This window comes from Amblyomma mixtum, chromosome 1 (assembly GCF_055824585.1).
Source record: "Amblyomma mixtum isolate Tamu chromosome 1, ASM5582458v1, whole genome shotgun sequence".
Lineage (NCBI taxonomy): Eukaryota > Metazoa > Arthropoda > Arachnida > Ixodida > Ixodidae > Amblyomma > Amblyomma mixtum.
Window position 1 is genome coordinate 22,627,857 of NC_143012.1, and position 71,885 is coordinate 22,699,741.

The window sequence follows — 71,885 nt, forward strand, 5'->3', positions numbered from 1 at the left end:
TAAAGCACATCTGCAGGATGCCGTAAGCTGTGAATCTTGCATCAGTCTGGTCCAGTTTCCTTTGATCGTATTTGCTCTTGCGCAAGCTGTGCTGTGTAATCATTTCTATGTGATGTTTCTTACAAATCGTTGGGCATATTACAAGAGTGTGAAGTTTGGATCGACTAAGTTAACCGCGATTATACTAAGCAGACGAGGAAAGGGGAATGAGGGGCTCGTTATAAATACGAGAGAAGCCAACAGCCACAGAAACCAAGGGGCACAGGCCATTATTAATTTTTATTTATTTATTTTGTGGTGTTGATCAATTTATATTACTGAATATATTATCCCTTAAAGCTAGTTGATTAGAAAAGCAGAAGGAAAAACAACCACATGCCGCCGGTGGGATCCGAACCCACGACCTCCGAATTACGCGTCCGGTGCTCTACCGCTGAGCTACGGCGACGGCAGTCAAACCTTCTGCTTTCGGGGTATATATGTTTACAAATAACCTGAACTTGGGAGTGTTCACCAGCGCCACCCACGTTCTTAAGCGGCGGACGTAGCACGTCCTGCGCTACCGCTGATGTGACGTAGAACGTCATCGAACGGCGAGGGTGGAAGCGGTGTGAGAACCCTCTTGTGCTTCCTAAGGCGGTAGAGCACCGCAAGGGCTGTACGAGCAAGGGCTGCAGCGTTCGCCGGTGGAGTCCCGGACTAAGAACCATCACCATCCTCTTCCCCACCTTGCTCTAACTGTACTACAATAAATATTTTAATCACCACCATAAACCACTGAGGAACGTTAGTTCAACTTGGTTAAAGGCAGGCGTTGTGCGTCTTGTGGTGAATAAAAATAACGCAAAAATTAAAAACAAAGAACAAAATGAAACAAAATAAAAATTACCGGGGGCACTTAAGGAATTTACGTGCCAGTAATGTGAAAGCATTCCAATTCCATTGTGGTTCAATCTGAATTCTATTCTTTTGTAGCTGGCGCAGTTCTAAGAACCAGTGACTACTATCAGTAGTTCACTTTTTTATTTTCCCGCATTATATGACATCTACGGATTGTCTACAAATATGCTTGTGCCAACGCTAGTGTCCTCGTTCTTTGCATACGCCTGACCAACCTCACCTTGAACACGCGACACAACTGGAAAGTAAGCGAAATTGAAAACAAACGCTTGCGCCAAGACGCCCATGAAAGGCGACGATTCGAAGCAGACGTGTCGTACTATCAGCGTCAAATGAAATGCGAAGGGCGGGGCGTGTGGCCAAGCGCCCATTTTACGCCGTCTCCCTGTCGTCATCAGAGACAGGCGCGGACATCCTTTTTACGACAGTTTTGATTTTGTTTTCTTTGACGTTCGTTTTCCCGCTTTGCCAATGGAGCGCCACACTCGTACTTTCCATCGATTTCAACTTGCGCAGCGCGGTATCGCTAATCAAACCACTCCCCAAAAACATGCACCCCTAACACCATGAGGGTAGAAGACAAGCACGAGCCAAAGCCTTACGTAACAAATACAGACAGTGCGCTGGAACACTTTATGTAGATGCGGCAGAATACAAACATACCAATGCTTTTGCAATTGTGGCTGTGAACGAGAATGGTGACCACATCGTCTCGGCAACAATCAAAACGAAACCCTCTGAAACGGCAGAAGAGGCGGCTATAGCCCTCGCCCTAGCGCATACCCAAGAGAGCATCATCCTCAGTGATTCCAAAATGAGTATCAATAATTTCGCTAAAGGGCGAATTACAAACACCTCTCTTAGAATCCTTAACGCAACCAAATTCTCACCAAAATATTCCGAATTGATATGGGTCCCATCCCATTCGGGGAATCCGGGGAACGAGGTAGCCCACAATAAAGCCCGAGGTTTCGTCGACCGGGCCGTGAATGAGTCTGGCTCCCTGAATTTCACGAAGGACTCCATGATCACATATCATGATCTCACCAATCATTTTAAACTAGAGAGGAGAATTTTCCCCCCTCCAGACAAAAGACTTACTAAAGAACAAGAGGTTACGTGGCGTCGTCTACAGACGAGATCGATACGCACCCCATCACTCCTCGCGCACATTTATCCAGATCTTTACAATCCAAACTACAAACACTGTGGCCGACGTGCTACCTACGATCACATCCTGTGGGACTGCAAAATAGAGCCACCTCTGGGTGATCTAGTTACTGCTCCTTCTCTCGAGCGGTGGGAGACCGTGCTGGCTAGCTCTAACCCCAGAACGCAAGTTTTGGCGGTGGAGTGGGCTGACAAAGTCGTCGAGGGCTACGTACTCTCCACCACTTAACGCGACCTCTTGTCAAGCTCTTCCGGCGAATAAAATATTTTACAATCCAACTGATTTTGCTTCCATCCTTGGTGTGTTATCAGCGTTTGGTTGCGCTGTGAACAAATGTAGGTCCAATGGCTGCGTACAAAATGTCATGGTCCGTACTTTTCTGCCGCACTACATACGGTAAGCAGTCAGTGACATATAGTCTACCACACTACCTCAATATTCTGCACAAGAACAACATCATACTTGAAAAGACTTCACTGTATAAATTAATAACACTTATTCCTTTGTTTGAATGTGCATCATTTTGACATCATGATTAGAACATATATATATAGCTTTGTGTATCTTCGTTCTACTTTATTTGTATCTCGGTCGATTATAAATGCGTTTCCTGTACATAAAAATTCTGAGCAGTTTCTTTTGTCCAATAATGTCGAGTGATAATAGAGGCATAACATCATGCAAATGTTAATGTATATATTTTGTGGCTGTATTTTCTTTTGTTCTTGTAAGTGCGCTCTTCCACTGCTGTTGTGATTAGCTGCCAGGCGATACCGCCGGCAGAGGGCGCAGGGTGGCCCTCAAGCTGCACCAACGCAGCTTTTTACCTTGCATCCTCTCTCCTCTGTTACTAATGTAACCTTGTGAGAGTTAATAAAGATGTATGTATGTATGTATGCATGCATGCATGTATGTATGTACGTATGTATGTATGTATGTATGTATGTATGTATGTATGTATGTGTGTGTGTGTGTGTGTGTGTGTGTGTGTGTGTGTGTGTGTGTGTGTGTGTGTGCGTGTGTGTGTGTGTGTGTGTGTGTGTGTGTGTGTGCATGTATGTATGTATGTAATTAAGGAAAGAACTAAGGGTTCTATTTACGTCGCAATACTCAATATGATGGTCATTGGATTAAAGAATCTTACCTCATATATGGCAGAGTCACGTGGCAGGAAAGGCACACCTGGTGTTGTTGGCTCTCCAAACTCGCTGATGCTGGTCCCAATGAGTTGAAAACGTTGACTCCTTAGCGAACATCGCACGCAGTGCCAGTCCTCCATGATGCATGGTGTTGTGCAAACACAAGCCTTGCTTTTCTATTTGATTCCGAGACCGCTGGCTTCTGTGACGGTACAGTCTTCTCAAAACAGGCTCGTGTAGACGACGTCTACTGGTTAAAGTGCTGGCATGAAATTAAAAAATGTTCTTAACCTCACAAGCCGTAAAGTTAGGTGGTTTTTCTGCAGCGGCCATAACAATTACAGGTCTCCATCCTTGCTGGTAAGCCGCTGTCTGAGCCCACGGGGCAAGTTTCGGGGCCGTCCTTCACCGCTGAATGCCTGGAAAATTCTAATTATAGACAGTGGTGGACGACCTGTCTACTTCGCAATGACGCGTTGCTGCACTCCGAGCTTTTCTGATGGCGATAAAGTTGTGCTCACTACCGGAATCAAGCGATCCAGGAATTGCTGCGTTGGGCACCGAGCGAAGCCCGATCGGTTTTCTTCACTGCTCACATCCCAATCAGGGGCAGATAACGCGACGATGATGGAAGCGAAATCAAAGCGCTGCTGGCCAGGGAGATAAGAGCGCTCGTTTCACCCACCCGGACCACAGCCGGCGCCGCCAGCGAAACGCCCTGAACGAGTTGAGATCGGTCGAAAGTGCGAATGTGGCGGCTCCAGTGGCAGAGCGAAAAAATAAACGTCAAAGAAAAAGGAAACAAAACTGTCGCAAACCGGTGAGCACGTGTTTCACTGATGGCGGCAGGCAGAGTAAACTACGTTGCCAAGCGCTCCGCTGTTCGCATTTCATTTGACGCTGATGGCATGTATACTATAAAAACGAATGCGCCTACATGGAAGTAAAATAGTGAGCTGTCCTCTTGAGCACTCCCTTTTGCAAAAGGGTGTCCGCTAGAGGACACCATGTTTCTTTTTTGCTCCTTTCTGTTTAGAGTGTATATACGAGCTGTGCGCAACTACTCGTATTTTCACTGTACGAGACAGAGCGCCATTTATTTGACATGCATTGTTTGTTCCTCGTTGACGCGATATCCGACGGTAATCAACAAGGCTGGCTGCGTAGTTTAAACCGGCATCTGCACCAAGATTTAAGTGTTGGTGTGTCGTTTGTTGCTTTTACGTGCGCTGCCGCCTATTGCAACACGTGTCTGCTTCTTGTTAATTCGGAAGCATTATATGACCCATCAGCACAAAAGCCGTCTGACGTCCGTCAGCGTCTATAGCACGAAATTTCGATGATGCAGCACGCCTGAGTACGATGCCACAACCCTGTAAGCGAAGATGTATAGTCATAAATGAGAAACGTAACGCATTATGCCCTATGAAAGGCATAACTCTTTGTCGCGGTCATTCTGCAGTTTATCGTGACTCAGCACTTTACACGTAACGTAATGTCACGTTTAAGAAATTTGCACAAAGTGTGCGTGTTCATAGTCATAGTGATCATTCGTGACTCAGTCATGCAAGATATCTTGACTCAGCCCTTCAATTCTGCAACGTAGCATGATTTAGCACTTCACGAGTGGCATAGTCATGACGCACTTCTGCACCTTTCCTTTGTTCGTTAAAGTCTCTCCCTCTCTCTCAGCACTTCTGCAATGTGACATGACTCACCCCTTCAATGCTTTCGCCTCTCACATGTATGCCGTCAAGTTTTCTTTTTTCGCTTGCTGTGCAGGAAACTTTATGCATAACGTATTAGTGGCTTTAACTGTCTCCCTACCCGTTGGACATGAAGAAACGCACGAAGGTTGTGCCGACAAAAAGAAAGAAAGAAGGAAGGAAAGAAAGAGAGAAAGAAAGAAATAAAGAAAGAAGGAAAGAAAGAAAGAAAGGGAGGAGAGAAAGAAAGAGAGAAAGAAAGAAGGAAAGAAAGGAACAAAGAAAGAAAGAAGGAAAGAAAGAAAGAAAGAAAGAAAGAAAGAAAGAAAGAAAGAAAGAAAGAGGGAAAGAAGGAAAGAAGGAAAGAAAGAAGGAAAGAAAGAAGAAAGGAAGAAAGTGCGTGGTCGAGAGCTCTGGAATAATTTTGACCACCTGGAGATCTTTAACGTACTCTGGCACGGTACCGCACACGGGCGCCATTTGCGTTTAGCGCCGTTGAAAGGCGTCCTCCACGCGGTCGGATTCGAGCCCGGGTACTCCATCCTGTTCAGCAGCCGAGCTCGCTAGCCAGTGAGCTACATCGGCGGATCAATTTTATGCATCAGGACGTATATTTATTGATTTCACAAGATTATGTAGTAATGTCCAGGAGGTAGCCGGGTCGGTCAGCTGTAGAATGCGGATTTTTCGGGCGAAACGCGTGTTTTCTATCATCAGCAGTTGGCGTTCGTCATCCATCTGTTAAGCTTGCTATTGATCGCATCAAACACATTTCTTGCAGGGGAATGTAACCAACAGTGCTGCCAATTTAGAATACTGTGTCTGTAAGAGCGAGGGCGTACGGCGAGGCGAAGGGCTGACTGTTATATCTGTCCGGTGTTGGTACTTGCCTGAGCAACAGCAAAATATACACGACTTCAATTTATTTCCCAAACGACACTGCGACGCTGTCAGATGAGCTGAGGGGCGCTGAATAGGATAGGCTGGTCTGTTGGCTGCAGAAGTCAAGAAAGATGATTTCCTCTGGTGCTCCAAATATATTTTGGGCGCTTAATATATCGCTCTTTAATGACATGCTTATCTCTCTCTCTAAAAAATAAACTGTGTTGTTTTATTGAAGTTTGCATAAGTAGAGTATATGAAACAGTTTAATGCGCTTTAAAGTGGCTGGAGACGAAAACCAAGCGAATACGGTGTTATAAGCCACGCATGGCAGTCGCGACAAGGGGAAGAAAGGCAGCTGTCCAAAGTTGATTTTTCGCTACGTACGGAAGGCTGGCTTTTGGCATTTAGAAAAGAGTTTATGCTGCCCTCAGGATTCATTTTGGCAGGGATCAATCGATAGAGCGCCGAGCCGTCTCCACACAGCTGAAAACTGACTGCGCGCGCTCATTCTCCCCCTCCCTCCCCCTGACCGCCCCCCCCCCCTCCTTGTAGTGCTCCAAAAGGTTATTCAGGAAGCCAAGCTATTAAAATATATATAGGTCTACCAGACGTGTATGTCCTTAAAATGATATAGGGAATAAATAAAAACGCAAAATTGTTTCCGACGATAAACGAGTAGAACCCAGCAATCGCGTGTGTCTTCTCCAACTGGTCGTCTCAGTTGGCCGTGAAATATGCTTTTCAGCCAATTTATGAACGTACGGTTGCACCCCATAATAGAGGAATGGGCCCATCTATTTTGGGGAGCGATAGATGCCCAAGAAGGAAACGTACAGCTTCTTCGTGACGACGCGCCCAACGCTACCGGAGCGGTCGGAGCTAGAATCACTGGGCAAGTTATCCAGTGCCAGTTAATTAATTACAGTCAAAAATGTCAAAATTTCGTCGAAATAGAGCGGACGTCGATATACCCACGGGAACGGTGTGACGTCCCAGAATTGTCCCAGAATGGTCGGGAAAATATCTGATTTGTGTCAACTTAGATGGAGAAATGTGTACTGGAGAAATGTGAGCGTAATTAACACTTAAGGGTATCGTAAAGCCACGGGAACGGTGTGACGTCACATCCACCGCAAGTCGTCACGGCGTAGTGTCCTCGGCTTTCGCCTTTCAACACTTCAGTTGTCAAAGTGTCCTCGCAATTTTTTCTCTCTGCCTCCACAGCTCCACAGGGCTTATTTTCAACCTGCTGCTTAAAAGTGCTCAACTCGTTCTTCTACATCAGCTTGCATAATTCATAAGATAAAGTTACTTCTTTTGAAAAGAGCTTAAAACACAAAGATTAGTTGCTCGTGTCATCACCTGAACTAAAAAATTAACCATTATACCATGTATACAGTGATGCATCACGAGTTCAACTGTTCGAATTTCAGTATATTAGTCGAACACTGACTGAACCGTATACACCATCACACACTGGCAATGCCATCATACTGCTTGCTGCACTGGTGTCCAGTTTTTTGTTGACCTGTGAACTGCCAAGCACACCGACTCCTTCTGCTCACGCACTTTCTGATTGCCAAAGTGCTTCTCTTTCTGTTGCCTGGTTGGTTTCTGTGGCTTCTCTTTCTGTTGTTCTGGTTCATTGCACACAATGAACCAAGCTACCCAAAAGTAAAAAAAAAGTACCCGCTTGCTTACATTATCACATTTATGAACTCCTGCCTATGTCTTCCCATCACCCACAGCGCTAAGTTAACATTTTTTTTTTAACATAGCACAATGTAAGTAGAAAAGAAAAGCGTAATCCTCAGTTTTGAGGCGTACATGGTGGGCAGGAAGAGAACTTGGCGCCGGTGCAAATCGGGGAATCAACGAATGCAGGCGGAAACAACCATTTCTGTCAATTAAATCAATGAGGGAATGAGTCCCCGTTTAATGTGGTATCAGCCTCGACAGGTCGACGCTGCCATTGACATTGCAGGGCTCTCAGAAACGGCTCAATATCGGCATCGCAGACCCAACCACAATGCGAAAGGTCTTAGCACATTCCACAGAATTGTAAGAAGCCTTGTTAAAATTGTTTTCGAACATGTGCAGGAATGGCGCTGTCGTGAGTGGCGTCACAACGAGAGTGAATGGAAAAGCGCACCAGGAAATCTAGCTGATCACTGAGGAAGCTGTGCATGTGAATCGATGCGTGAGGAAATAAATGTAGGATCGTGGAAGATGCAAGCAGGACTAAGGAAATCTGGGAAGCATTCTACTTTCTTGACCCAGAAGCTCTTGTTCCCACCATTGCTGTTACTCTAGGAAATAATCATGCCCATAGCAGAAAGTCACAGGCAAATTCACGCTCTGCCCCTCCTCATTGACCTCATAAACCAGGTCTCCCTGTCGGCAGCATTCCGAGTTCATAGGCTGACAATTTGAGAGACTGGAGCACAGCTACGTTGCCGATCCGTACGTCATGTCGCACCGTTTTCAGTCGGGCTTTACTCCTGGTCCGATAATTTCATTCGAGGTGCCGAATGGACGGTGGTTGTTGCTTTTTGCAGGTTTATGTTGGTGACAACGAATGGCATGAAGGAAGCGGTCGGCGCGCGCATTCGCTCGAGGGTGATGACAAGACGTCGCCCAGAAGGCTGCCAGAACACGAATCCATCACCTGGCTGCGATGGACAAGCCTCAGCCAACGAAGCCGCAGAGCGTTGTTTTCTCGTGTTCCGACGGTTCCCAAGACAGGGAATTTGTTTCTGCCGTATCTATACATGCGCGTGGCATTAAAGTGCTTCAAACTGGGGTCATTCAGACAACTTGAGGCTTCCTGTGTGGGTAGGAGTAACCAGTGCTGTTTCTAGGCGTCAAGTCCTTTCATATTCATCTCAATAAAGAATTTTAAACAGCAACCAACAAACGACTTGTCTTTTCTTTACTGACAGTTGAATTTTCTATTTTTAGATGACCATGAAGGTTTGTGACAGTTTTCAGCCTTTAAATCCAGTGTACCATCGCGGGCAAAAGTAACAGACCCCCCCCCCCCCCCTCTCAAAGTTTCGACCCGTGCCACTGTGCGCATGGGCGCGCCAACTGACAAAGCACATTCGGCGTCGAAACGGGCCCACTGCTCCGGCCTCGACACCAGAAGTGTTTTGTTAGATGGCGCCCCCCCCCCCCCCCCCCCCCCCCCCGCAGAGTGGCATGGCCCGGAACTTGGAAGGGGAATTACGCGACGGTACATATAGTACGTGTCAGCATTTCATATATAGCATATCTCTTTTTACTCTCCCTAACAGAACTCCCCGTACAACAGCCAAAAATACTAATTCAGCCAAAAATGGCGTTTATTTCTTAAAAACTGCGTCATGCGCGTCTATTTCTTGAAAGCAGAAACCGCAGCGACGCTTTCCAGGCTTTCCAGGGCTGACATGTTTTTTCTCTTCCCCTAGAAGGGGAATAATCAGCTTTGACAACGCGATAAAACTAATAAAACTAACTTAAGTCCGCAGTGAAGCTCCACCCACATTCAGGACCACCTCACAGCATTCATCCACGACAAAAATGTAGACCGTTTTGAAACTTTATTGTCAGCGGAACAAGAAGTCAATCGAAAGAAAAAATGTTATACCTTTAGAATTTTGATACATGGTCTGTTTCATAAATTAAGCATTAAAAAGATGATTTCGTTCGCTTTTGTAACTGGCTAGCGAATACAGTACGCCTCGGATCGCGGACCATTGTTAACTGCTGTTTTTTTTTTTTTAATTTCATACTACTATAAACGGGGAGTTGTGCACACGTCACCAAACCCGGGCGCCTTCGGGCGTTCGGCCCCAATACAACAGCTCCACCGGTTGGCGGCCATTTCTTCGCGCACCTGGCAACTTTCGTGGTCGGTGGGGTTGGGGGAAACGCCTTCTGTTTCATATGAGACCACGAAGCGCTTCGAGAAAACTGGGCCCGGAAGAACCTCGCCTAGGCCTATTTAGGCCTGTTGTGCTTTGTGTCTTGTCATCCCAGCGGTGGTGAGTGCGGGCATTAGCCATGCCGCAGCATGCACAGTGACTACGTCCGCACACGTTTCTCGGTTGCGTGCCGCAAGGCTTGTGCAATGTTGATATTTGCAAAGAGTTGGTGAAACATATTTCCAACTCTTAGTTGGGCGGTGGGCAAGGCTTCGGAGGTGGCCGCTTTGAAGTCACCTTCAAGTCGAAGCCTGCCGTCCAGCGATTTCTTGTAAAACCTGTGATCAAGGTGCGAGACACCTCGGTGCGCTTGGCGTACCGCGGGACGCTGAGCACCGTGGTTCGAGTTTTTGGCTTTCCAACTGACACTGAATGGGCGGAGCTGAAAGAAGGCCTGGAGTACGTGTCTGGATTCGACGGTGTGCCGAGCGGGACCAGGCGCGTGCGGATGGAGATGAAGTCGGCGATGCCCAACTTCCTGGAGGTGGCCGAGGTCACCGTGCAGTGCGAGTACGAGGGTGTCGCACGCGTCTGCCGGCGCTGTGATTCTCCCGACCTTGTGCGGGCGGCGTACGACGTGCCTTTGAGCGCGCGCTGCGAGGTGTTCGGCCACGCCGCGTGCGAGGAGCCGTGCTGCCAGTGCAGCGGCGACCACGCCGTTGCGAAGTGCGCGACGTGCATGTCCGCGTCAGCTGCGAAGCGCGCCACGGTGGCTGCCGCAGCTGCTACTGCGTCGCAGGCTCCTGCCGCGCCAGAGAAGAACCAGGACCCTGCCACCGACAACCAGGCCGAGGCCTCCAGTGGCCCCGCAGCTCCGGAGAGCAACCAGCACGAAGACGAGGCGCCTGCGGAATTACCTGCAGCGGAGCCAGTCGCAGCCGAGGAGCGCGCGTCCCGAGCCCGAACCCGCAGGGAGAGGCAGAGTTCCCTGTAGTACAGCGGCGGAAGCGCCGACGAAAGGAAAGCCCTGCAAGCACCAGCAGCTAAAGCCTCAGCTAATGTGCCTCGATGCACGCACGCTCCGCGTATCGAGGCGCCCTAGGCTCAGCCAGGGCCGGTCTCGATGTGCGCGCTCTCTCGAGCGCGTCGAGACTGGCCGTGGCTCAGCTAAAGCCACTGAAAAAACTAAAGTAGCGACAAGACGCCCTCCCTCTTCTATCCTCCTCCCCCGCGCGCCGGGCGAACGACTTTTGTTTTCTTTGTGATTTCATGTGACTGCGGTGGCGACCTCTAGCCCGCTCCGAAGGAACTAACGCCCCTTTTCAATTGGTTGCGCTGGATTCCCGTACTTGCCGAGTTCTTCTCTATGTCTCCGCATTAACCACGCGTTCCGCTGCATAAATACATCGGTGACTTAGGAGAAACATTTGCATGCTTCGCTGAATCGTCTAAAGGCAATAATGAGCACGCATAGATGGACTGTTTTGGCAGAGCCGCACGCGCACCGTGTCCGGGTGCGCCGGGCTTTATGCGGTGTGCCAAGTTTGACATCGAGAGTGGGGCGCGCATTGAACGTGTCCGTGAATCACGAGGCCGTAGAATGAATTTGCGGTGATCTGTTTTGGTGAAGAGTATGCAAACAGAACGACCGTCCCCGCCGGAACGCTGGACGTGCTACAACGGATGCACAGGCTTGACATTCTAAAAGGCACCTGCAAGTGAAGGCATTCTTAATTCGCGTGGTACATCCGCTCTTCTAGTGGCTTTTAGTTTTGGTCTGCTCTGCTGAAGTGTATCGCGGACCAGGTAAGACGCTTGAGGGAGTGCTCGAAATACGGTATGAAGGCCACGCTACGTGTGTACTTATCTGTGCCTCCCTAATGTTCTTTTGCTTGCATGAACTGTAACGATATAGACTCCCACATTAAAATTTTGCTTTGGAATAGTTACTTAGTAAGGAGAAAACCTACCTCGCAAATATCCTTCGCCTGCCAGCAATGGGATAATAAAGTGCTACATAAATGTTTCACCGGTATCAGTCATTTAGTGAAAAGCAAAACCTACCTCGCTTTTAACACATCTGTCCGATAATCTTCCATATTCGTATAGTCGCTATTAGAGCACTGCACGGGCCTTAATTATTCACGTGTCCCCAGTCCGTCAGCCTTTTTCGTTACCCGCCCCAGCCCGGCTCGATTTTTTCGATATAGGCCCGAACCCGGCCCGCGAGGTATAGACATGCCCGGCTCAGGCTCGGAAACAGCCCGAGTACTAAATGCACATCGGTAAAGCGAAAGCCTTTTGTTATACGGATCTCATTAAAAAAAAAAAGCGACTACAATACTTTTAAACAATGAGATAGTGGAGGCCTCGCTGTGGGCAACGTTAACAAAAAAAAACGTTTTAGCATTAATAAAAGAGGTTATCACAGATTTGCTCGCATTCGTAGCCTCCTTCTAACTAGTTAGGCGTCAAGGGGAAGCGAGAACGCGGAAGTGATGTTACAAAGTATGTGACAGGAAACGCGCGACCCACTTACGATGGGCACTATCACGCATACCCACAGCTACTGGTCATACTTCGAGAGTGAACGCAAGCCAGCGCGCGACAGCTGGTGTTTCCACCAGCGGTGCCTACGGTGCCTTGACGATGCATATCGGCCCGATAATTTTCTTTTTGTCTTTTTCTTTAATATATATATAGAGGGTGTCCCAGCTAAAGGTAACCAAGCTTGTAAAAAAAAGGATGTTTCCTAGCCCAGTGAGACCAACTGAGGGTTGTTGATAGTCGCGTGTCCTAGTCTGCAGTATTTTTTTTTTATTATTCAAACGTGATTAATTAGCAGAGACTAATTAGCTATTAGCTAACTTTTTAATTATTGCCTTCAGGAAGAAAGTGTCAATGCAGGAGTTGTAGATCCCATAAAAAAATAACCGTTTGCCGTGTTTGCAGCCAAGCACATCTGATACAGCTTCTTTTATTTGAATTAAAAGAAAGCCCGCGAAATACAAAAAGAACCACGTGATAGGGAAGCAGTTTCAGCGCTCCCAAACGACCGATCAAGCAACGACATCCGCTTATGTTTGCAACGCTGCCCCGAACAGGGTTCGGCGTTTTGAGGTGGTGGCGAGATATGCGCCAGGAACTGCTTATGCGTCATGGAAAATGAGTGAGCACTGCTTTTCAAGGAAGTGAAGCGCGGCTCGCATGGAGCGCTTTTTTACGCGAAACCTCGCCTCGAGTGATAGCCATGTGGCCGTGCCGCGAACTTGCACCGTCACGCGCTGAAGAAACAGTCGCCCTAGCGCCCATGCGAGAGTTGCTGGCGTATATCTCGCAACCATCGCAAAATGCCGAACGCTGTCCCGAACGGGGTTTGATTGATTGTAAAACATTTTATTCGCCGGGAAGAGCTTGGCAAGAGGTCGCGTTAAGTGGTCGAGAGTACATAGCCCTCGACGACTTTGTCAGCCCACTCCACCGCCAAAACTTGCGTTCTGGGGTCAGAGCTAGCCAGCACGGTCTCCCACCGCTCGAGAGAAGGAGCTGTAACTAGATCACCCGGAGGTGGCTCTATTTTGCAGTCCCACAGGATGTGATCGTAGGTAGCACGTTGGCCACAGTGTTTGCAGTTTGGGTTGTAAAGATCTGGATAAATGTGCGCGAGGAGTGATGGGGTGCGTATCGATCTCGTCTGTAGACGACGCCACGTAACCTCTTGTTCTTTAGTAAGTCTTTTGTCTGGAGGGGGGAAAATTCTCCTCTCTAATTTAAAATGATTGGTGAGATCATGATATGTGATCATTGAGTCCTTCGTGAAATTTAGGGAGCCAGACTCATCCACTGCCCGGTCGACGAAACCTCGGGCTTTATTGTGGGCTGCCTCGTTCCCCGGATTCCCCGAATGGGCTGGGACCCATATCAATTCGGAATAATTTGGTGAGAATTTGGTTGCGTTAAGGATTCTAAGGGAGGTGTTTGTAATTCGCCCTTTAGCGAAATTATTGATACCCATTTTGGAATCGCTGAGGATGATGCTCCCTTGGGTATGTGCTAGGGCGAGGGCTATAGCCGCCTCTTCTGCCGTTTCAGAGGATTTCGTTTTGATTGTCGCCGAGACGATGTGGTCACCATTCTCGTTCACAACCACAATTGCAAAGGCATTGGTATTTTTGTATTCTGCCGCATCTACATAAAGTGTTGCAGCGCACTGTCTGTATTTCTTATGCAAGGCTTTGGCTCGTGCTTGTCTTCTACCCTCATGGTGTAAGGGGTGCATGTTTTTGGGGAGTGGTTTGATTAGTAGGGCCGTCCTATAGTCGCGGGGTAAGTCTACTTTAGGGTCGTTATTCGTAGGTTGAAAGTTAATTCCGAGCCTGGTAAGAATACTCCTGCCAGTTCTGGAATTGGCTAATCGCGCTGTTTGAGCCATTAAATGGGCTTCTTTCAGTTCATTGTAGGTGTTATGTATTCCCAACCCCATAAGCCTTTCAGTTGAGGCATTTAGTGGGAGTCCTAACGCAGCCTTATAGGCCTGCCGTATCATGCTATCCAATTTGTCCTTTTCTGCTTTCGAAAATTTGAGATAAGGGGTGGCATAGAGTATCCTGCTTCGGGACAGCGGGGTTCGGGTTTTGTATTTCGCGGGCTTTCTTTTAAGTCAAATAAAAGAAGCTGTATCAGTGGTACTTGGATGCAAACACGGCAAACGGTTACTTTTTTATGGGATCTACAACTCCTGCATTGAGACTTTCTTCCTGAAGGCAATAATTAAAAAGTTAGCTAATTAGTCTCTGCTAATTAGTCACGTTTGCATAATAAAAAATACTACAGACTAGGACACGCGACTAGTAACAACCCTCAGTTGGTCTCACTGGGCTAGGGCACTTCGTCTTTTTTAAAAGGTTGGTTACATTTAGCTGGGACACCCTGTATATACTATACACGCAAGCACGCGCGCACGCGCGCGACTGCAGAATGTAACGCGTGCGCTTCACCATGTCAGAGCGCAGTTTGATCTGCGCTTATAGTACGCATGTATGTCTAACTGCGGCATGCGCTCAAATTTAAGGAACGTCACTCTAGAGTTAGACGTGTGCCTCGCGTCACTTACACGTTTGCGTGCGTGCAATCACGATGCATGCGCTCAACGCAAGCGCCCTTATGTCGAGCTTACTGCGGCCATACGCTCTATCGCGAACAAACCACTGCACAGCGTACCTTGAAAAAAAAAGGGGGGGAAAACTCAGCAGCTATTGAAAGCACGTCCCTTACGTCGCAAAGTCTGGTCGATGGCGTTGCGGTAAAATTCGCCCGGCCAATTCTGTGTAATCAAACCTTCCTCCGGCCCGCGTCGGTTTTCGATGATGGGATCGAGAAGAACCGCTTTCCGTCGTCGTGACGGCTCTTGCACCCGAAGGCGCAGCAGCCAGTCATGCCGCACAGATAGACGGCTTGAAGTTAGGTGACTGACACACGTTCCGAACAAAACAAAAGCCGCTGTTCTTCACAGCAAGCAAAAGCGCAGTGTCCGCAACGACGCCTGCCGAACCTACGGTGCGCGTTTGGAGCGGACTATATGGCGACTGCGGCGGCGAAAAGCGCGGGTTTAAAGGACTTTTGCGCGCGAAACCATCGACCAATGGGAAGAGGCGACGGGCGCAGGAGAGGGTGAGGCGGCGTTCTGCAAAGGTTGTCGCTACTTTAAAAATTTCCAGGGGCTTTAGGCTCAGCGAGGCCGTTGCGCCATCTATGGATAGCTGCGCGCAATCTCGTGCGCCCTCAGCTAAGCGAGGCCGTCGCGCCATCTCTGGACAGCTGCCCACATTCTCATGCGGCCCTCAGCTAGAGTCACTGGAAAAAATTTCAGAGTACCGCAAAGGTCGGAATTTGACTGGCAACACTGAGCGGCCACTTCCATTTACCTTCCAAGCCAACTGCGTCGCAGGAAGGTCGCCGTGTTGGAAGAGCTTGATATTCGGTGACATATCGGGTTGAGTGTTCACTGAAGCGCAAATACTTCGTGCTCGGAGAGAATGGTTACTCAGAAGAGAAAAAAATATTGTTATTTTGTGCGAAGTAAGGCAGCCGGCGGTTGTTTTGCTCCGCGGTTGCGTTTACTGCAGGAAGTGTGCTAGGATTGTGAGAAGCATCTTAGCGCTGCTATCGGGAGCTTGTGCACGCCTTCTTTCCCCTTCCGCGGAGCAAGCTAGGAAGGAAACATTTCGCCACTCCACGCATTTCGCCACGCTTTTGGGCAGTGAGCATCGTGGACCGCCATGGGACCGCCGTCTCGTTCAAGCAGGACGAAACTACTTGACATTAGCTTCTTCTTCCCATCCACTCTAGGCTTCTCGAAGTCTTCAGCACAAAAGTGGTCCTGCAAATGTTTGTTGTACAGTTAGAAGAGTGATGCTAGCCACCCGAATGCTGGGCTGCCCAAGGAGGCTCCCAGGGGTTTTCCGAGTGAAGCCCTGTTTCAAATATGTGGAAGAAGAAAAACATGGAAGATAGCTGTAATAATAAGCTGAAACACCCAAATAAAGAGGCAAAGAAAAAGAATACGTTACAAAAGTTTCTAAGTTTACGCAGTGACACTTAAAATAGCTCATTTGGGATGTAAACACGCATGTCGCCGCAAACACACAGCTTCAAGGATTGCTAATATTTGACCCATTTCTATTTTTTTACCAGTCCCAACACAACTGAACAGAAAGCGGTCGTTATGTGAACGTAAGACATGCCTGACCATGCTTTTATTGACTGCGATCGTCATGATCCGCGAAAAACAAGTGCCATATGGGTCGAATGACTCGAGGCACGGAAAGTGCTTGGGGCACGTTAGGACGCGGAATCCTCGGGCTACAAATGTGCCTTCGCGTGCCACAAGCACGGAATAGCCGCGTGTGTTGAGCAATAAGCGCGTGCACGTGTACCCGCGTCAAGGGGGCAAGCCGCGAACGATCCCTGCGCGACATGCGCGACGGTCTTGCTGTGAACTCCTAATTTCTTAGCATCCTATCGCTAACACCGCGTGCACTGCGCTTACATACCTTCTAAAACAGCACCAAAAAGCACAAGCAAGATGCACTTACCTCGCACAAGCGGTTGTTTTTTGAAGGCTTGAAGTTCACCCGGCCGATTCTGTGCAACCACGCAGAACGACGCTCTCGGTCATTTTTCTCGGTCGGAATCGAGAAAAATGTCTTTCCGGACTCGGTTCGGTTGCTGCAACCGGAGGCGCAGCAGCCAGGCATGATTTCTTCAGTATCAAACACGGGAGCGACATTTGCAACACGAGAAACGCGGGGAACCTGCGCTCTTCTTAGTCGGCCCGACCGGCGCTTGGAAGGTATATGGCATCCCAAGACCACGTGGTGCGGTTGGGCCAATGACCGCGTCGGCGGCGCGGGGAAAAGAAATGCGGTACTCTGAAATTTTTCCAGTGACTCTAGCCCTCAGCGAGGCCGTCGCGCCATCTCTGGACAGCTCCGCGCATTCTCGTGCGCACGCGAAGCTCAAACGACGCGATGCGCAGTGCGTGTCGTCTCCTGCAGTGCGGTGACCAACTGCGACTGCAGCATCCTAAGCGAAGCGATGTACAGCAGCTCGAACCACGACGAGGAGGAAAGTGGGGCAGCCGCCCCGCGACCGTAACCGCCTTCCTGGCGCGTAGCGCCCCTGTCCGAGTAGAACCTTAACCCCGAATAAAAAACTGCCCCCCCCCCCCCCCATTTATGGAGGCGGAGGGGGCCTTGCCGGGGGTGTTGGCTGGGTATATCGATGGCAAAATCACAGAATTTTAAGGCTTTCTTTCATTGTAGGCCATGACAGAGAAACGAAGCAGCCTTTCTCCTCCTGGTACGCCACCCGCGGGTCGCCGTCATGGCTTGCTCGAAAGCGCGGCCGATCCAATCCCTTCCAAGACGGCGTCCATGTGATGGAAAGACAGGAGGATTCATTAATATGCTTCGTATACAGTGCACTGTACAGCGCAAATTTTATTCGTTTTAGAGATAGACCAACAAACCACAAAATGTGCCGCGCCAATAATGGCAGCCTTTATTTGTCCGCAAGTACTTCCGCAGTCAGTGGAACCCATCAATACATTTGCTCCTTTTTTTTTGCTATTCAAAGGGCACGCAAACTGCAGCATTTGGTGTTGCTTCGATGGCTGCCCATGGGAGGTAACAATTGGTTCAGGAATAAAAAGCATGGCTTACAACTTTTTCATAAACTTACGAGCAGTTGTGCAGACCTGTTTCTTTCCTGAAAGACGGCAACTCAGATTTACAAAGAATTGCAAGTCGCGCAGAGAGCAAAATGCATTTCTAGAACGGCCGAACTGCGTGCTCCGGGCCGCTCGGAGCTACGTGCATGAAGTCTAGCAATATAACGCCTGGTTCGAGACGACGGAGTGTGGGCATGCGTGGCCAAACTGATAGCATGCCTGTATTTTCGGGGCTCGCCGGTGGCCGCGAACTTTATCCCCTGCTTTTGTCGTTTGTAGCGATGATTTGCGGTACAGTCTGCGAAAGAACACACGCGGAAGAGTGCACACCACTGGATTTCTTTTTTACTTTCTTTTTATGCACTTGCAAAGCTCTGGCGAGGAACAATTCACCGCATCACATACGTGCCGGTGTCGTCATCGCGGCTACGAGCCTTAGATAAGGGAGCGAGGTGTGACAAATGCCAAAATAGGCATGCGATTATTGAAAGCATACTGGGGCCTCTGGTGAGGTGGCTCTCGTCGCACAAAAAGAAAGTAAAAAAAAGAAGCCAGTGGTGTGCGCTCTGCCACGTATGTCCTTTCTCAGACGGTAGCGCAAATCAGCGCTACTAACGACGAAAGCAAGAAATAAAGCCGCAGCCGCCTGCGAGCCCGAAAAGACAGGCAGCGCCATGAGTTTGGCCACGCATGCCCACACTTCGTCGTCTCGAACCAGGCGTTATATCGCTAGATGTCGCGCATGTAGCTCCGAGCGGCCCGGAGCACGCAGTTCGGCCGTTCTAGACACGCATTTTGCCCTCTGTACGTGAGTGCTTAGGTGAAGACATCTTTCCGCACGAAAGCGAAGTGATCAAGTGTATCTGGAATTCTAATGCCAGCCCGAAAAGTAAGGAGAACCTGTATCGAAATTGGCTGCGTTTAAATTGCTGCGTTGGGCACCGACAGCAGCCCGATCGGTCTTCTTCACTGCGCGCATCCGAACCGGGCGCTGATAACGCGACGATGATGGAAGCAAAATCAAAGCGCTGCCGGCCAGGAAGATAAGAGCGCCCGCTTCACCCAAGCGGGCCACAGCCGGCGCCGCCAGCGAAACCGCTCTGAACAAGTTGAGATCGGTCGAAAGGGTGAACGGTGCGGCTCCAGTGGCAAAGCGAAGAAATAAACGTCAAAGAAAACGCAAGCAAAACTGTCACAAACCAGTGAGCACGTGTTTCACTGATGGCGGCAGGCAGAGTAAACTACTTTGCCAAGCGCTCCGCTGTTCGCATTTCATTTGACGCTGATAGCATGTATACTATAAAAACGAATGCGCCTATATGGGAGTAAAATAGTGAGCTGTCCTCTTGCGCACTCCCTTTTGCAAAAGGGTGTCCGCTAGAGGACACCTTGTTTCTTTTTTGCTCCTTTCTGTTACGAGTGTATATAGGAGGTATTCACATGACGTCATCCGCAAGGGGCGCTAGCGGCCGGCGCGGCATTCGCCATGTTGGTGGTCGCGCGCGCGGCCGCCGCAGCCAGCCGCAGCGTTAAATAGCCGGTGATGTGTGAAATGTGAGTGTAGTTCGCGTCTCGCCATAGATAATTATTGTCCGCCCCGTAACACCGCGTTACTGAGAGGGTGTTCCGGGAACTGCGCGAAGCAGAAAAGAGCAGCCACGCTCAAAAGGTTCCACTTTGTGAAAAGGTCGGCCCGTAAGAAAGCGGAGGCGCCGGCGCAGCGTGAGACGTACAGGACTGCTGCCGCGCGTTGAATTCACCGGTATCCAGGCCCACCTTGTGCACGGATTAAGTTTGCTGGCAGGCCAAGGAATTAAAGGATATAAACCTATGAGAGGGTGCAATTACTTGACAAGCGGGTGAGTCCAAGAGCCGTGCTGAGGGTGCCGACGTCCGCGGCGCCGGCGACCGAAGTGCCGTTTTTGAAGAGGTGAGTAATTCGAAGGGTCTGTTCACTTAGCTGTAGCTTAACTTGTCATCTCTATCTCCTGAAAGTGACGTGTTACTACTGAATCTAGCGGAATGGCTGCACACTGCGTTGCTGCGAAAGCGCTAGACGTCTTGTGCATACGAAGCAGCGCTACGTAGCTACAATCAAAACTGCAAAACATTCTCGCTGTGTCTGCCGTTCGTGCTACGAGCGCATGGCAGTATTTGTTTGACCGCTCTGTCGTGTAAATAAGGCAGCTATGACGCTTTGCCTTTCTGCTGAAAGACCGTCTGAGAAGCGTCAGCAGTTCGCGGACTACAGACGCTTGAATTACCAATTTCTACGGCGGCAGTTTTGGAATTTCGGCAATTAATCGCGCTGTTTATCCACGATGTGCCCTGCATGACTAGCTGACAGTTATCAACTGATATTAAAAGCTGCAAGTCGTATACATTCTTGCGAGCAGCGCAGCCAGCCAGTTTTGCTGCCGAGTTGAGGCAGCTCGGTTATATCACGGCGCAGAAGAATTCTGCTGCAAACTTCATGCACAATACGCGCTCCACAAAGATAAGTGGTCGCTGACGCATTCGACAACGTACAAATATGTTACGGATCACCAACAGTTCAGGCCGGGTACCTCACGGCGCACCGTGACACTGCGCGAGCTGGCCTGAAACGACCGCAAACATGGCGCGCTTGCCTCGACGACACTCGCGCCGTCTGGTAGCGCGGCCTCAGTGAATACCTCCTATACGAGCTGTGCGTAACTTCTCGTATTTTCCCTCTACGAGACAGAGCGCCAGTTATTTCACATGCATTGTTTCTTCCTGGTTGACGCGATATCCGACGGTAATCACGAAGGCAGGCTATGAAGTGGAAACCGGCAACTGCACCAAGATTTATATGCTGATGTGTCCTTTGTTGCTTCTACGAGTGCTGCAGTCTATAACAATACGTGTCTGCTTTTTATTCATGCGAAAGCTTTATATGACCCATTAGCAGAACAGCCGGCCGTCGTCCGTCACCGTGTGTGTGTGTGTATATATATATATATATATATATATATAATGTCAAAAATTAGTTCTTGGCAGCTGATTGATTAATATAAGATAAAGTCTCCAGAAATTCAAAAACATAAGACTTAATTCACGACGTTTCGGCTGGAGGACCAGCCTTTTTCGAGTGTATTACAGTTTTCGAAACAAGCAGCTTTTATAACAACCGCGATTTACAGGAAAAAGTGTAAAACACAAATGCTAACAATAGTGCGAGGAGATGTTTACCCGGTCGCAGCTGTGCGCTGTGGAGCTTCGCGCTTGTCATCGACTTTTCTGTGGTTACCTCCTTCCGAACACCTGCCGCCTTTTCAAGTTGTGACCAACATTTTTTTTTAAACCTCTCCCCTCACAATTGTTAGCATTTGAATTTTACACTTTTTCCTGTACCTCGCAGATGTTATAAAAGCTGCTTGTTTCGAATACTGTAATACACTCGAAAAAGGCTGGTCCTCCAGCCGAAATGTCGTGCCCGATGGCCCAATGGCATTTCAAATGCGTTTCTCTTCCGCTACGCAGAATGGCGCGTGAAATATCTTGTCATTATTTACAATGAAAGTCTTTTAAATTCAGAAGTTCCAGCTGACTGGAGACTGCAAAGGTCATCCCTATGCACAAAACGGGTGACAAACTTTGTGTAAACAACTACAGGCCAGTTTCAGTCCTTTGTACCTCGGGCAAGGTTATGGAGCATTTCATTTTCAAGCATTTGATTACTTTTCTAGAAAGCAGTAACTTCTTTTCTAGTAACCAGCATGGGTTTCGGCGTGGCCTGTCCACCGTAACACAACTAATTCACACAACCAATGAACTTTTGGCATGCATTGATCAGGGTGGGCAAATAGATGCAATATTTCTGGACTTTGCGAAGGCCTTTGATCGCGTTTCGCACCGTAATCAAATAATAAAACACAAACATCTATTACAAAATCAGCGTCTTGTTCAATGGCTCGATTCCTGTCTCTCTGAAAGGCACCAGTACTACCAGATCAGCTCCAGTTCTCTCAGGAGTACCCCAAGGCTCCGTTCTCAGTCCACTATTGTTCCTTATTTACTTAAACGACTTAAACTTCGACTCTCCTGTACGGTGCCGTTTTTTCGCTGACGACTGCGTTGTATATCTGCCTATTCAAAATGCGGAGGATCACCGTGTGCTGAATGACTACCTGTCAGAGGTCTCAAGGTGGTTGGTGCCTAGTCTGGCAAATGTCACTAAACACGTCTAAGTGCTCAAAAATGACATTTACGCGTAAAAAGTGCGCTCTTAATTACACATACACAATTAAAGGTGCAGCTGTCCCCCGTAAACGAATACAAATACTTGGGGGTTGTATTCAATAGTAACTTGAGTTGGAGTTCCCACATCGGGCATATAGTTTCAAAGGCGTCCAATAGGCTTTGGCTGTTTAGAAATCGTCTAAGGAACTGCACATCTAAAACTAAATGAGCAGCTTACACTGCACTCGTCCTGCCATTACTGGAATACGCAGATGTGGTTTGGGATCCGCACACCCAAGTAGATGTACAGCGCATTGAAGGCGTTCAAAGGAAGGCGCTTAGATTTATCTACAACGCATATGGAAGGCACGTTTCGGTTACTAATTTATTGAGGCATTCTGAACTGCAGACACTTCAATCTCGTCGCAAGTTGCACTGTCTAAAAATGTTGCATGGGATTGTTAATAACTTAACAAGCGTTCATTTTGAGACCTACATGGCATACCACACTTCACGACCAACGCGCAATAAACACAACTTGACAATCATGGTGCCACGGTGCCGAACGAAAGCGTATCAGTTTTCTTTTTTTTCCAAGAACAATACTGGAATGGAACGGGCTTCCATGTGACGTGGTCCGTTTGACAAATCAGAAGCCTTTTTTATCTGCTGTCATATCGTCATTTTAAGCGCAGTGTATTCATTCATGCTCTTTTATTTGCTTTCTTTTGTACTTTTAGGTAACCGAGTGCATTTAATCTTGCTCTTTGTCTTTCTATGAAACCCTGTGTGTTAGCTTTTGCTTCTTTATTCGCATTTTTACTTACTTTGTTTTGTCGCGATGTACGATATATCCTTGTACCGCTCCTGCCTTGGCCACCAAATGGAGGCTGGCAGTATTGAATAAATAAATAAAAATAAAAAGGGTGGTCCTCCAGCCCAAACGTCGTGAATTAAATCTTGTTATGTTTTTCAATTTGTGGTTACTTTATTTTATATATATATATATATATATATATATATATATATATATATATAGCGCGTAGATACTCTTCGTTAAAGGAAAATTTTATTCGACTCTACGTTTCGATCGGAAGACCGATCTTATTCAGGAGTGATTTTACTTTGTTAATGCATCAACTTTTATAGGGGTGGGCACCGAACAGGTAAGTGGGAAACACAAAGCACATAAGAGGAAAATACACATAAAAAATTATTAGAGGCAGTGGGACGCACACGAGAAAAAAAAAAGAAAGAGTGCCAGGAACAGGTACTCGGTAAGAAACTACAACGTCCAGATGCGGCCGCTGCTTTGTTAAGCACCTCAGGCTTGGTTATTGACAGGCGTGTCCAGCTCGGAGGTGCTCGACAGGTGTGTGGCCGGGCAGCGACTTTCGTAGAAAAATGCGAGAACTTGTTCCTTCTCCTGGCCGCGAGGTCAAGAAACAAAATATTTAAAAAATCTGACCCTCCAACAGAGAAAGCAGACAACAGAAAAAAAAGAAGAGAACAAGAAAACGAAAAGAGCAGGGAAAAAAACCTCGGAAGAAAAAAAAATTCAAGTGAAATAGGTAAAAAGAAAACTTTTAAGGCAGTGCTTTTTCTTCGCCCCCAGCAATAATGCACCCATGCCTGGTTGAGCAGAAGTATTGGAAGGAATGTAAAAACAAGAAGCTTACATAGTAAAATTAAAAAGGAAAAAGAAAAAAAGAAAAACTATGTGGCATTCGCGGGACCACAAGGTGAGCAAACCCGGGGGGGGGGGGGGGGGGAGAGAAGGAACGGCACAAGTGTGGCATGCAGAAAGGGATATGACCTCAGACGACACAGTCAGTGGCGCTTTGTTTAATTTCGTAGGCCTCTGACCTCGGAAGAGAGGTGAGGGAGCCGTAAGTTTCATTAATGCCATTTTGCGCTTTGTTAAATTTAAAAATAAAATAGGATTCTCGTTGCTCGCGCTCACGAGTGTTTTTGGAGCCACTTTGTAGTATTGTTACTTCAAGTTTGTCAAACTTGTGGCCTTTCTCGCGGAGGTGTTTCGAAAGAGGGAGGTTGGGGACGGATTGGGTATGTGAGCGGTGGTTATTAAATCTGAATCGGAAGGAATTGTCTGTTTGGCCTATGTATTGCATTCGACAGTCGCCACACTCGAGCAAGTAAACCACGTTGCTGAAATCGCAATTTAGGTCTTCCCGGATAGAATGCTTGAAATTTGAGTGGGTGCTTTTAGCCAGTGCCGTGGTTTCCATGTGTTTGCAGACTTGGCATCGGCTTTTTCCGCATGGTATGCAACCTACACCTCTCGCTTTATTGACTGTCGAATGGACAACATGGTTTTGGAGATTTTTTGGTCGTCTATATGTCACTTGGGGGACCGTTGTGAAAATTTTTGAAAGCCGGTCACTCTGTTCTATGATATTAAAGTGTTTTTTTTAGGATTTTGTTAATGTTCGGGAGATTATTTGTGAAGGTTAGTATGAGATTACAGCGCTGTGATGTTGGCTGAGATTCCTTAATCACATGATTAAATTGCTTCTGCCTTTTTAATGGCATCGTTGATTATAGGAGATGGGTAATGTTGTTTGTTTAGACTGTCCCGCATGCGATTAGCATTTTCGTGAAAATCTTCCGATCGTGAGCAAATTTGTATGAATCTGATGGCCTGTGAGTATTTGATTGAAGTTTTGCAGTGGCGTGGGTGGCAGCTGTTGCAATGAAGATACTGTTGTCTGTCTGTGGGTTTTTATAGACACTAGTAATAATAATAATAATAATAATTTTTATGTGTATTTTCCTGCTATGTGCTTTGTGTTTCCCACTTACCTGTTCTGTGCCCACCCCTACAAAAGGGGATGCATTAACATAGTAAAATCACTCCTGAAGTGTATCGGTCATCCGATCGAAACGTCGAGTCGAATAAATGTTTCATATAACGAAGCGTATCTCACGATACGCTCTCTCACGATTTGTCTTGGAGCACACATGTCACTAACATTATCGCCACAGCTAAAAAAACCTTAGGCTTTCTGAAACGTAATCTGCGAAACGCCCCAGAACATGTCAAATTACTAGCTTATAAATCACTTGTCAGGCCAAAACTGGAATACGCGTCGCCCATTTGGAATCCGCACCAAGCATATCTCGCCAACGCATTAGAATCAGTTCAAAATCGCGCTGTTAGATTTATTCATTCATCGTACTCATATAATATCAGCGTTTCATCTCTCAAAGCAGAATCTGATTTATCACCGCTTTTCTGTCGACGTCGCATTGCTAGCCTTTCACTGTACCACAAGTTCTTTTTTTCGTCCCTTAATCAAGCACCATACATCACAGCAGCAGCACGCATATCATATCGAACCAGCCATCCACTTCAAGTTGCGCGCCCACGTGCCCGGACCACCACCTTCACTGCTTCATTTTTTTTCCGAACCGCCACAGACTGGAACGGCCTTCCCCACGAAATCGCTTCTACTACCTGCCCACCTTCGTTTTTGCAACTTGTATCTGACCATTTTTTCAATAACTGTTTACCATGATCCTTATTGTTTGTAAAAAAACCCACCCCTTATGTAATGCCCCTACGGGGGACTTTTAAGGTAATAAACTGAACTGAACTGGACTCGTATTCACAGTCATTCTGCAACGTATCGTGACTCGGCACTTTACAAGTAACGTAATGTAACGTTTAAGAAATGTGCCCAAAGTGTGCGTGTTCATGACGTTCAGTTTACAGAAGTACATTTTATGAAACAGCTTAAGAAGTTTTAAAGTGGCTGGAAACGAAAGTCAAGCGGATACGGGGGTGAGCCAGGCATGGAAGTCGCGACAAGGGGAAGAAAGTCAGTGTGCCAAGCTACTTTTTCTCTATGCACGGAAGGCTGGCTTTTCGGATTTATAAAAGCGTCTATGCTGCCCTCAGGAATCCATTTTGGCAGGCATCAATCGATAGAGCGGCGAGCCGTTTGCACGCAGCAGAAAACTGATAGCGCGCGCTCGTACTCCCCCTCTTCATGTGGTGCCCCAAAAGGTTATGCAGGAAGCCAGCTTATTATAATGTTTATAGGTCTAGCAGACGTGTATGTCCTTAAAACGATATAGAGAATAAATTAAAACTGAAAATTTTTTTCTAACGATTAACGAGTAGGACTCAGCGCCCGCCTGTCTTCTACTGGTCGTCTTAGTTGGCCGCAAAAGATGCTTAGCGAATTTATGAATGTATTGTTGCACCCCATAACAGAGGAATGGGTCCATCTACTTTGGGGAGCGAGAGAGGCCCAAGAAGAAAACGTGCAGCCTCTTCGTGACAACGCGCACAACGCTACCGGAGGGGTCGGAGCTAGAATCACTGGGTAAGTTATTCAGTGCCCCCAGTCGGACCACCCCCGTCTTTCTGACGGGGACGCGCGCGCGCCCCGAGTGGCGCGCATGACGACACCATGCGCCTCGCAGTCACGCGCATTAAGACGTACCGACACCAAAGCAATAGGGACTGACCATGACTGACTCGGATAGAGAAAAAATTAGCTGAGGTTTAGCTCTGGTTAAACCGGGCAACTTGCGTAAGCAAGCAGCAACTGTTTCGCCCGAGGCGAACGCGCTTATTTATTCCCCGTTTCCCTCCCGGTTCATCTCTCCTCTCTCCACATTCCGACACATGCGTCGAGAGCGCGCGACTAGATGCGCGCTGGCGGCGCAGCGACGGTCCTGCCCCCTAGTGGAGCGCGGCTGAAATGGTTGCTATGGCAACGGCGCTCCATCTGTTTGACCTCAGCCAACGCCGGGAGCTACGCAACGGCTCGAAACCTGGCGCAGTACTGCTTACGCAATAAAAACCAGGGGAGGGAACGGCTTCATAAGCACTTGGCTTTCGAAGGCTGGCCAAGTGACGTCATGCTCTCTCCTCAGTTTTTGCGAGGAAGTGGCCCTTCCCCGCATTTGGGCGTTGTTTGTTTGTCTGTCAGTCTCCACAGCTCCACAGGGCTTATTTACAATCGCCTGCTTAACAGTGCTCAACACGTTCTTCTAATCAGCTTTCATAATTCATGAGATAAATTTATTTCTTTTGAAAAAAGCTAGCAACACAAAGATTAGTTGCTTGTTTCATCACCCAAACTAAAAAAATAACCATTATTCCATTCATACAGTGATGTCTCACGAGTACGCACATCATTGATATATGGACTCGAATTATGCACAGGTTATCTGGGACTAAGCTTTTTCAATGCATTAACGCCTTGTTGACATGAATTCGCGTTCGACGGTTGCGGAAATTGCACACACGAAACCTGCGGAATCGTTAGACCTATCGCGGAAAGGGGTCGTCGTCACTAGCAGAGCGAGAGTAGCTCTATTCAGGTATGTACATTATATTTAGTTGCTCATTACCAAAAAAAAGTTCGCACTAAGAACCAGAATAAAAAATAAAACTTTATTTACAGCGGAGCACGGCTGCTGAGACTACACACTCGCCTTGCCGGACCAAGTGTAGTGTGTTCGCCAAACTCACTGCTGGGCAAATGCGTTTTGGTACGAGGCTTTTGTCGCAAGCTTTCTGGCACGGGGTTTTTGACACACGAGGTTTATGTAGTATGGGACATACACTGCAAGGGCGTTTGTCACGCAGGGCTAACAAGGCAGAGCTTTGGAAACGGGTGTTCTGCACTCGAATCAATCATGCTGTATCAGCAGGAGATATGTTACAATTTCCAATTAGCGGCTTGGAAGACGTCCTTTTAGTGCGAGTGTAAAGCGTGTCATAAGCATGATGGAGATGCGCGATTGTTGTCAGTGCACCACCTAGTACCTGCTCCCAGTATAGGCCACGCCGCCACAGTGAAGGCGCTTTAGCTCTGCAGGGTACGTAACCGGCGTTTGGATTCTTGCAGATTCACTAAGAAGGTTTTCTTTTAGGAGGATAGGAGTGGCCAGGCGGCAGGATTGCGTCCACTGGAGCGCGTCGGGCATGGACGCAGTCCTGGAGCTTCTGGCGGAAGTGATCGCCTAACGCGAACTGCACAGAATGGCCTTCTCCCAAAGGACGGTAGGCAGCAAGTAGTGAGCTACTTCGAAGACGACGACCTATGGCTTCTTCATGGTGGTAAAAAAGACGGATTTGTGGTGATGACCACCCAAACCTACAACAAAGGGCCGCCTTTTTGTTTTAGGTTGGGGCTGTCATCTCCACGAATCGTCTTGTTTATCACCATAAAAAAGTCATAGGTCGTCGTCTTCGAAGTAGCTTACTACTCCCTGCCTACCGTCCTTTTGGGAGAAAGCCAGTCTATGACAGCCCCAAACTATAAAACAAAAAGGAGCTAGTGCGCTCCATATCCTTACACAGGCCTATCGTTGTGGTGTTCACTCTGCAGGCTTGTCTGCTCACCTGAACGAAGTTTTTCTGTAGCGCGGATTCGTTGTGATGACAGCCCCAACCTCCAAAAAAAAAGGGGTCCCTATAGGCCTCCTATAGGAAGGCCTTTTTGTTGGCGGTTGGGGCTGTCATCACAACGAATCCGCGCTATAGAAAAACTTCGTTCAGGTGAGCAGACAAGCCTGCACAGTGAACACCATAACGATAGGCCTGTGTAAAGCCGCGTTCAGACTACGTGCGCTACGCACGGATCGTTGTTACGGATCGTAAGCGTAAACGTAAAAAGCGCAATGAGTCTGTTCAGACGAGTGTTGCATTGAGCGTAAAGTACGCAAATTCTGCTGTCAGCGTGGACGTAAATGTTGGTGGACCCGCAACTTTTACGACGAGCACAGATGCAACTGTTACTGCTCGGCCAATGCGTACGCCAGTTTCGGTTTTCATTTTCCGGTCACGAGGCTTCCGGCCTGCCGAAATTTTGCGCGCAAATCGATGCTTCTTCCTTTCGAAGCTCCGACCAGCGCTGCTCCGACAGCACGTTGTCTCAGCTCGCTTGTGTTGTGTCGTGGTTTGTCATCATGATCAATGCCGAACGGCCTTTTATATTATCCGATGAATTGCTCATTGAAGAAGTTCGGCAGAGGCCTGTTCTCTACGACCAGCGACTGAAAACGTACCGTGACAAACAGCTACAAAACGACGCCTGGCTCGAAATCTCTAGTGCGCTGAATCAAAGCGGTAAGTGTTTTTCGTTTCTTTCTATCTGCGGACAAACTTGCGGCAGTCAAATGCTTTCCCTCGTCTAGAAAAGTACGATTATGGCGCTGGATGAGCGTTGACAATATTGACGGCGGTGCGCTGCCCGTTTCGTTCTTGTGCGTTCTTGCAGCCCGTAAAAAGCCTGCGTAGCATCAAGCGACGTGTCTACAACGGTGCTTTTATGCGATAGGACAAGGGGCCTGTCGAAGCGTTTTTCCGGTGTTTCGCTGTCACACTCGGTGAAGCGGCGATTTCTAGGGCAGATTGTGGGCCCCGGAATTAGCGCACACGTGCGTGACTGATTGCGTTGAAATCTGCGTGAGTTGTAGCACAGAACTGCTAGTCGCAACTTGCGCTAGCCTCCGCTTGGGAGTCGAACTGTAACCAACATGTCCAAGGGTGTCTATGGGAGTGGGTCACACTATGGGTCTCTATGGCACGAGTGTCTTGCTATCGCTTTGTCTTTAATCAGTGATGAAGTGACCCTCTTTGTTTTTGATGCTAGCCTGCCGAACTCCAGCTGGTAGGCTGAAAAGAACGAATGTAGCTGACTTCTACGGCAGTGTTCACAAATTTTCATAAACCTGATGTTGGGCTGAAGAAATGAGATCAGCATAATTCGGCAGCAGTGAGGTTTCTTCAGACGAACGCATTTTTCAGAAAAATATGTGCAGTGTTTTGTTTGTAAAAAGTAAATATGTTCTTTTCCTATGTTTAATGCAGTGCCAGTGCTACAACATCGGTGGGCCTTCCTGAGGCAGAAGTTTCTTCGCCTTAGGAAAGGGTATGCAAAGTCTGGCAGTGGCGCAGCGGACGTGGAAAAAAGTTGGACGTTGATGCCAAACCTCATGTTCCTGGCTGACGCAATACAACGTCGAAGGTGAGGGCCTATTGTTACCTTCTTTGCTACTGAGTGGCTGTTGCGTTTTGCTGCTAAGCATGGTTTGATATTTTTGGCTGCAGCCGCCATATTTTGATGAAGAAAGAAATAAAACCAGGCTCATGTACCTACCTTTTTGCGTACACTAACTGACCCCCTGGTTAAAAAAAAAAAAACAAGCAAACCTGCAGCCAACAGTGCAACATCCTTTGTACTCTGAATTTCGGCATTGGTACTTTGCACGCAATCTGTTTTAGTAGTATGTTTGATATATATGAATCAGTTCACTTCTTCACTTCCTAAAGTGGGAACAACCAATGGGGCACAACTGCCAGTACGCTGCACATAAAATAAACTACCACAACGCAGGTGTCTTTTTTAGGGAATTGGTAAAATATTTGGACAAATAGGCCCCTTCATCTCTGTTACTGCATGTTTGTAATATTGTACTCCCCTGTAGTCTACATTTGATTTCCATTCAAGTAATAAAAACCGGTGCCCCATTTATGTGTAGTGCTGGTTAAGATTTATTTTTTCTCCGCAACCTACTTCATTCCAGAGCACATGGCTAGCATTTCTGCTCCATTCTACTGTGACAAAAGGCCACCAAGAGCAGAAAAATATTTAGAAGCCAAAACCAGCCCATACAATGGGGCACCACTGACTTGTCACGTGTTGACAGGGAGTTTATAAACAGCCCCGTGTGACACAAACCTTGCATGTGCTATTCTCTTCATGTTGTTAATTATGCTTGAGTTTATGTGTGCATTTAAGCGTCTAATATATTTTTTCTCATACCATCCACAGCCTGGCAAGAAGAGACGAGGCTGCAGTTCAGCATGCACAGTCACTTGACGCAGCCACCGACTCAGCTGCTTCTGTTGAGGGCATATGCCGCTCATTTTATATAGACAGCACTGAGGAGGAGCCTGCACTGCCTGATGAGGTGGAAGGGGGTTCTGCATCGGCACCGATGGAGTGTAATGAGCCAGAATTTCAGCCTGCCCTAAGTGGGCAGCCTGCCACAAGTGAAATGTGTGCGCCAGGCAAGACCCTTAGCAAGCGTGCTAAAAGAAAGAGGATGGACATGGATGAATTGATGATGTCTGCTCTAAAAGAAAACCGGCAGAGGCTAAGTGACTTGACGACGGCTACCATATCAGTAGACGATGACGAGCACTTCCTTTTGAGCTTAAAAGGCCTTCTCAGCAAGGTGGATGGCCGCAGAAAAGAACAGGTTAAGCTGCAAATTCACAGTTTGTTAATTGATGCAGCTTACCCTGACAATGATGTGTGAATGATTAATGAAATTGTTTCTGATGTCATTTTTATTTCAGCTTCAACAGCTAAATCATCCACTGTAAATTCAGATCGTGTTAAGGTCATGTGAAACATGCAAAAACTGTAATAAGGGACTAATTACTCATTGGCATCCACCCATGCGCATCCACACGGCTACAGAGCAAAAATATACAGCTTCCACAGAAACTTCGCAGTTAAAGAAAACTACATCCTGGTTCGGCGTTCGAACCCGTCACTCCACCAGCACTAACCGAGGCGGCAAGCTTATGGTAGGGCGAGAGCGAATTGATCAATAACTCGAAGTGGGAACAGAGTTGGTCAAATGTTTAGGGGAATCTCTTAAGGTGGAGCAGATTTGCAATAAGGGAGTGTAAGAAAGAGAGTTGGGGTTTGCTGCCCTAGCGGCTAGCGCCGATGAAGGAGAGGAAGACGACAGAAGACGAAGCTGACGAAGCTCGGGTGCGCGCTTGCGAACGCCGGCCTGCTGAGAAGCACTGCTGGAACAAGGACTGTGGCCGCCCACACTACCTGTGCGAGTCCCCACATTACACTTGGTGGAGGTGCTGCTTGATCTTCTCCTGGAGCTACGCCACGATGCCCAGGCTACCAGGCTCTACCACGACAACCGAAACTTCGGCCCAACCTGTCCCCACCGCTGTCGTCGGTTCCGGTGCCGTCCGTCAGCGCGACCCTGCGATCTTCAGCGGCACTGACGACACCGATGTAGAAGATTGGCTGGCCTCCTACGAACGCGTGAGTGCTTACAACAAATGGGATGACGTCGTTAAGCTCACGAATGTCATCTTCTACTTGACTGATGTCGCCAATTTGTGGTTCCGCAACCACAAAGCGAATTTTACTACCTGGGCGGCTCTAAAAACCAGCCTGACTGATGTCTTCGGCCGCCTCGCTGTCCGAAACCTTCGGGCTGAACAACAGTTGCACAGTCGTGCCCAGCAGAACGGCGAGAACTTCACGAGTTATATTGAGGACGTCGTTTATTTGTGTAAGCGGCTCAATCCATCTATGAGCGAGGCTGACAAAATCCGACACATTCTGAAAGGGATTGAGGACGATGCGTTTCATATGTTGTTGTCTAAAGATCCCCAAACCGTCTCCGACGTGGTGTCTTTGTGTCAGAGCTACGACGAACTCCGCAAACAGCGACATGTCACCCGCCGTACCACTTGCTCGGACGACACCATTTCGAGCTTGGCAGCAGGCAGTCCTGCCCACGATCAGCCGACACTTCTTCAGCACATCAAGCAGTTTGTGCAGGAGGAGGTGGCTCGTCAATTATCGCTGGTTACCTGCCAACCCGCTCCAACGCCATCGCTGTCGCCTTCTATTCAGCGTGTCATCCAGGAGCTGGTAGCTGAGGTCCTGCCGCCTGCTAATCCACCCCCTCTGGTCACTGCACCGCTGACATATGATGAGGCCGTCGCCCGGCCACGACCTCAGCTGGCTATGCCTGCTTATGTGCCACCTGTCAACGTACACCCTCAGCAGCAGGTCGCCTCTGCACTGCCACTGACTCACCATCCTCTGCCTCGCACCGGTCCCCGCCCTGTGAATCCGTGGCGCACCCCAGATAACTGCCCGATTTGCTATGCCTGCGGTCTCGCTGGTCATGTGGCCCGCTGGTGCCGCACGCGCGGATCCCGTCCTTACGACTACGGGCGCCAACCAACGAACGACGTTCCATTGCCTTCCGTCCCTGTCACTTCTCCTCTGCCGCCTCCGAATCCCTCTCCGTCTCGCTCCGACTCCTACACCCGAAGCCATTGGTCGCCGTCTCCTCGACGCCGTTCGCTCTCTCCTATGCGCCACCGGTCACCACCCCTCCAAACGGAAAACTAGGCACCGCAGTTCCGGAGGCAAGAACTGCGCTGCCAACGACCGTCTCAAACCCTACCACCGCTCCCATGAACGTTATTCAAGTGATCGTTGAAGGTGTTACTGTTGACGCGCTTATTGACACTGGTGCTGCCGTGTCCATCATTAGTCGCAACTTGTGCCGCAAACTAAAAAAAGTGATGATGCCACTTTCTGACCTTTCGCTTCGCACCGCCAGTGCTGACCCCATTCGCGCTCTGGCAGCGTGCACTGCCTGCCTCGTCATCCAAGGTCTCTCCTACACCATTGAGTTCTTCGTTCTCACCCGCTCCTCTCATGACATCATCCTCGGGTGGGACTTTCTGTCCGCGCATCACGCCATCATTGACTGTGCACGTGCTGAAATTGATTTGTCGCCGCTGTGTGATGCTCTTGTGGACTCCTCCGCTGTTACCGCCGCGCCTATTCTCGCTCCTGACTACGTCGACGTGCCAGCTTTCTCTTCTGTTTTCGTGCCGCTGACTTGTGCTGCCCTCTCTGACGCTACTGTCCTTTATTCACCCTCTCCTCTTTGTGCGCACCGCAAATCTGTCATGCTCCCTCATGCCGTGCTCACACTTTCTGGTGGTTGTGGCGCCCTGTACGTCGCGAACCCGTTGCCATTCTCCACCACTTTACTTCGGGGAGAATTGCTTGGCACGGTTGATGTCATCGATCTTGACGACGCTTCTCCTGTCCTTGATGACCCTGACTGCCGTGACATCAACGCCCTCACTCCTCCCGCCGACGTCGCCGACCCGTCCTCCCCGGATATGTTTTCCCATTCTGTTGATGCCGCTCTACCACCTCACCAACGCGCCCAGCTCATCGCTTTGCTGCAGCGCTTCCGCGCATCCTTCGACTCTCCTCAAGCACCGTTGGGTTGTGCAGCAGCGGTTCGCCACCATATCGACACTGGCACCCATGGACCCTTGCGCCAACGCCCCACCGCGTCTCCTCCGCCGAGCGCCGCATCATTGATGACCAGGTGAACGACATGCTACATTGCAGCGTGATCCAGCCCTCTCACAGCCCGTGGGCTTCTCCGGTTGTGCTTGTCAGGAAAAAGGACGGCTCCATTAGATTCTGCGTAGACTACCGCCGGCTGAACAAAATTACTCGGAAGGACGTCTACCCCCTGCCTCGTATAGATGACGCGCTGGACTGCTTGCAGGGAGCGGAGTACTTTTCTTCGTTGTATCTGCGCTCTGGGTACTGGCGGGTGCCGATGGCCGACGTCGATCGCCCGAAAACAGCTTTCATCACGCCTGATGGGCTGTATGAATTTAATGTGATGCCCTTCGGTCTGTGCAACGCGCCTGCTACTTTTGAGCGTATGATGGACAACATCCTCCATGGAGTTAAATGGCAGACATGCCTCTGCTACTTGGACGACGTTGTCATCTTCTCCAAGAATTTTCCATCTAATATTCTCCGCCTCGAGAGTGTTCTTCGCTGTCTCAGAGATGCTGGCCTGCAGCTGAACTTGAAAAAGTGTCACTTTGGCGCCCGACAGCTGACTAATCTCGGCCAAGTCGTGTCCAAGGATGGTGTACTCCCGGACCCTGCCAAGCTCCACGCAGTTGCTGATTTCCCGAAGCCCGCATCCCTGAAAGAACTGAGAAGCTTTCTTGGACTTCGCTCCTACTTTCGCCGGTTCATCAAGAATTTTGCTGCCGTTATCGCCCCGCTGACGCAACTTCTCGCTGGTAGCCACGACTTGTCGGCTTGGTCCCCTGCATGCGACGAAGCTTTTGCAACGCTGCGCCAGCTTCTCACCTCTCCTCAGATCCTGCGCCATTTCGACCCTTCCGCACCTACAGAACTCCACACGGACGCCAGCGGCATTGGACTCGGTGCCGTTCTAGCTCAGCGAAAACCCGGTTTCAATGAGTACGTCGTTGCTTACGCCAGCCGTACACTCACAAAAGCGGAGACTAATTTTTCCGTCACAGAAAAAGAATGTTTGGCGATATTTGGGCGATCACAAAATTTCGTCCTTACTTATATGGGCGCCCGTTCGATGTTATTACCGATCACCATGCCCTTTGCTGGCATGGTAATTATGCATTTGCATCCACCAAAGCGCAGCCAACGGCTACGTTATAGTACGGCGATACAATTGCTGCTTGTTCATTTTTTTTTAATTCCAACTCTTGGGGAGGCTTGCGTACGGGTCGGTGTTAATTAAAATGGAGAAAGCAGCAACGCTACCACAGTTCTTCCATGCCTCACGTGACCTGAGTGTGACCTTGATGTCACAGCCGGCATTCGGCTGTTGAAACCATATCTGAAACAGCCTGAAAAAAAATTTAGTTATTAAATATTTTCCGCTTGTTTCCCATTCTTTCGCTCCATTTATTTTTGCTTCTTGCTCTAATTTGTTTTGGTATAGCTGCTTTGTGTTGTATTTTGTTTTTCTAATATACTAAACAAATGCTCATTCTGCCTCTCCTTGTAAAATGTCTTTGGACTCGAAGAAAACATCAATGAAATAAGATTACAATTTTATTATTATTGCATCTAAGTTATTCAACAATGCCACAAAAATTTTATGCAGTGCAAAAATTCATTTGCCAATGAAATAAAGTATTATGAAGGCAACGCTTCTGTTTGCAAAACATTTATTACTGACATCTCAGCACTTATGCAATCCAGTCACAGCAAAATAAAGCACACAGACAAAGCAGATCATTATGTCAAGGTGTCTGTCACCTGATTTGATCTTTATTCAACATCAGGTGATGTTAGGTGCACAGGCAAAAAGCCAGAAAGGCTTGAGATGCCAGTGCACCCAATCTTTTACAGCAAGGGCGAATATTACGTTACACAACATGAATACATACATCGATAAAAATAGAAATTGAGAAGGAAATGGAAGAATATACAGCACATACAAGCCACTCATAGACACAATGTATACATGAGCAAGAACAAAACATAAAACACTGTCGTATTCACACACAAAAAAAGAGATACAGAACGAGCACGACTAGTTAATAAAATAAGTACAAGTGGAAAACGCATGCGTTATCCAAGTAAACATTGCACAGCTTTTCCATGGATATTCTTGTAGCATCTGTCATTTTGTAGTAGCTGATTTATGGTGGTTGGCAAAGTGAACTGTAGCATCTGTTTTTCATAATTGGTGCGACATCTGGCAACTTTCCAGAATTCAAGATGACGTGTGGGGTATGAAACTATGTATTTAATTCGGCTAAGTCAGCCAGGGTTCGGATGTTGCTTATGACGTTCGATCTGTAACATTTTTGCATAACCTAAAGACACATGGAGTCCACGTGAGTAACGTTTAGATTTTTGAATAAGTCAGCTGTAGGATATTGGTAAGGCACTTTACTTATAATTCTTAGGGCACATTTTTGCAAGACGACCAACTTGGGCATGTTTCCAGTAGTTGTAGTAGCCCACACTAGGATGCCATACTTAATCAAAGGCATGAAAAGCGATTTAAAAAGGAGGGTATTAACGGATGTGGGGAAAGTCGGGCAGTAGCGACATATAAGACTGATGGTGCTAGATAATTTACTGGACACATGTTCAATGTGTCTATCCCATGACATGTTTTCAGTGAAGTAAACTCCTAAGTATGCGCACTGTTGTAAGTACGCGCACTGTCATGTTAACACGTCATGTTAAGACCGCTGGTCAGCGACTGTCGACATCGCAGGTTCCGCCATACGCTGCAAAATTGATACTGGAGCCAACTGTTGCGTCATGCCCGAAGCGACGCTCAGTAACATAACATTGGCAATTGTTCATGGTTGCACAAAATTTCAAGATTATATCTTCGGGTAGTCAGAGGTTATCGTCGAGTCTGATCACAGGCCTCTAGAATCTATATTCAAAAAGCCACTTTGTGAATGCCCTCTAAGATTGCAACGCATGACGCTTGTTTTGCAAAGATTCCCAATCAAGGTGACGTTCAAACCAGGAAAGGAGTTGTTTCTAGCCGATGCGCTTCCTCGCTTCCCGAGTACTACGGAACTAACTGACGAGACAGAACAATTTCAAGTCAGCGTTGTTTCTTCGCTTCCTGTGTCCGACCAGCAGCTCGAAAGTATTCGGCATGAAACTAACAAAGACGCTATTATGGCTGAACTGCGCCGTTACTCGAGCACAGAATGGCCAGAAATGAAGGACCATATGCCTCATGCCCTGCGTCCATACTGGTGCTACTGCAACGAGCTGCACGTTGAGGAAGGCCTGCTACTCAGAAGCAACAAAATAGTCATTCCTCCTGCCAAGCGACCGGAAATTCTGCGCTTGCTGCACACCGCACATGGAGGCGAAGAAAAAATGAAGATGAGAGCTAGAGAAGTAATGTTCTGGCCCGGCATGAATGGAGACATCTCATTTCTAGCTAAGTCATGTGCAGCGTGTGAAAAGTACAAGCGCAGGAACACTAGACTGCCTATGCTGAGCCACGAGATACCAGGCCTGCCATGGCAAGTAGTAGGGCTTGACATTTTCCACCACGATGACCAGTCCTACCTAATCCTCATGGATTTCTACTCGTTCTTTTTCGAGGTTCAAAAGCTACGTCAGACAACAGCGACAGCGGTAAACAATGCGTGCATGCTCGTCTTCGCGACTCATGGAATCCCAGCAAAGCTGTGCAGTAATAACGGCCCACCTTTCAACAGCGCCTGTTTCCGCTCTTTTGCTGCGCAGCTAGGAATTGCCCACATAACGTCAAGCCCGTACTATCCTCATGGTAACGGCATGGCGGAGCGTGCGGTTCAGGAGGCGAAAAAACTGCTCATGAAGTGTCCTTTCGCAACCCTGGAATTTTACAGCGCCCTGCTGGAGTGGCGAAACATGCCAAGGGACGAGCAACTGAAGTTGCCCGTTCAAAGGTTGATGGGCCGCCAAACAAGGACCCAGTTGCCGGTTCTTCCCCAGCACCTCGAGCCGCAAACTGTGTCTTCACAATCCGTTCGCAATCGCCTCCAGGAAATAAGAGAAAAGCAGCACGTCTTCTACAACCGAACGGCTAAGCGTTTACCACATCTTCGCAGCGGGTCTCAAGTATCGGTGTACGACACCATACGCAGAACATGGTCGCCAGCTGTGGTTGTAGGCCCTGCAGGCACACCTAGGTCGTACACCCTACTTACAGGCAGCGGATAAGAGCTGCGGCGCACCAGGGAGCATCTCAGTTCCAAAGAAATGCAACCAACGTCGGACCCTGAAGCGACCATTTCGGCGGAGTCGGTATCCCAGCCTGACCAGATGGCGGAGCTACAACCTGAGGGCATCCTTCGTAGAAGTGACCGTCAGCGTAGACCGCCACAACGTTACCCCCTGCCAGAGAGACCGCAGCATTAGGCCCCTGACATGTGAATTTGGAAACTTTTTCCTTTTTTTCTTTCGTTTTTCTTTCTTTCTCTCCGAAAAGAAGGAAGATGTAAATATGCGCACTTTCATGTTAACACGTGCCCTTACGGTACCAAGTGCGCATGCTCATGCTTGTACCTGCCCTTATAAGCAGCCCCTTGTCTGATAATAAACACACTTTGTTCCCTGCCTCCTGGCCGTTCACAGTTTTATAACAGGGTACAACTTCCAGTACATTTTCGTTGAGCAGGAGGGGAGGCAGTTTAATATTCATGTTTCGTGTATGAAATATAACTGCTTTAGAGTTATTGGTACTTAACTTTAAATTGCCGCTGCGGTGGCTCAGTGGTTATGGTGCTCGGCTGCTGACCCGCAAGATACAGGTTAGATCCTGGCCGCGGCAGTCGAATTTCGATGGAGGCGAAATTCTAGAGGCCCGAGTACTGTGTGATGTCAGTGCACGTTAAAGAACCCCAGGTGGTCGAAACTGTCGGAACCTTTCAATGCGGCGTCTCTCATAGTCTGAGTTGCTTTGGGATGTTAAACCCATAAACCAAACCAAACCATTTAACTTTAAATAGTTGTTACATGCCCAGTTGTTAATTTTCGAAAGGGTGCGATTCGCACTTGAACAGAATGCCTCAGGAAAATATTACTTCCAACTTAAATTCCGCATCTAGACCCATTGCCAACTCACAAATCCTGGACCATGAAAATACGTAGCAAAGCTGTCTCTCACCTCAGAAGCTCTCCTAGAGTAAGCATTAGAGCCTTGCCTATTCATTTGTGCCAAGGACTCCGTGCTGTTTCTCCATTCACCTGGGACAAGTACACCTGCACTATTTGTAGTGTCTCCAAACTGTGGTGGACAGTAGCCACCCGGCAGCCTCCCCTCCTGCATCAGGTAATTGTGTAGACAAACACAAGCACCTGAGACTGCAACCGCATTCTTTGGCAGCAGACTCATGCGGTTCCGCAGCACCCTCCATCTGGCACACAAAATTCCGAACGCATTCTCGATGCAGCGTCGTGCTCGGGAGAGCCTGTAGTTGTATACTCTTTTTGGAGTATTTGGTGGTTGGACACCAGGGTACGGCTTCATTAAGTTTACTTTTAGGGGAAATGCATCGTCTCCTACCATGACAAATGGGAGCACAGGGCCGCCATTGGGCAGGGCAGCAGGGGATGGGAATGTTTCGTGGGCATTTTCTACGATTTCTCCAAGCCCGCACGATGAAAAAACACCACCATCGCTTTCACGACCAAGAGCCCCTATGGAAACTGTAGTGAACCTGTAGCCCGCGTCGCAGGATGCCATAAGGTTCATGCTGAAGCTTCGCTTATAGTTGAAATAAGCGGAACCAGAATTTGGTGGTGCATCTAAATGAATGTGCTTACCATCGATAGCACCTATACAATTAGGAAAGTTCCATTTCCATAGAAACTCGTCAGCAATGGCAATCAGTTGCCTGTGATCTGGCCGCCTCAGTACCCTTGGTTGTAGCACCTCCCATATCGCAATGCATACTTGAGGAACTAGCTGTGATATGGTTGACTTCCCAACCCTGAAGCTGTATGCCAGGGACTGGTAACTGTTCCCGCTTGCCAAGAACCTGGAATATAAAAAAATACAACATAGGTATTTGCTGACTTTTATTTAAAACATTGCATGCAGACAACAGTTCACAGCTGCTCTGCAAAATGTGCTTTTATCAAGTGGCGCCAGTTCATTTTCATGGACTACACTGTGAGCAGGAGGCATGATAAACGACAGTGTACTTCTGACAAAAAAAAAAAAAAGATGAGTGCCCACCCTTGCAAAAGCCTTTATTATTTGCGCATTAGTTCACGTAGCGAAATCAAATTCCTATACATAAAGCCTTAAGAAAGTAGAAAAACAGCGTGAATTCGCTATATCAAAAGTACCCCCCCCCCCCCCCCCCCCACACACACACACACACACCCAGACACTCCAAATATGCGCTTCAAACGGGCTTCGGAGCGTTTGAGACTTTCTTTAAAGTATGTCCATCGCTGTGACTAGAAGACAAAACCTCTTATTATAGGTACATGACACAGACTCGCCAACGGACCTCCGCGCAGCTCGCTTGCGTCCGCGTCTACCATCTGAAGCAGAGAAAAAGACGCAGAAACGCGAAGTAACGCTTACCTCAGCGTTATGGCCAAACGCTCAGCAGATGAGAGAGATTCTCGCATTGGCGTTTCCTGCACTTCAATGAGTGGTCTCACAAGGCTTTCGAGGAAGTCGAACTGCTGCGGTGACATCCGCACGAAGTTGTAGAACAGCGCAGTGTCGCCAGTCCTCAGTTTTGCAAAAAGATTGTGAAAATCTCCGTCGGCAGCTCTGTCGAGGAAAATTTGGCGCACCCACATTCTTCTACGACGCCTCCGTCTGCGTCGGTGAAGCGCATAGAGGACGATGAGCTCATTTTGGGCTTGTAGTGCCTCGATCTCCGCTAACAGCCGCTTGCTGACCGGCGCCATGTTGAAAAATGCGGAGCGCAATTTTCCCTGAGCGGTGATTGGCCGGTCGTAAAAAACGTATCTTAACGAAGGGCTCGTGTGAACATAGGCGGTTTTTAGTTGCGCAAACGGTATTTACAGTAGTTACGCAGAATGCGATACGTATGACGTTTACGGCGGTTGCGACTGTAGTCTGAACGCGGCTTAAGGATATGGAGCCCAAGCAAGTGCAAGAAGGGTCATTTAGAGGTAACGCATATGCCCGATGTGCTTTTCAGATGTATTGTTACCGAGAGCAATTCATGTCAACCGCAAATTAGCCGTGTTCTTCCCTTCGCTACCAAGGATGTGACAGATGTGACACCTTTTTTGAGAAAGCAGACGGACGTTGGGTTTTTATTTTCAATTGATGTTGAAGGTTTATTATAGTCTGTGCCACGCGCAGAACTGCCTGAGGCAGTATGCGCGAGTGTACTGATTTCAATGGGGATACATCGTTTCAAATTTTAGCAGGTATTAGTGTGCAAAGATTGTTGTTGTGCTTAGCTCCACTGTTGTTTCTTTTGGAACAAACATGTTTGTTCCTGGTGTTGCACCGGTGCTATGCAATATATTTTTATCTTCCATTGACCGTGCCTTAGCACCTTCTGCTGACGACGGCTCTGTCCTGCGAATATGTAGAGTGTTGACGAGGTAACCGCACCTTGACGCATGCTAGCACTTTATAAAGAATCTTATCCCTGCTTAGACAACTAGGGAAAAGCCTTGCTTTTACACAGCCTGAAAAATATTGCGGCCAGGTATGGCGTGCCTGTTGTTTTCTCGGCCACGAGACAGCTCAGCGGTTTGTGCACACGTAATGGGCGAAGAAAAAAGCACCAGTGCGAAAAGAGGCATGGTGAATGCTTTGCAGATTGTGCAGTTGGTGTGGTATATGAAATTCGCAGCATGAGAGCACTCAAAATCGCTAGAAAAGGGAACTGGATCTAATTTACCTCTTCACTGCGCAGAGTGGAAATGGGAGCCGGCACTTGACAGTATCAAGGTTCTTGGCAGGAGTCGCGAATAAGACAGCGCGCGAGGTTCTTTGGGGCTTTTCTCATTGCAAAGAAAGGAGCCGCATGTTGTAGTGATTGTTATGCTGCATTATATGTTTTTTCATAATCACCAGGCCTTGATAGCAAATGACTTCTAATAAAGAAGTCCTTTCTGCGTGTTGTAGATTTACTGCTACGCGCTGAACGCGTTCTGCCGCTTTTGTTGTTTCTTGTTCTTTTTGACGATTTATTGTATATCACTGTATTTTGCAATGATTTTCTGACGCTGCTTCTGCAAAGATACTTTTGTACAATAAGCAGGAAACCGGAACTTGGAGATAGACGGTCAGATTGAAGATGCTGAAGTCGTTGCAAACTGTGATTCCACGAAGGAGGGTTGATGTGATAGCAGTTGTGCGCGGATCGTGTGACTGAGTGCCCTGTATATATTTGAGCCCCAGACTTGCGAATAAACAATTGGTAGTCCAGCCACTTTATTGTCTGTTTCTCTTTTCCGATTTTTATATTTTTGGATGGTTATTTATTTCTCATAATAAAGAGTTTTAGTTGTTGCAGTTTTTGTGTTACGCAGGAGTGCTGAAGCGGGCACAGCTCTCATCATGAGAAATTAGTTGCTAAGTTGAGCTTTGCGTTTCGAGTAGACATGTAGTATGCAGTCTTCCTCGACTAGCCTGGCTTCCAGGACTATTGAGGATTTGAGGGCTCTAGGAGGCTCGTTTGTGGCGACCCTGTATCCCGGTAGCCGATCATCGTGCACATCGTACAAAAAATGAGGGTGCCAACAGGGGTGCCCTAACAGTGCTCATTTCTTCAGAAGGCATCAACTGGAGGGTACTGACAAACTATGCCCCTCGTGTGCCTCTGGAGTGGATGCCATTATCAAATTTTCTGGGCAAGTGGCTTATCACGCTTTAGTCACGTGAATAACCTTTATAACAACTATACAGTCAGGTGTGGCTGAAGAAGCAGGTTCGACATCCGTGCGCGTGGTTGGTAGATGATATCTTTTCAAAATGTTGATATGATCTGTTTAGACTTATGCCTTCGCTCCAGTGTTGTTGTTTTTTTTTTTGGAACAGACATGTTTCTTCAGAAAAATAGTTGCCGCTACGGATATCGAGTATGCTGCTGTGCCGGCCAAAGATGGCTCGCACTTGACATTAGAGACTCCGGCGTACCGCGTGTCGCTGCCAAGGCGCAGGGGTTAGCGCATCAGGTGACTGCAATACTTCGCGAAAAAGTAAAAAAAGAAAACCGTACTGCCAGTTGGCGTATTTGTTTCTCGCTTCCTGGGTATTTTTTCGCGCAGTTTTTTGAACACGATCGACGAAATAAGTGTTACTGCAAAATTTGCAGTTGGACCCTTGAGGCCTCTTACTCAAGCGCTTTTTTGAACGTACTATCACGATCAAAAGAAATACCGTCAGAGTGCAGGTCGAGCTGAGTATTCGAAAGAGCAACTTTTGAGAAGGAAAACCGAGACTCCTCTACTCTCTTCCTCGATTTTTTTTTTCCCATTCCCTCAAAATGCGGACTGAACTCGACTTCTGTCGGGCTCATGTATCCACGGGACGAATACCCTGTGTTGGCTGACGCTCTGACAACCGGTGCCGTTGCGCAGTTTCCGCAGCTATTCTAAAAAAAAATTTTTTTTTTTCTTTTTCAGCGAGAGAGCTACCGGGCGCTCCGTGTTAGAAGGAGCACAGGGAACGCTGTGAGTAGCGAGACGGGAGGCGGCCAGGCCGCCATATATTTCGCATCGGCTCCTGGACAATGCAGACCACTGGGAGGCCAGATCTGCGAATTTCCGCTACCTATCGCCGAAATTCACTAATTGTGCAAGGATCGATTCGCCCCAGACCTCAGCGTGAGCACAAAATGTTTTCTTATGCTAGAGCAAACGAAACAGAGCAGCAGAAGCGATTTCAGTAGAAAAGTGACGTGAAAGCAAAAGTCCACTTATTTTGCGGACATCAGCTAGAGGACTACCACGGTGCGTATAGCTCTGACTTCCCGCATTCCCCGGAATGGAGAAAAAATGAGCCTTTTACTATACAAATTTACTACACAAACAGTGCCAGTACAAAAAGATGGGAGGGGGGGGAGGGGTAGTGCAATATCCACATTCGATCGCTTATTTTCTAGACAGATGCTGCCGCACGCTCACATCCGTGTTCACAAGACAGCAGGGAATTAGAACTGTTGGAATTAACACAATTTCGTGCTGGTCACTAACGATATCACAAAAGCAGGAACGTTGCCTCGTGTGGCAACAAAATGCAGTTCCAATGAATGGACGGAAATGCTATGCTAAGGCCACAGTAGGGAGAAACCCGACGCGATTGTAATGAGTACTTATTAGCTCTTGCCAGCTATGTCCCGCAGTCTCCAGTCGAAGTTCCGCAGCCAGTGTTTCCTTTTCGTTTTTCGAACCTTGGTGGTGGTAGTAGTTTATTTGACAATAAAAAGTGAACGAAAAGAATGTTGCCGGCTGCGGCCCTAAGCGCTTTCGGGATTTTTGTTATCATACACGGATGCGCGGGCGGAAAAAAAGAAAATCAGCATTATTTGCAACGTACCTCAACGTCACAGACTACCTCTCCGCAGCTACTGACCCAACGACTTGAACGCAATATGTTTGTACCATTCTGATATGCCTTATTCTGCCCATTTTCTCTTATTTACTGTTACCATATCAGCTGTCTCTTAGAATTCTACATAGCACTGGCAGTGTGTGAGTAAACAATAAAAACACTCGCCATGCTTCGAAATCTCGGGTTGATGTTTCACTGCTGGTGTTTTTCCTGGAATTGCGAAATAAACGTTTGTATGGTGAACGGGAATCAATAGCACACAAGCTACGCGCCACGCGCCTTTGACCGCAGAAAAGGCTGTGACAACACACATGGCAACAACCCTTTGAAACCAAGAGGTCATCTACTATTCCGCTGCATCCATTTCGACATCATCCATAGTTTTACGAAGGTCATAGCCCATAGATGTCTTGTGGCCCTTTGTTATGGATGCCAGTGGAACCTACGAAGCTTTATTTTGTAATATTGCTTGCCGTGGCTGCCGCTGCTAGTGACATGGAGGAGGCTTTTGCCCTGTAGTGGGCGTAGTCATGCAGGCTGATGATTATTACGACCTGGCTCAGAGAACAGCTATGGTCGTAGCTCTCCTGGTCTAAGCCTTCGCCCCTCCCCCGTTTGGAGAGCGAAAGCTGTTTGCTCAACAAAATGATTTCTATCATCATCATCCCTCCTGCTAAGTTTCTTGGTCAATTTTTTTTTTTCTGCTTTTGCCGATTTCACAGCCGCTTTTCTTGTTCCAGGGCCACTTTCCTGCTGCTGAAAGCAAAAAAAAAATATAGAAGAATTGCGCGTTCTTGGAGAGAAGCGGCGAAGTTAAGCCAAAATGCCTGGAAAACAGGAACGCACCACAGCACCTCTTGTCCGCACCCGCATGCTGAACACTGTGCAAACTGCCCATTCTGATAAATTAAAAAAATAATCAAACGGGGGATACGTGGGGTGACGTTACAATACGAGGAATTGTGGGGCATATTCGGGTGAAAAGGCATTTCAGGAAAGAAATAAGCCATAACATAAATTTTGCCCATGTTATTGTAAGTTTAATTTATATCTTCGCACTTTTATTTAAGGAAAAATGAATTGTGTAATCTACATACATTCGGAAAGAGTGACCAGCTCGAACAACATGCAAGCTATTGGGCCTGGGAATATGCATCGGAAAGGGATCAAGGAGGGGGGGGGGGGCGGGGGGGGGGGGGGGCGGGTAGTACACTTGGCGCTTAACTTTTAACTGAAGGGCCTCAGAAGGCGCACTGGATAGCTGTTCGCATTCGAAATCTGTGCTTTTTCTCCATTCTAGACGGTAGGCAGCAATGATAAGAAACCTTGCAGATGATATAGTTCAGTGGCGGCATTAATAAAGATGAAAGCTCTCGACCCTGAGCTGCCCTAGATACTGTGTCTATGTGTGTCAAACTTAGACAAGATTGCAACGAACTGCCGTAAACTAACATAACACAAAAGGACGCTCAACATCTTGCCTAACAAAAACAGTCATACCGACTAAAGTGGAATGGAGGCTGGAGACACTGATTCATCAGTATAAGATATGGGAGACGACATGTTTAAGATCAATCATGTTAGCTGTTCTAGTTAAGATCACCTCAATCTCATGACCCAGTTAAACTCTCTCGGCACATAGCAAAAAAAAAAAAAACTTGGGAAAATACAGACGTCAACTTTCCTTTGTACAGCCTTCGATTCATATAACCAGGGTTCGCTGTTTCTCAGATAAAAGGTCACGTCACCAATTTTTCTCTGATTTCTTTTGGATACAAGCTTAATTTAACAGAAAAAGTGCGACGAGAGCTTAAGTGACATTCTGCTAACAGCATGATGTGCCTCGCAAGTTACGTAGCAGGGTCGAGTAAATAAGAAAAAGTAATTTTCACATTTGTATTACATGATGGGAACAGTTGCGCGAAATTTACGCACTTTTGAAGTTTCGTGAATCTCTCGTGTGTTGTTCGCGTTTGTAACGACCGGTAACTGTTTCTCTGAAATGAGAAAGAAAAAACTTTAGTCCAAAAAAAAAAAGTTAATCTACTCGCTACAAAACCACTAATCTCTAACAAAGTGGAAACACTGACATTCCTGGAAGTTGTTGACCCGAAAGTCGCCTTTACGGTTCATTTGGTTCGGCCCTCATGATTTCCTGCCAACAGCATTTCCGAAATTTTATTTGTGTAAACCACTACTACCAATGGATCCGCTGTCCCTGCTACCACCTCGATAAGGTCTGAGCATTCGTACACAGGCTTCGGGGAACAATAATTTTGCTCGCGCGAGATCGTGTCCGTCGCTGAAGGAAAAGTACGGGGACTGCTACGCAGCCATATTTTAATGTAGGAGGCACTCCCTTCCGAGGAAATGCCTGCAATAAGCTTCACGGGATTTTCTTGTTTCTCGAACTGGACGAAATGCTTAGCCGATCACTCAGTGGACGGACGGGTATGAAAGGGGGGGTGGACACTTTTGGGAATCTCGATGGCAAAAATCACAGAATTTTAAGGCTTTCTTTCATTGTAGGCCATGATAGAGAAACAAAGCAGCCTTCCTCATTCTGATACGCCGCCCGCGTGTCGCCGCCATGGCTTCCTGGAAAGCGCGGCCGATCCGATCACTTCCAAGACGGCGTCCATGTAATGGAAATACAGGAGGATTCATTAATTTTCTTCGGACACAGTGCACTGAACAGCGCAAATTTTATTCGTTTTAGCGATAGAGACAATGAACCGCCAAATGTGCAGCGCCAATAATGGAAGCCTTTATTTGCACCCGTATTTCCGCAGACAGTGGAACCGATCAATACATTCGTACCTTTTTTTTTGCTACTCACAGGGCACGCAAACTGCCGCATTTGGTGTTGCTTCGATGACTGCCCATGGGAGGTAACAATTGGTCCAGGAATAAAAAGCATCGCTTACAACTTTTTCATAAGCTTACGAGCAGTTGTGTATACCTGTTTCTTTCCGGAAAGACGGCAACTCAGATTTACAAAGATTTGCAAGTCACGTGTATAGGTCACCCGAAAGCGAAGAGACCAAATGTGTCTGTAATTCTAAGCCAGCCCGAAAAGTAAGGAGAACCTGTATCGAAATTGGCTGTGTTTAGATTGCTGCGTTGGGTTGGGCACCGACAGCAGCCCGATCGGCTTCTTCACTGCTCGCATCCGAACCGGGCGCTGATAACGCGACGATGATGGGAGCGAAATCAAAGCGTTGCAAACCAGGGAGATAACTGCGCTCGCTTCACCCACCCGGGCCGCAGCCGGCGCCGCCAGCGAAAGCGCCCTGAAAAAGTTGAGATCGGTCGAAAGGGTGAATGTGGCGCTCGAGTGGCAAAGCCGAAAAAATAAACGTAAAAGAAAACAGGAGCAAAACTCTCGCCAACCGGATGAGCGCGTGTGTCACTTATGGCGACAGGCAGAGTAAACTAAATTTTGCCACGCGCTCCGCTGTTCTCATTTCATTTGACGCTGATAGCATGTATACTATAAAAAGGAATGCGCCTATATGGGAGTAAAATAGTAAGCTGTCCTCTTGCGCACTCCCTTTTGCAAAAGGGTGTCCGCTAGAAGACACCTTGTTTCTTTTTTGCTCCTTTCTGTTACGAGTGCATATACGAGCTGTGCGTAACTACTCGTATTTTCCCTCTACGAGACAGAGCTCCAGTTATTTCACATGCATTGTTTCTTCCTGGTTAACGCGATACCCGACGGTAATAAACAAGGCAGGCTAAGAAGTGGAAACCGGCAATTGCACCCAGATTTATATGCTGATGAGTCGTTTGTTGCTTCTACGAGTGCTGCCGTCTATAACAGTACGTGTCTGCTTTTTATCAATGCGAAAGCATTATATGACCCACTAGCAGAACAGCCGGCCGTCGTCCGTCGCCATATATAAATATATATATATATATATATAAGATAAAGTCACCAGAACTTGAAAAACAAGATTTCATTCACGACGTTTCGGCTGGAGGAACAGCCTTTTTCAAGTGTATGACAGTATTTCAAACAAGCAGCTTTTATAGCATCCAATATGCACAGAAAAATGTGTCAAAAAAAACACAAACAGTGGTGATGGGAGAGGTTTAGAAAAAATAATAAAAATAAAAATAAAAAAAAAATTAAAAAATATTGGTTACAACTTGAAACGACGGCAGGTGTTCGGAGGGAGGTAACGACAGAAAAGTCGATGACAAGCGCGAACCTCTACAGCCTACAGCTGCCACAGGGTTGTGACAAAAAAAAAACACCTTTACTGCACAAGACTTTAGAAAATGGCACTCAAGACGCATTGTGGCGACACGCGCGAAGCGCCTGGCAGCCGCACGGCGAGAAGGCAACATTCCAGGAGAAATTCCTAGGCATGGGGCTCCGCAGGAATGTCAAAAAAAAAGAAAAAAAAAGCGCTACTACACAAGCTCGGGTGCTTAAGATATTAGATAGCAATTGCCGCGGCCGACAACACTGGTGGTGGTGGTAGTGGTTTATTTAAAAAAAAAAGTGAAGCAAAACAGTGTTGCCGGCCGCGGCAATTGCTATCTAATATCTTAAGCACCCGAGCTGCAGCCGGCGGAAACGAAAGGGAAAGGGAGAGGATATTGAGGAGAAGTATAGACGGGAGCGACAGCAAGAAAGGACAGGGGAGAGCTTTGTACACTATTTACAAAATACAAAAGTAATCAAGTTCGCGCCGCCCGCGCGATAATGTCCAAGCATTGTCCGAAAATAAGTGCGCGCGAGCGGCCACTGCGCACAATCACTCACACAAGAAGTAAACTGTATGTACATAGCCGCGCGCACGTAGCGTCCCGTCTCGGACTAATCGCGCGCGCGGCACACTGCACTAGCGGCCGGGGTGGGGCGCCCGGCCGCGTATACCGTCCGAGGTAGCACCCACGGAGCGTTCGTGTCACGCGTGCACTACCTGGCGTAGAGCAAGCGGGGAGTCAAGTCCGCCTGCTCGATGAACGCACAGAGGCTCACCATTGTTCTGTCACGGGTGCGCGCACTGCCGCGCGGCCACAGGAGCGCTTCGAGACTGTCCGGGATGATTCCCAGCGCCCTGTAGGCCGCGAGCATCTCGCGACGCGGCACTGCAAGCGGTACAGCGAAGGAGCATGTGCTCCAATGTCGCCGACAACACTCTTTTGCTTCACTTTTTATTTATTTTTTTTTAAAATAAACCACTACCACCACCACCACTCAGAGAAGGGTTGTGGCAGCACAACACTATACAAGATAGGTCATTAGGAAAAAACACAAGTTTATAATGACTAATAAATCCTTACACAACCACTCAATACACAAAAAAAGGAGAATCCTTACACAACCACTCAATACACAACAAAAGAAAAAGACGCAAGGTTAACAACAAACACACACACACAACACCAGAAACGAACTGCAGGGAGAAAAAGTTCCTTCGGGACGGGGTTCCTCCACCAACCCCTCCGTCAGGTGTAAAAATTTCTCCACTCCCTGCAATGTACAGTCCAATCTCTGCACCAGATATACAAGTCAGTTCACCTCCTTCAGGCTCCCGCCACTCAACTCTAACATCTGCCAAGCCCATACCTAACAATGTAGTAAATCGTTCCTCGGTTACTTTATCACATGATCTATTCATGGTACTGTCAAAGGGCCTTAACTTCTGCCCCACCAGCGGCACATTTAATGAATTTCAGCTTTATAAAGATATAGAAAATTTCTCCCGGAACCTTAGACTGAGAGAATACTACTACGATCGCCCCCAGAAATCTGATCCTGGTCCAAAACTCCCATCTATCACCCATTGGACACCACCTCCGCGGCGCGATAAGTGTCTGGATCTATATATAAAGGCGGTGCAAAAGATATCCTTGCGGAATTTCAAAAACGGCGCTCTTATCTCTCTAATCTTACATTGTCGGAACGCAACGCATTGCAGGTTCTCAGCAGCCGATCTGACATTGTCATAAAACCAGCGGATAAAGGTGGAGCCACCGTAGTTATGAATCAAAAGGACTACCTTGACGAGGTCCAAAGGCAACTAAGCGAATCCTCATTTTACAAGGCTCTCCCTATTGACCCCACGCCAGAGTACAACAAGAAGGTAATATATTCTAAGTCTCTCAAAAAAGAAGCAAATTGATGACAGGATCACACAAGCCCTAATTCCATTACATTAGAGCTCATGACGTTTTTATCTTCTTCCAAAAATTCATAAAGAAAACAATCCAGGAAGACCAATCGTCTCTGGCATTGGAACGGTTACTGAAAACATCTCGAGTTTTGTCGGCAGCCTCATCAGAGATATCCCTCCTATGTTAAGGACACCACCCATTTTTTGAGCGAAATTCTTCACTAGTACTTCCAAATGATTCCCTTCTAGTAACCCTGGACGTCGCTTGATTATGCACCAACATATTGCATGCTGATGGCATCAAAGCGGTCGTCTCTGCTTATGAGCACTTGGAATCCAAACAACCGGTTGACGGCAACACGCTTGCAGAGCTTTTAAAACTTATACTCGAGTTAAATAACTTTGAGTTTAATGGCCAGCACTACGTACAAATAAGCGGCACATCAATGGGAACAAAAATTGGACCAAAATACGCTAATATATTCATGGCCGCACTTGAGACAGAATTCCTCAATAGTTCTCCATACAAACCGATATTTTACAGAAGGTTCATAGATGACATATTCATGATCTGGACACACGGGGAGGAAATGCTAACGAAGTTTATTTCCAACTTCAGCAACGCTCACACTGGCATCTCGTTTTCATCTTCATATTCAGCTTCGTCATTGAATTTTCTTGATGTCCAGGTGACTCACGGGAAACAAACTTGAGACAACGGTTTATAGAAAACCCACCGACCGACATCAGTTCTTGCACTTCGAGAGCAGTCACACCCGGCATTGCAAAACCTCCATCGCGTACAGTCAGTCCCTACGTTTCCGGAGGATTTGCTCTAAAGATGACGACTTTGAATCAAACTGCGAGCAACTCCGGGCAGACCTAGCACGACAGAAACACCCATTTTCAGTTATCAACGATTCAGTCAAGAAAGCTTCAAGGCATGACCGGCGCGAACTCATAAATGGCAAGAAGCAGCCACGCCCGAACTCTCAAGTCAATCTTGTCCTTACACATTCAGCGTCAATCCCCAATGTTAATGCAGTTCTTAAGAAACACCACAACATCCTTCAACAGAGTGAAAGGATGAAATAAGTGATCCCCGCGCCGCCACGCGTTGTGCAAGCAATATCCGTGATATCATATTATCATCTACAATCGGGAACCGTAGCTTCAGAGGATCTGCGCCATGCAATAAACCTTGGTGCAAACTCTGTCCGATGATGGAAACAACTACTAGGGCCAAAAGCACAGCGTCATCTTTCTCATTCCAGATAAAAGGCAACTTCTCATGCGACAGCGCTAATGTTGTCTACCTCCTGGAATGTGGCACCTGTAAAGCTCAGTACGTGGGACAAACAGTTACACCGTTCAGAATTCCCATCAACATTCACAGATCACATGTGCGGACGCAGCCAAATCTCCCACTTTCAAAGCACATAAACAACCTCGGGCATCCATTCGATAACATTAAAGCTATTGTACCTCAATCGGGGTTCAAAACGCATTATGAGCGCGAGAGCTGTCAATCATACCTGATTCTCAAATTTAACGCATTCTCAAGCGGCATCAACGAAACAGTAGGCAGGCTGTCATGCTTACGCCCCTAGAGTACCAAATAATTATCCAAAACATGTTGATGGCAGAGACTGACAGAACGGGCGTCAGAAAGCATAGCAAGCAATTCTTTCTTCTTCTTTGTTTCATGTCACATGCGTTCCCACGTATTTAGTGTTTTTTGTTTTGTTTTTTTTTTTAAGTATTTTTGTATTGTATTGTCATGCCTTGTAATGCATTGTCACGCATTTCTCTTCTGCGCGCGCTCACGCACAGTGAAGAATTACATTTGCCTCAACACAGTACATTGTACTTGCCACTGACTGCAGTTCGTTTCTGGTGTTGTGTGTGTGTGTTTGTTGTTAACCTTGCGTCTTTTTCTTTTGTTGTGTATTGAGTGGTTGTGTAAGGATTCAATAGTCATTAGAAACTTGTGTTTGTTCCTAATGACCTATCTTGTATAGTGTTGTGCTGCCACAACCCTTCTCTGAGTGGGATTTTGCATATTCTAGTGTAGTAGCGTTCTTTTTCTCTTCTTTTTTTTGACATTCCTGCGGATCCCCATGCCTAGACCTTTCTCCTGGAATGTCGCCTTCTCGCTGTGCGGCTGCCAGGCGCTTCGCCGGTGTCGCCACAATGCGTCTTGAGTGCCATTTTGTAAAGTCTTGTGCAGTAAAGGTTTTTTTTTGTCACAACCCTGTGGCAGCTGTACCCTGTAGACGGTAGCGCTTGTCATCGACTTTTCTGTCGTTACTTCCCTCCGAACACCTGCCGCCGTTTCAAGTTGTAACCAACATTTTTTATTTTTTTTTATTTTTATTATTATTTTTTCTAAACCTCTCCCCTCACCACTGATTTTGTTTTTGTTTTGACACTTTTCTGTGCCTCGCGGATGCTATAAAAGTTGCTTGTTTCAAATACTGTAATACACTCGAAAAAGGCTGGTCCTCCAGCTGAAACGTCGTGAATTAAATCGTGTTATGTTTTTCCAAGTTCTGGTGACTTGATATTATATTAATCAATCAGCTGCCAACAAATAATTACATATATATATATATATATATATATATATATATATATATTGGCAGCTGATTGATTAATATAAGATAAAGTCACCATTATCCCCTGTACGGTGCCGTTCTGACGACTGCGTTGTATATCTGCCTATTCAAAATGCGGAAGATCACCGTGTGCTGAAGGTGGTGCCGAGTCTGGCAAATGTCACTAAACACGTCTAAGTGCTCAAAAATGACATTTACGCGTAAAAAGTGCGCTCTTAATTACACATACATAATTAACGGTGCAGCAGTCTTTCCCGTAAACGAATACAAATACTTGGGGGTTGTATTCAATAGTAACTTGAGTTGGAGTTCCCACATCGGGCATATAGTTTCAAAGGCGTCCAACAGGCTTTGGCTGCTAATAAATCGTCTAAGGAACTGCACATCTAAAACTAAATTAGCAGCTTACATTGCACTCGTACGGCCATTACTGGAATACGCAGATGTGGTTTGGGATTCGCACACCCAAGTAGATGTACAGCGCATTGAAGGCGTTCAAAGGAAGGCGCTTAGATTTATATACAACGCATATGGAAGGCACGTTTCGGTTACTAATCTATTGAGGCAATCTGAACTGCAGACACTTCAATCTCGTCGCAAGTCGCACCGTCTAAAAATGTTGCATGGGATTTTTAATAATTTAACAAACATTCATCTGAGACCTACATGGCATACCACACTTCACGACCAACGCGCAATAAACACAATTTGACAATCATGATGCCACGGTGCCGAACGAAAGCGTATCAGTTTTCTTTTTTTCCAAGAACGACACTGGAATGGAACGGGCTTCCATTTCACGTGGTCCGTTTGACAAATCAGAAGTGTTCTTTATCTGCTGTCATATCGTCTTTTTAAGCGCAGTGTGTTCATTCATGCTCTTTTGTTTGCTTTTTTTTGTATTTTTAGGTAACCGAGTGCATTTAATCTTTCTCTTTGTCTTTCTATGAAACCCTGTGTGTTAGCTTTTGCTTCTTTATTCGCATTTTTACTTGTTTTGTTTTGTCGCGATGTACGATATATCCTTGTACCGCTCCTGCCTTGGCCACCAAATGGAGGCTGTCAGTATTGAATAAATAAATAAAAATAAAAAGGCTGGTCCTCCATCCGAAACGTCGTGAATTAAATCTTGTTATGTTTTTCAATTTCTGGTGACTTCATCTTATATATATTGTTACAGGTTCTATTTACAAAATACTATGTACAAGGCAGATCGAGAAGAGCTTGGTGCGCCGGCGGCAGGATACTGGACTTTCTCTTCTTCCAGCCGCCGCACGTCTTCTTTGTTCCTCAGCGCCCATGCGCAGCACGTGACATTTCCCCGTTCGCAGACGAAGCCCTCTGGGCCACTGAATCAATCGGGATGCCGAGAGTGGAATGGCTTCAGCCGTGCGACATGCACGACCTGGGTTGTCCTTGAGCGGCGTCCTTGCGTTGATTGGGGAGAGATGACATAGTTGAGGTCATTGAGGCGAGCAACAACGATGAACGGGCCTGTGTAGTGGGATAGCAGCTTTTCTGACAAACCACGCTTGCGTAGGGGCGTCCACAACCATACAACGTCACCGGGCAGGTAGGAGACATCCTTGCGCCGGCGGTCATAACGCTGCTTAGAGCGATGCTGTGATGCCAAGGTGCGTATCCGGGCAATCCGACGGGCTTCTTCAGCGCGACATAGAGTGTTGGCAATAGAAGGCTCGGTGTCGAGAGAGAAAGGTAAGATGCTGTCGAGGGAGCTTCGAGGCGGACGGGCATAAAGGAGGAAGAATGGGCTGTACCCAGTTATTTCATGCCTCGACGTGTTATAGGCGTATGTAATGAAGGGAAGCACGTCGTCCCAGTTCTTATGGCGGGAATCGACATACATGGCCAGCATGGTCGTGAGTGTCCGATTGGTACGTTCAACCAGTCCATTAGTCTGGGGGTGGTACGGCGTAGAGTGGCGAAAATGGCATGAACTAAGACGCAGAAGCTCTTCCACAACGTCTGCCGTAAACTGGCGACCGCGGTCACTGATAACAACTCGAGGAGGTCCATGCCGGAGGATGACAGCACGAAGAAGGAAGAGCGAGACCTCAGCAGCGGTGGCGCAAGGTAGGGCGGTGGTCTCACAGTAACGGGTGAGGTAATCAACGCACACTATAATCCAGCGGTTACCGTTGGACGAGCGGGGAAACGGGCCGAGCAGATCGAGTCCAACTTGTTCATATGGCGTGCTTGGAGGTGGCACAGGATGCAGGCGTCCAGGCGAAGAAGTCGTGGGAAGCTTGAACCGCTGACACTGCACGCAGGTGGCCACGTAGCGCTGAACCATATGACGCATTTTTGGCCAGTAAAAACGTTCTTTGATGCGGTTAAGGGTCCTGGCAAACCCCAAGTGTCCAGCCGTGACGTCATCGTGCATTGCCTGCAGAACAGAGGAGTACAGAGTAGCCGGAACGACGAGGAGAAAGCGCGCACCTCCAGGCGAGTAATTCGTTCTATAGAGTAAACCGTCGCGAATGCAGAAAGGGCTTGCGGATGTCGGGTCACGGGCTTCGGCAAAAAGCGGCGCCAAGTGCTGATCCTTGCGTTGTTCCGTCTGGAAAGTGCCAAGATCTGGAAACTCTTGGGAAACGGCAGCGAGATAGTCGTCGAAGTTTTCATCATCGGAAGTAGTAACCGTGAGCGGCAGCCGCGAGAGGCAATCTGCGTCGGCGTGTTGGCGGCCACTTTTGTAAGACACTTTGAAGTTAAACTCTTGGAGGCGTAACGCCCAGCGGGCCAACCGACCGCAGGGGTCGCGTAGATTGACCAGCCAGCACAGAGAATGGTGGTCTGTGACGACTGTAAAAGCACGTCCATAAAGGTACGAACGAAACCGTTGTACGCCGAAAACAACGGCGAGACACTCTTGCTCTGTTAGTGTAATTGCGTTCCGACTTGCTGAGGGTGCGACTTGCATAAGCGACAACGTGTTGATTGCCCTCATGGCGTTGGATAAGCACAGCACCCACGCCGATGCCGCTGGCGTCAGTGTGGAGTTCAGTCGGTGCTGTCGGGCAGAAATGACGTAATATTGGCCGCGAGGTGAGGAGAAACTTGAGCTGCCGAAACGCGGAGTCGCATTCGGGAGTCCAGTGGAAAGGGGTGTCTTTCTGCAGGAGACTTGTAAGCGGGTAGGCTAAATCAGAAAACTTGGGAACGAAACGCCGAAAATATGAGCAAAGTCCTAGGAAACTCCTGAGCTCTTTCACTGATTTGGTTTCTTTGACACTGCTTACAGCTTCAACCTTCTGCGGGTCGGGTCTGACGCCATCCTTGTCAACGAGATGACCAAGCACAGTAATTTGGCGCTCACCGAAGCGACACTTCTTCGAGTTCAGCACGAGGCCCGCTCTCTCTATGCAGTCTAGGACAATGGCTAAGCGGCTGTTATGTTCGGCGAAGGTCCTACCAAAAATGACAACATCGTCCAGATAACACATGCAAACTTGCCACTTCAGGCCACGTAAAAGCGTATCCATAAATCGTTCAAAAGTGGCAGGAGCGTTGCAAAGGCCGAAAGGCATAACATTAAATTCATACAACCCGTCAGGTGTCACGAATGCTGTCTTCTCTTTGTCTTGCGGGTGCATCGGGATCTGCCAGTACCCGGACCGTAGATCCACCGAGGAAAAGTAGGAGGCTGAGTGGAGGCAGTCAATGGCATCATCAACGCGCGGGAGCGGGTAAACATCCTTCTTTGTGACAGTGTTAAGCCGGCGGTAGTCGACACAAAATCGCCAAGTGCCATCTTTCTTTTTGACAAGGATCACTGGAGCAGCCCACGGGCTTGAGGATTCCTGAATGATGCCGCGGTGCAACATGTCACGGACTTGTTCATCAATTATCTGACGTTCGGAAGGCGAGACGCGGTATGGCTTCTGTCGAATCGGCTGTGCAGATCCAGTATTGATCATGTGATGGGTACGGGAAGCTGGAATCGGCGGTGGTTGGTCGCGACCAAAGTCAAACACGTCAGCATGCTTCATAAGAACGGCCACTAGTACCTGGCGGTCGCTAGTGGGTAGGGATTTGTTGACCATGGCTAGGAATTGAGAGTCGCTCAGATCGCGGCGTCTAGTTGGACGAGACACGTTGTCAGTGATCGCGGCAACTGGTACAGAAAAACGTTCTTCAAAGCCAGCAAGTTTTAAACCACATGGCAATACTGCAGGTTCGTTGGAGTGATTGACAGTCCAAAGAGTGGCATGGCCCTTGGTCACATGGACGACGCTGCGGGGTACTAGCACACTTTTCTTTGCACAGTTAAGGGAACAAGGTTCCACCACAGCATCGAAGGCATCAGAAATCGTGCTCGAGGACACAACGGGAACGAATATGGCAGACATTGCTGGAACGACGGTATCTTCAGAGACAGAAAACACTTGGGTAACCACTGGCGAGTCTTCTATGAGAGCTGACCGAAGGCCAGGACTTAACGATATGCCACCACTGCGGAAGTCGAGAGTAGCGCCGCACTGGTGCAAAAAGTCAATACCGAGGATGATGTCATGCGTAGAACGAGGGAGCACCGTGAATTCAGTTCGGAACATGTGGCCAGCGATCACTACATTCACAAAACAAATACCAATCGGAACCAATGATTCTCCCCCTACACCCCGGAATATAACAGCACGATCCCAAGCGAACATTATTTTACGACCCAGGCGGTTCTTGAAAGTTGAACTCATCACTGACACCGTGGCACCAGTGTCCACTAAGGCCATGACGCAAATACCGTCCACTAAAACTTCAAGGCGGTTCCTTAACATAACAACGGGCAGAGGAATTGGCACTATCGATGATCCGGCGACCGCACCTCCATCGGCCGCACACGCTAGTTTCCCGGGGACGGTGGGGAACGACGTTGGGGAGAAGGCGAGCGGCGAGAGCGGTGCGGAGGTGGAGTCAGACTTCGGTCAGAGGCGGGGGAGTCGTTCCGTGGTGGCGCGTAACTGGATGGGCGCTGAGACGATGTGAAGACACGGTCATGAACAGGCGCATTGAAACTGGGGCGAGGGTATGACCATTGGCGCTGGGAGCGGGAATACTGGCCCCGGCGACGGCAGAATCTAGAGATGTGACCGACCATACCACAGCGGTAACAAAGTGGTGGGTCGGGGGGGCACTCGGGATAACACTCCTCGTAGCCAGTGTCGAAACGACCATCGTACTCCGGCTGCCGCAGGTGGCGTTGCGGACGAGCTGGCGCCCTGGAGCCGGGGCGGGTGATCCGGGGAGCGTCGCTGTAATCAATGCGAGGAGCACTGGTAGGGGCCTGGCCAGACGAACTCCAAGGGGAGGAGCGGTAGGCGGGAGCCGCCTGCAGAGAACAGCTCTCATACGGGACCTCACTGCGGCGCGCAACATCTTGATGCCGGGAGAGTTCGTCACGCACGATTTGACGAATGACGTCAGGGAGAGTCGCCGCATTCACAGGCTCGTGGAAATCCACGCTGGCGACGGTGGTGACGTTAGGCAGGCGATCGAACTTGGGAGTAATTCGACGCAGTTTTAGAGCTTCAAAGGTGCGGCAGTGCTTGATGATATCCGTGGGCGAGTCTAAATTTTCTTTACTAATAAGAAAGCTGTAGACGTCCTCTGCGATGCCTTTGAGGAGATGACCAACGCGATCTTCGTCGGACATACTGGGATTAACGACTTTGCACAGCTTCAAGACCTCTTCTATGTAAGTCGTGCAGGTCTCTCCAGGCACTTGCGCTCTCTGAAGCAAAGACTGCTCAGCGCATTTTCGTTTGGCAACGGTATCCCCGAAGCAGCTGCGGAGCTCTTCCATGAAGCGGTCCCAACTCGTTATTGATGCCTCATGGTTTTCGAACCAAGTTAGCGCGGTGCCATCGAGAAAGAAGACGACATTGGCCAGCTGAAGAGTGGCATCCCAGCCGTTGTATTTGCTCACCCGCTTGTAATTGGTGAGCCAATCATTCACGTCTTCGCCAGCCTTCCCGGAAAACGTCCGCGGCTCACGGTAGTGCTGCCAAGCGGACGTTGCTGCGCCGGTCGGACGTGCGTCGGCTTCCTTGGGCATTTGCACGGGCAACGGTGGCAATCCGGCGATTCTTCGGCTGCAGCGGTTGCGAGAGGGGTCCGTGGTGATCGACCCAGCACCTGCACCACACTGTTACAGGTTCTATTTACAAAATACTATGTACAAGGCAGGTCGAGAAGAGCTTGGTGCGCCGGCGGCAGGATACTGGACTTTCTCTTCTTCCAGCCGCCGCACGTCTTCTTTGTTCCTCAGCGCCCATGCGCAGCACGTGACAATATATATATATATATATATTAAGCAAACCAGGGAAGGGGAATGAGGGGCTCGTTATAAATATGAGAGAAGGCAACAGCCAGAGAAACAAAGCGACACAGGGGATTTTTTTTTAAATTTAGTTATTTATTTTGTGCTGTTCGATTCAGAATATTACTGCACATGCTATCGCTTAAAGCTAATTGATTAGAAAAGCAGAAGAAAAACAACCACATGCCGCCGGTAGGATCCGAACCCACGACCTCCGAATTACGCGTCCGGTGCTCTACCGCTGAGCTACGGCGACGGCTGTCAAATCTTCTGCTTTCGGGGGTATTTGTGTTTACAAATAACCTAACCTGGAGAGTGTTCATCAGCGCCACGTCCTGAGTTACGGCTGATGTGACGTAGAACGTCATCGAACGGCGAGGGTGGAAGCTGTGTGAGAACCGTCTTATGCCTCCTATGGCATCAAGGCTGCCAGAACCGAGGCCCTCGCTAAGCAATTAAGCAAACCAGGGAAGGGCAATGAGGGGCTCGTTATAAATATGAGAGAAGCCAACAGCCAGAGAAACCAAGGGACACAGGGGACTTTTTTTTTAATTCAGTTACTTATTTTGTGCTGTTGTTCGATTTAGAATATTACTGAATATGCTATCGCTTTAAGCTAATTGATTAGAAAAGCAGGATAAAAAACAACCACATGCCGCCGGTGGGATCCGAACCCACAACCTCCGAATTACGCGTCCGGTGCTCTACCGCTGAGCTACGGCGACGGCTGTCAGAGTCTTCTGCTTTCGGGGGTATGTGACGTAGATCGTGGGTTCGGATCCCACCGGCGGCATGTGGTTCTTTTTTATTCTGCTTTTTTAATCAATTGGCTAAGCGATAGCATATTCAGCAATATTCTAAATCCAACAACAGCACAAAATAAATAACTAAATTAAAAAAAATCCCCTGTGTCCCTTGGTTTCTCTGGCTGTTGGCTTCATATATATATATATATATATATATATATATATATATATATATTGTAGTGAATTACAATTAACGCGCCTGAACTATTATGAATGCGCCTCAGGTTGCCTCGATGGCAGACGAAGAAGTTGACGACGAAGTGTGCCGGCGCGCGCGGCTCCAGCTCTCTGGCTGTGTAGACTGACTGTGATTTTGCTGCCGTCCGCTCAGCTGTTTGGCGAACTGTATAGCTGAGGTCACTAGTACGCGAACCCCCTTTCATTTGGTGGAGGTTGCGGTCGTCTGACGCCCTGGACCTTCGCAGCCGTCTTCTCCCGCCGCTCACAATGCCTAAGGACTCCGTGGCCAGTCCTGCACCACCCACCCCGACCGTTCTGTGCGCTGGAGCGCTGCGGCAGCGTGATCCCGCATTCTTCAGTGGCACCGGCGACGATGACGTCGAGGATTGGCTGGCATCGTACGAACGGGTGAGCACCCATAACAAGTGGGACGATGCACTCAAACTTAACAACGTCATCTTCTACCTTTCGGACGTTGCGAACCTATGGTTCAGAAACCAGGAATCCGACATCCCCACGTGGTCAGCTTTCAAGTCCAATTTTTCTGATGTATTTGGCAGGCCTGCGGTGCGCAAGCTGCGCGCGGAACAACGCCTGCGGAGTCGGGCGCAGCTGCCTGGTGAAAATTTCACCAGCTACATAGAGGACGTTGTGAACCTGTGCACACGAGTTGATGCCTCTATGTCTGAGCGCGCCAAGATTGAGAACATTTTGAAAGGAATCGACGACGATGCGGTCCAGATTCTTCTGGCACGCAATCCCACCACAGTCGCCGAAGTCATTACTCATTGCCAGAACTTTGACGAACTTCGGAAGCGACGCATCCTCACCCGTTCTCCGCTCTCGCAGCAGGAATCGCTTGCTTCCCTCACATCTGACACCGACCCGGCGCAACTGTCACCGCAGATAAAGCAGTTTGTTCGGGAGGAAGTCGCGCGTCAGCTCTCGTTGATGCCCTCCAGTCACGACGCTGCGACTCCTCTGGTGGCGCCATTGCAGGAGGTCATCCGCCATGAAGTTGCCGAGGCTATTCCTACTGCACATCCAGTCCCTTCGGTTGCTCCCTTAACCTACGCCGAGGCTCAGTATCCCCAACCATCTCCTATACCCGCCCGGATGACCTACGCAGAAGCAGCGGCGCGCTCCGTGCCCCTGACTGTTCCACCTCGTCAGCCCGTCCTGCGCCCCGCCCCGTCTCTACGACCAGCCCCGGTTTCTTCGCCGTCTCCTCAGCGGCTTTACAACCCTTGGCGCACATCGGATAACCAACCCATCTGTTCCTCCTGTGGGTACGCGGGACATGTCGCCCGCCACTGTCGCCGTCGCATGGTGGCATCGCCGACCATCTCAACCCCTGTGCATCCATCCCAGATGTTTTATTCGGCTTCTCCATCCTCGCCGCTAGACGCGTACGCCCCCGACCGTCGTGCTTACGAGACCCGACGTTCTCCATCACCGCGCCGTCGCTCACTGTCACCAATGCGCCGTCGCCCTCCCTCCGCTGAAGAGGGAAACTAAGATCCGCAGTTCCGGAGGCAAGAACTGCGCGCTGTTCGAAAAGCTCAAGGCCTCCGTTTTCCACACGCAACGTTCTTCAGGTCATCGTCGACGGACTGCCGGTACATGCGCTTATCGACACGGGTGCCTCAGTATCAGTGATTCACGAAAAACTCTGCCGCCGCTTGCGCAAAGTCACGACGCCATTTACGGGTCTCTCGCTCCGCACCGCTAGTGAACAGTGCATTGCCCCTCTCGCCTCGTGCACAGCGCGAGTCATCATTGAAGATATATTGTATTCAGTCGAATTGTTGGTGCTGTCCTCATGCTCACATGACATAATTCTCGGGTGGGACTTTCTGTCACACAACAACGCCGTCATCGATTGCGCCCGCGCTGAAGTTGAATTTTCCCCTTTGTTTGACGAGCTTACTACTGAAACCTCTGCCCCCTTGCCACTCAAGGTCACTATCGCTGAAGATGTTGAAGTAGCGCCGGGAGCATCTGCCCTTGTTTCCCTGTCGTGCCGTGCCGCGTCGGATGACACCGTTTTATTTACGCCGTCTTCTTCCTTTGTACGCCGGAAGAACCTGCCGCTACCTTCTGCTGTCCTCGATGTCCGGCGGGGTGTCACGAAGATGCTGCTCTACAATCCATCCTCGTGTGCCCTTACCCTGCTACCTGGTGAGTCCCCTGGCTGCATTCAACCTGTCTGCCTTCTCTCTGCCCTTAATGTCCACGAGGCAGCCAGCGGTCCCTCTCTAAACGCCATGCATTCCGAGCTCGCTACTGAACCTGAGCCTGACAAACTTTTCCGCGCCGCCATCGACGATACTCTTCCGTCCACCTACCGTCAGCAGCTTTCAGCCCTTCTCCACACTTTCCGCTTCGCTTTCGATGCAGCCCATCAGCCTTTAGGCCGTACATCAACCGTGGCTCATCGCAATGAGACCGGCTCCCACCCGCCTTTTCGGCAGCGCCCCTATCGCGTGTCTGCGGCTGAGCGTCAAGTGATAAGTGAGCACGTTGAAGACATGCTGCACCGTGGCGTCATCCGTCCCTCTCACAGCCCTTGGTCTTCTCCGGTGGTGCTGGTCAAGAAGAAAGACGGTTCTATCAGATTTTGTGTCGATTACCGGCGACTGAACAAAATTACCCACAAAGACAATTATCCGCTTCCCCGCATCGATGACGCTCTTGACTGTCTCCAAGGCGCCGAATACTTCTCCTCTCTTGACTTGCGTTCGGGCTACTGGCAGGTCCCGATGGCTGCCGCTGACCGTGAGAAGACCGCATTCGTTACCCCCGACGGCCTTTACGAGTTCACCGTTATGCCATTCGGCCTGTGCAACGCGCCAGCTACATTCGAAAGAATGATGGATAACGTCTTACGGAAGCTGAAGTGGCATACGTGCCTCTGTTACTTGGACGATATCGTTGTCTTTTCGGTAGATTTTTCCACTCACCTCACGCGCCTGCAGCAGGTTCTGACTTGCCTCACCGACGCCGGCCTACAGCTTAATCTGAAGAAGTGCCACTTCGGCGCCCGGCAGCTAACCATCTTGGGTCACATTGTATCTAAGGAAGGCGTTCTCCCCGACCCGGCCAAACTTCGCGCTGTTGCGGAGTTTCCCAAGCCGACAACAATGAAGCAGCTTCGGAGCTTTATCGGTCTGTGCTCCTATTTTCGGCGCTTCGTCCGCAATTTTGCGTCGATCATTGCGCCACTCACGAAACTGCTTGGAACAGACAACCACCTGTCCGCTTGGTCCCCCGAATGCGAAGACGCGTTCACCACCCTGCGCCGTCTTCTTACCTCGCCGCCCATACTTCGCCACTACGATCCGAGAGCCCCTACCGAGGTGCATACTGACGCAAGTGGCGTCGGCCTCGGAGCTGTCCTGACTCAGCGGAAAGATGGTTATGAGGAATACGTCGTGGCGTATGCGAGTCGGGTGCTCAGCAAGGCTGAATGCAACTATTCCGTTACGGAGAAGGAATGTTTAGCGATCGTCTGGGCACTCATGAAATTTCGACCCTATCTGTACGGCCGCCAGTTTGATTTCGTCACGGACCATCACGCGCTTTGCTGGTTGTCGTCTCTTAAAGACCCGGCCGGCCGCCTCGCCAGGTGGGCTCTCCGCCTTCAGGAGTTCGACATCCGCGTTGTATATCGCTCTGGCCGTAGGCACATGGACGCCGACGCTCTATCTCGATCTCCTCTGCCCACCGCCGCTGCATGCTCATCCGTGCCTGAACCCGTCCTCTCGCCTCTTACCGCCTCTGATATGCTTGCGGAACAGCGCAAAGACCCGTGGCTTGCGTCGACCATCGACGTCGTGACCAACGCTCACACTGCTGTGCCTTCGCGCACTCTACGCCGCCAGGCACCACATTTTGCGTTCCGTGATGGCCTGCTCTACCGCCGTAACTACACGCAAGATGGTCGACGGTTGCTCCTCGCGATACCTCGCCATTTACGTTCTGAGATCTGTGCCTCGTTTCACGCTGACCCACAATGTGCCCACGCCGGTGTGTTGAAGACGTTTCAAAGAATATCTCAGCGTTATTATTGGCGGGGCATGTACGGGTACATTCGCCAATACGTCCGCTCCTGCATCGCCTGTCAGCGACGCAAGTCTCCCGCGCCACGTACGAGCGGCCCCTTGCAGCCATTGCCGTGCCCGGCTCGCCCATTCGATCGTGTTGGCGTCGACCTCTACGGCCCGCTGCCCTACACGTTATCTGGGAACCGCTGGATAATTGTTGGCGTCGACCACCTAACCCGATATGCAGAGACCGCCGCACTACCCGCTGCCACTGCTCGTGACGTTGCCCACTTCCTGCTGCACAATTTTGTTCTCCGCCATGGTGCGCCGCGCGAGTTGCTCAGTGATCGAGGCCGTGTCTTTCTTTCGGACGTGGTGGAAGCCCTCCTCAGAGAGTGTCGCATCATTCATCGGACCACCACTGCCTACCACCCTCAAACTAACGGGCTCACTGAGCGCTTTAATCGCACTCTCGGCGATATGCTCACCATGTACGTCTCGTCAGATCAGTCTAACTGGGACTCTGTGCTGCCTTTTGTGACGTACGCATACAATACCGCCACCCAGTCAACCACCGGATTTTCCCCTTTCTACCTGTTGTATGGCCGTGAGCCGTCCTCCACAATGGACACGGTTTTGCCGTACACTCCGGACGCCTCCGAATGCACGCCCCTTTCCGAACTCGCCAAGCACGCCGAGGAATGTCGCCAACTGGCCCGTTCTTTCACCTCGGACTCCCAAGGTCGCCGAAAGCATGAACACGATGCCCATCAAGCCGCGCACGCTTTCTCTCCAGGTTCATTAGTTTGGCTTTGGGTCCCCTCCACTACACCAGGACAGTCTTCGAAATTTCGCAGAGAAAATCATGGCCCTTACCGCGTCGTCGAATCAACATCCCCTGTTAATTATATTGTAGAGCCGCTTACACCCTCTTCGGACTTGCGTCGTCGCGGCCGTGAGCTTGTCCATGTCAGTCGCCTCAAGACTTATTACGACCCGCTCCTCTTGCCAGCACCATAGGTCGCCAGGATGGCTCCTCTTCCATCCCGGGGCCATTGTAGTGAATTACAATTAACGCGCCTGAACTATTATGAATGCACCTCAGGTTGCCTCGATGGCAGACGAAGAAGTTGACGACGAAGTGTGCCGGCGCGCGCGGCTCCAGCTCTCTGGCTGTGTAGACTGACTGTGATTTTGCTGCCGTCCGCTCAGCTGTTTGGCGAACTGTATAGCTGAGGTCACTAGTACGCGAACCCCCTTTCATTATATATATATATATATATATATATATATATATATATATATATATATATATATATATATATATATATATATATATATATATATATATATATCGTATACGCGTCGTTAAAGGAAACATATTTATTCGACTCGACGTTTCGATCGGAAGACCGATCTTCTTCAGGAGTGATTTTACTTTGGTAATGGATCCCCTTTTATAGACCTCTTGCATTGCCCAGGGGGCGCTGCGAAAATGGTGCTCAATAGACCTTATGCAAAATTGCTGCCATCTATCGGAGAAAAGAAGAACCAGCGGAAATCCGCCATGTTAGAGGATGACTGAAGCTCGTTCCGCCTCTGCTCTCTGGATTAAGGCGTGCCCTGCGTTCGCCTCCTTACTGCTGTGCTGGCTCGAAAATCTTATTTCCTGTCACTTGAGCCTGTAAACATGACTTAATGGTCAGTCGACCTGTTTCTGCTGCCCAAGTTTCCAAGCGACTTCGCAGACACTTACTACGCGTCCAAAACACTTTCCGAACGCCACCGGGTACGGAGATAGAAGTTTTTCACGGAGTCCTACGCCAGTTTTCCGGCGCTGAACACCAAGAAATGTACGAAGCAAGTGTAATTTTCGTTTACGGCTAAAAATGTGCGCATTTCAGTCTAGTTTCAGTCAGTTTTTATTTGATTAGATACTTTTTGCGAACGGGCATGCCGCTTGAATTGCTGCTGTTGTGGTAGCGTTTTCTGTGTGTTGGATCGACACCGAAAGCGAACGATAGTAAACTTCACGCTCATGTTGGCAGTGTCGGAAAAAGTGGCCTGTCAACATGCGACGCTCTTCATTTTCCTTGAAGAGTTCATACAGCATTTGTTTGTTTGCCCTAGTGCTCTAGCGCCCAGAGCCCCTAGTTTGCCCTAGTGCCCTAGGCAAAGAAAGAAAACACGTTATTTTTATTACCGGGCACATAGACCCCTAGGTCCTCGCACGACCCCACTACACAACTGTTTACCATTCTTGGACTATCGCCGTTAAAAACACGTAGCCCGTGAATGCAGCAGTGTCTATGGCTTTACAATGACAAGCAAGCCGTTGTGCACTGAGATTTTTGGAGGATTCTACATGCGTTATCCATTCCCGCTACTAGTTGGAACTATATGGTACCGCTTGAGCGGCTTCCCTTACGGTCCTTTCTTTTTTTTTTTTTACACAACACAAGGTTTCGTGGAAACCGGTCGGTTAAGTGAAATCGCTACATGCAATCAAGCCGTCGCTCCACAAAATAGGCACCTTTCCCTGGTCTAACAGAAACGATTGACTGACTAGCAGTGCACAAACGTTCCATGCCACGGGCACTAGACCCTTGCTGGTGTTTCCGTCGAAACAAATATTCGCACTAAAAACTAACGCTTGTAGCCGCTGCGGCGGATAACGCTAGGAGCCATGGTTCTCACAAAGCGCGACCCGTACCACTGAACAGCTGATCACGATTACTCTCTTGCGAGGCCGATAATCGCAGCACTTCACGGGCAATCGCAGGAGAAAAACTACTTTTGTGTGATATTTTCTTCGTGCCTACGAAGCTTATTTCTAATTTCATTTGCTACATGGCGATAACGAAATGTGTTTCGCGACGTCTCGACATGTAGCGACGGTACTGCAACATTTGTGTCGCCGATGTCGGGGATCGCAGTCCAAAAATATAAATGCTCTCAAATCAAGCCCGCTTGCCTTTTTTTCCCCGGGCGTCTTTGTGACCCTTCTGCGTACAGCAAGGCACTAAGCAATATGTGCGCATACTGAGGACGGTGAAACTCGAGCGCGCGCGACGAGCGTGTACCAGTACGTGCTGTGAATCCGGCGGCTATCCTCCAACATGGCGGATCGCGCGCGGCGACCGCTAGATGGCAGTGCATTTCGCATAAGGTCTATAGCGCCCTCTGCCCTCGGCTGGGTAGTACCGGGCTCTGGCGTCTGCTTCAGAAAGCACGTTGGCAGTATGGACCCGCGACTTTCGCTTGTGCTGTGCCATGGCCTACAGCGAATATCGGGCGCCGAAGATTTTTTCAGGGTTGGCACGCTGTGTAAAGGGAAGAAATTATGCAACGCCAAGTACGTGCACTCTGTTCAAGAAATAAGCGGCGAAGTTTCAACGCGGTGTCATTCACAAGTGAAGAGAGTCGCGTACGAAGTTGAACTTCAGATAAGGTCTGCACGCTTCGAGATTCAAGAGCACCAACGCGATGAAATACTTGCAATATATGAATTCGCAGCAGTTCTAAACAGACATGTATACGTGACTGCTCGAGCGCACGACGGTACACGCCGCGCCAGAAGCGGTCTTTCAGCATGCCACGAAACGGTGGGCCTCCTGCAGTCTTTCTTGACTGCATCTCGCTAAACAAGTAGTCATGCCTGCCTTGTAGTAGCCGCCATCTGTTCCTTCAGCAAATGCTAACATGATGCAATGCATATATGAGCTTGCAGCCGAATAACGCTGCAGCGCGAGCTCGTGCGCTGCGCGCTTGATGTCGTTTTCTTGATGTAGCTTTTCATCCTTAAAACGACATCGCTCGAACACGTTCGCTGTTATCAGTGATGCCGCGCTGCCACATACGGGCTGGTTTGAGGTCGAAAATGTGCACATTTCACTTTCGACGCTGGGCTGCTCGTAGTGCGTAGCCAATTCGCACCTAATCAACCTGCCCATTTGTGGTCATTTGCACGCACCTGGCCACCTCACCACGTAGCACCAGTAGAATTGTCGCAGTGGCCGGGTCTCTAGTCGTGATACACCAGCCATGCCTGCTGATTTGTCGATTTGCCTTAATAGTGATTATCTGAAGTGAAATGTTGACATGACATATGAATTATACTATGTATTTTTTTTGCGCCCTTTGCTGTGTTGTGCATTCCCTTGATATGATCGCTGAATTATGCTGTTCGTTTCTAACTTTTTGCAGCTTGCTCTGTTGTGCATTTCCTACTGTTTGGTGATTGTCATGGGACACTTTTTGCTGCTTGCTTGGTCGAACTGCCTATGTAGGGATCTACTAGACAAGTTGTGTTGTAGAATGCATAAATTTTCATTCTACGCCTGCATATGTGGCTGCTCGCTAAATATACATTTTTTGAGAGAGGTAAGCGCCAAAAGAAGACGTACACAAGGAAGATGAGGCCGGCTGTAGACTGCGGGGAAAATTGTAGGTACATATGCGGGATGACTAGCCGAATTGTTTTTCTCGTTACCCACAAAGTGGCGACTGCATATCCTGATGTTCGGCACTGCATCCCACGGTTTGCCGTCCGGACTGCATGTGCAAAAAGAACGAATTTCAGCAACGCGGATAACCAAACAAACATCAAGGCAGGCGAAGCAGCCAGCACAACGCGACGGTTCGCTTACTCAGTGCGTCGAACTGCAGCTATCCAGTGCGCCCGGCGCTCCGCTTCGTGAGACCTAAAAGGAAAACGGTGGAATTTTATATTGGGATTCAGACCTTCTTGCTCGTGGCAGCCCACGACGCAGCAGTAACGACGGTGACGCTTTTTCGAGACTGAGCGAAGTCTCTCGGGCGGATCGGCGTCGCCGATTCCTTCTGCTGCCTGCGTTTCGTGCTGAGGCACACGGAGCGTCGGTTTTCTAAATACTAAGCCACGGCCAGGCCGCGGCGTGGTTGGTCACAAGTGACGAGCCTTATCGCACTCACAACAGTGCAGAAAAACGTGCAAATTGACGCAAAACGCAGGCTGGAAAGGTGCGCCGCCACAGCCAGGGCCCAACCTGGTACTACCCAGCCAACTTCTCCTTGCCGCCACCACGCACCGCCACGTTACCTCAAACTCCTGCGCAAGAGGCCTATAGGGGTGGGCACAGAACAGGTAAGCGGGAAAAACAAAGCAAATAGCCGGAAAATACACATTAAAAATGCCCCGCCGCAGTGGCTCAGTCGTTACGGCGCTCGGCTGCTGACCCGAAGACGCGGGGTCGATCCCGGCCGCGGCGGCTGAATTTCGATGAAGGCGAAATTCTAGAGGCCCGTGCGCTGTGCGATGTCAGTGCACGTTAAAGAACCCCAGGTGGTCGAAACTTCCGGAGCCCTCCACTACGGCCTCTCTCATAGCCTCAGTTGCTTTGGGACGTTAAACCCCATAAACCAACAAACCAACCAACACATGAAAAATTATTAGGGGTAGTGCGACGCACACGAGAAAAAAAAAAGGAAGAGTGTGAGGAACAGGTACTCAGTAAGGAAATACAAGGTCCAAATGCGGCCTCTGCTTTGTTAAGCACCGCAGGCTTGCTTATTGACAGGCGTGTCCAGCTCGGAGGCGCTCGACAGGTGTGTGGCCGTGCAGCAACTTTCCCAGAAAAATGCGAGAACTTCGTCCTTCGCCTGGCCGCGAGGGCAAGAAAAACAATATAAAGAAATGTGACCCTCCAACAGAGAGAGCAGACAAATGAAAAAAAAGAAGAAAACAAGAAAGCGAAAAGAGCAGGGAAGAAACCTCGGGAAAAAAAATTAAAGTGAAATAGGTAAAAAAAAATCTTTTAAAGCAGTGCTTTTTCTTCGCACCCACGCCCGGTTGAGCAGAAGTATTAGAAGGAATGTAAAAAAAATGTAAGCCTACATAGTAAAATTAAAAAGGAAAAAGAAAAATTATGTGGAATTATTCGCGGGACCACAAGGTGAGCACACCCTGGGGGGGGGGGGGGGGGGGAGGAACGGCACAGGTGTGGCATGCAGAAAGGGGTATCACCTCAGAAGACATGGCGGTGGCTCTTTGTATAATTTCGTAGGCCTCTGACCTCGGAAGAGAGGTGAGGGTGCCGTAAGTTTCATTAATGCCATTTTGCACTGTGTTAAATTTAAAAATAAAATAGGATTCTCGTTTCTCGCGCTCACGAGTGTTTTTGAAGCCACTTTGTAGTATTGTTACTTTAAGTTTGTCAAACTCGTGGCCTTTCTCGCCGAGGTGTTTCGAAAGAGGGAGGTTGGGGAGGGATTGGGCATGTGAGCGGTGGTTATTAAATCTTAATCGGAAGGAATTGTCTGTTCGGCCTATGTATTGCATTCCACAGTCGCCACACTCGAGCATGTAAACCACGTTGCTGGAATCGCAATTCAGGTCTTCCCGGATAGAATGCTTGAAATTTGAGTGGGTGCTTTTAGTCAGTGCCGTGGTTTCCATGTGTTTGCAGACTTGGCATCGGCTTTTTCCGCATGGTATGCAACCTACACCTCTCGGTTTATTTACTGTCGAATAGACAACATGGTTTTGCAGATTTTTTGGTCGTCTATATGTTACTTGGGGGACCGTTGTGAAAATTTTTGAAAGCCGGTCACTCTGTTCTATGATATTAAAGCGTTTTTTTTTAGGACTTTGTTAATGTTCGGGAGATTATTTGTGAAGGTTAGTATGAGATTACAGCGCTGTGATGTTGGCTGAGATTCCTTAACCCTTTGAGGGTCGAATTATTTTGAAGAAAACTTTCCCAGGTGGTCAAATTACTTTATTGCGGATCTTGAATCTGCAAAATGCATATAATCGAGAATAAATAGTAAAAAAAATTTAGGAACAGTACTTTGGTGACAGCATCACTCACAACTGGAAAATGTTCAATAGAATAGAATAGCAACGGTGATAAGCAAGCGAAGAGCAGCACCAATAAAGATAGAAATCAACTTTCGCCGCCTGTG

General features: G+C 48.5%; 2 protein-coding genes and 1 pseudogene across 2 annotated transcripts; 2 read left to right on the forward strand and 1 right to left on the reverse strand.

The window, feature by feature from the left end:
* Positions 1–9,845: 9,845 nt before the first annotated feature.
* Positions 9,846–10,700, forward strand: LOC149365708 (uncharacterized; annotated as a pseudogene).
* Positions 10,701–29,090: 18,390 nt separating this feature from the next.
* LOC149365709 (uncharacterized) lies at positions 29,091–31,448 on the forward strand. Its single transcript, XM_089569125.1, has 3 exons — positions 29,091–29,250; positions 29,995–30,151; positions 30,959–31,448. The coding sequence occupies exons 1-3, from the start codon at positions 29,091–29,093 to the stop codon at positions 31,446–31,448; spliced, it is 807 nt and encodes a 268-aa protein (XP_089425251.1).
* Positions 31,449–45,635: 14,187 nt separating this feature from the next.
* On the reverse strand, positions 45,636–59,644 carry LOC149365710 (uncharacterized). The gene is made up of 2 exons (XM_089569137.1): positions 58,690–59,644; positions 45,636–45,649 (listed from the first exon to the last, which is right to left on the reverse strand). Exons 1-2 carry the CDS (start codon positions 59,642–59,644, stop codon positions 45,636–45,638), a joined length of 969 nt encoding a protein of 322 aa, XP_089425263.1.
* Between the last annotated feature and the right edge of the window lie 12,241 nt (positions 59,645–71,885).

What these genes read in the sequence shown, in the direction of transcription:
- LOC149365710 (XM_089569137.1), bottom strand. Translation starts at nt 59,644, where the DNA reads ATGCCCAAGGAAGCCGACGCACGTCCGACCGGCGCAGCAACGTCCGCT.
- LOC149365709 (XM_089569125.1), top strand. Translation starts at nt 29,091, where the DNA reads ATGATCAATGCCGAACGGCCTTTTATATTATCCGATGAATTGCTCATT. An exon ending in TAGTGCGCTGAATCAAAGCG is followed by an intron (nt 29,251 to 29,994) that starts GTAAGTGTTTTT and finishes TGTTTAATGCAG; the next exon opens with TGCCAGTGCTACAACATCGG. An exon ending in GACGCAATACAACGTCGAAG is followed by an intron (nt 30,152 to 30,958) that starts GTGAGGGCCTAT and finishes TACCATCCACAG; the next exon opens with CCTGGCAAGAAGAGACGAGG.